Here is a 60,948-nt window from a genome sequence, read left to right on the forward strand (position 1 = left end):
CCAGTCATTTTGCATCATAACTAGTTTTTGATTGGTTGCTCACAGACTATTTCACTGTGATGCACACTCCCAATATATACACTGAACAAGAGCTGACTACATTGGTTTCAGTCCCTGTAAACTTTGTATTTAGAAAAATAAAAAATAGGCTTTAGTACAATATGGCCCAATGGTCAAAGAACATCATTACACTACGATAGTTTTTTATAGATAAACAAAACTTGCAGCCAGCTTTGCATTGGAGATTGTTGGAGAATTTGTTGATTGATACTCGCTACCTTCTCTCTCGAGGTTACATGGAACACTTTTCAGACAGATCCATGTAATAACAAAATCTGAAAAAAGTATTGTGGTAGCAAATATCAATCAAAAAACAGCTCACAAAACAATTATATTATCACAAGCAACAGCATTTGTTTGGCATAGATCACAATGGAAGTTACCAGGTAAAAAAACATTGTCAGTGACTTTATACTCCTACCAGGACAGCGGTCTGGCCGAAGCATTGTTTCAAGCATGCGTTTCATCGTACGGCACAACAAGAGTATCTGATTGCTGGTGTGAATAGAAAACTGCATTTACATTTTATGTTAATGTTATTTAAATTAAATTGGGTTCTGGCAAACCATCGTAGTGTCACAATAAACAAAGTCACTTTCTGGTAACTCAGACAACATTTGGGGGTAAAATCCGGGTCACAGGATATGGTGCCATACAGGGCAGCGCTTATTGGCTCAGCGCAACCCGAGGTGAAGGGTGGCTGGCTCGTGGTGTCGTCTTGTGTCATCAGGCTGACGTCCTTGTGATATGTCTGCAAGCTATCATGGTTGTTGGCCAGGAAATGCGCTCTCTTCCAGTGTATTTGTGTGTCATATCATCATTCCTGGTTGAGTGAGCAGTGCAATCTCACCGCGATGTGTAACGGGGTAGTTGTGGTAAAGGAATGGCTAATTAACAGCTGGACATCATAAAACGATATATATTTTTAAGAAACATAAAATCTGTCCGATTGGCTCTGTCTTTGGCTCAGTGGTGTTTGACACCTAGTGATGTTTGGACCTATGTTGGTATAGACATTTGTTTGGGTACAAATGAGAGCTGCCAAACAATAAAAATATCGAATGACAATTTTACAATGTATTTTTTTTATTTGCCCTTGAAGTTGTAGGTCAGCTTCTGAATGTCATTGAGGCAAAACAAATGCCAGTCATTGTCACCTCTTCCTCTAACAGCTTGTTCTAGCCTAAGTCTCATTGCTTCCTGCCACAACCTTGAGACCAGCAGGGTCCTACAAGCCTGTGAACAAACAGAACCTGAATCTCTCTGTTGTGCCTGCAGATAGAGAGGCAAGACCCTGCCAGCCTGATTTATTACCTCACACACAGGAACAGGGTCATTTATGGACCTGATCCTGCCTGGGAAAGTTAGTATACATGAGAGAAAGTTGTCAGGTCCACGTAGATAGGCTGGGGACAGGCTGCGCAGGACAAGGCTCAAATTGTGTCTTGTTTTCCTGGCCAATTCACTCCCAGGCTATAATGCTATTTTCCCATGCTCGCCAAGGCCCTGGCATTTGTTTAGCCATGTCACAACGGGGTGTTAATGCCTCTTTAGTTATGTCACCCAAAGCAGCTAAGGAGGTGCAGACCGTAGAGAGGAGGCACCAGTGTCTCTGTGCTGTGCCTGCTCTAGCTCTGCTTTCCACAGGCATCTTATGCAGAACAGCAGGCTGTCTCTAACCTAGAGCCGGACCATAAAACTAAAGGTTTTCTCCGCTGACAATACCACAACTCATTGCAGGCAGTTTTGCTGAGATTATTATTACGTCAGGCAGCCTACAACAGAGAAATGTCAAGTTTGAAATGAAATGTTTTGGTAATATGTGTGGTTGTCGCTGGGACAGTTTATGGCAAAAAATTCATTGTAATAGTAACATTTCAAAGGATGATATAATCGTGGTGCAGTGTTAATTTTAAGCCATATCACCCATTTCTGTCAAATCATGTAAATCCTACTTAAGATCAATTAAATCCTATGGGCTCTCAGATGCTATGTTCCCATATTTAGTACAGTGGCCATGTCTTGCTACTGATATCTTTTACCCTTTCCTTAATAATATTATTAGAGATAGTGTGCAATTTATTTGACTTGCTCTTTCCATGTCAGATATGTATATATTTTAAATAATAAATTCAAAACAACTTGTTTCAGCTCATTTCAAATAATTCTCATCTATTTGGCAGCACAACAATTTCTCACAAATGGTTCGGGTTTAAAAAGGTTTGTTGTCAAAAGGGCAAAAATGTAATACGCTGTTACCAACCCCGGTTGTTTCATTCTCAACAAAACTGTAAATATTTTACTTTGGCGTGCATGTCCAACAATATGTGAAGATATATTATCAAACACCGCCATATATTTCCAAAGCAAGGGATTATTGATCTTCTTTCCACGCAGTTGCAAAATATTAATACCATCTGATGCAACCAATATTAACAATATGTGTTTTACTTGCCATCAGAAGTCTACATACCCTTAATGAAAACATAGCTTTTGTTTAAATCTGAAATGAAGACAAATCATGTTGGACCTTTTTCACTTTTAATAAGATTTGTGACCAACTACATTTTAAGTAAAAATTAATAATTACTCAGGGGAAAAATAAAAATAAACTGTCAATGCCTTGGTTACATACATGTGCACACCTTAAAACTAATACTATGTGGAATCACATTTTGCTTAGATGATAACAGTAAGTCTGCTTGGATAGGACTCGATCAACTGTACATGTAAGTTTTGCAATTGTATCCATCTTTTCATTGCAGAAAACTCTTGTGAGGGGATCTCTTTTCACACCTCTCTTTACATCATTCCACAAATGTTCTATAGGATTGCGGTCCATGCTCTGACTGGACTTATTTTGCAAGCCATTTCTTGGTTGTTTTGACTGTTACATTTTATTAGTTGTTATGTTTAAAGGTAAAATTATTTAACCTCAGCTTTCTGGCAGAGAAGTTGAGGCCAAAATATCTTGATATTTGGAGCGGTCGCCCTCTCTATCCTGACCAGACCAGACGGGTAAAGAGAAGCATCCAAAACTAAAATTCAAAGACAACCAGCTCTCTAGTGTTCTAGCCATTCACACCGCCTGATTTCACTCACTACCCTGATCATGTCAGCTCATTTGCATTATGAAGGTAAATAGAAATGAAAACAAGACAACTTGCCCTGACAGACTTATCAAGAGGTAGTTATATGGCACTTTATTATGATTATCATTATACAGGTTACTTTATTAGAATTACATTAGTCTTTAATATGCTACATGATTATATAAAGCATATTTGCTGCCTTGCCTATTAGCTGCCATAGCTTACAGGCTTAACTTCTGGCTTATTCATTCATGTTTTCTAACTTGTTTGCTTAATACTCAATAAAGAACACCAGCCCCCTGAACCAGAAGGAGCATAAACTCATTGACTATACTGTTCATCTGCAACTAACAACGTGCTCTTCTCTTGCTTGTGATAGCAGATTTTGTATGTGTCAGTTTGAGATGTTTTTAGTTTTTTCCCAACAACACTTTATTTAGATGGAGCAGAAGGACTTCAGAGACATCATCTTTAAACCTCAGTAACCGCAGGGAGCATCTATCAGGAAAGTGTCCTATGTTACATTTTCACTCATTTACATTAGAAAAAACTTTGATGCAAATCTGGAAACAAGACTTCATCTATATTAAACAGTTGTAGTGTAAAAACACTCCAAATAATTTGGTTATTTTAGTTTTTTTTACTAGAACTTCTATATTATACATGAAAGTATGCATACTGTAAACAATTTGTAATTATATCATTCATTAGAATTTATTAATGTGGAATGTCTTTGTGGAAAATAATCCTACGTTTAAGGGCTTTCAGCTATCATTAGTTCATAGACAAGACCTACATAAAAATCTAAAATATATTGGAATCATACGCCTTTTTATTATTATTCCATTTCAAATTGAAAACCTTATTTGTCAATTGCCAGAAACAGCTGAACGAATCAGTAGGGCCCTATCCTCATTCCTGTCACACACTATGGGGTAAAAGCTCCAGGCCTCATTACCCTAGACACCTCAGAGAGTAAACTAAAGACCACAGCCAAGTCTTTAGTTTTCATCTATATATATACAGAGGAACAATAGCTACTTGTCTTTATTAATGAAGTCATTAGGGCTTGGGGTTGAGTTTTGAAAATGCAAAGCTAGATCAACACTCTGATCTGTAATGATCTGACCGCCTATATATGAACCAAACAAACACACTAACACACACACTATTCACCAGATGTATGTGCACAAACATTTCGATTGCCTCTACAAAGAAAGCAGCTGTAACTACAATGAAAACACATATTTTCTTTCTGTCTCTGATCACTCGTCTGACAGACACTAGTAAATATATAAAAAGAAGACATCGATATCATAATCCGATTGCTCTTTCTTGTCTGTTGAACCTTTCATTAGGATCTCTTCTCTGACCTTGCCATCTCCAACAAAGACATGCGCAGTCCACTCCGACCTGTTTGGTTTATTGACTGACCACAGACACACAGTGGCACCTTTCCTGGGTCATTTTTTATTGGCAAGCCAATGACTGAGGTGTTCTGTTGAAGCTCTTTAGAGTTTAACTGTGCGGGGCGTCAATGTGGGTTTTATTGTATCTTGTTAAATGAAACAAAATAAAAGAAATGTAAAAGAAAAACACTCAACAATTAAACATGCCATGATGTTCAGTGATAACACACCAACAAACCAGACATGGACTGCAATGAAACACACTAGGAATACATAGCTGTGCTTGATGGACAGTATGTTGACTGCATCTACAATCCATATCTTAAATGACAGAAGATGATGACTGCAATATCAATCGAATATGCACCGTGTTACAACTTTGTGTTACATCCTACATTACTATCTAACAAAAGTGTTACACATTTTACACAAGCCCCCATTAATACAAAGGTGCAATATACTGAAACGAAGTGGCTAACAGCTGAGAGGCTTTGTCTGGGTATCATAAACCCTCTGGCCAGAAACCAATTTGTCTATCTCGGTCTGAGAAAACTGTCGTACCAAAATGGCCACTACGACCAGAGTGAGCGGTCAAAAGAAGCAGAGCATCAGACGAGGTCATCGCAAGTCCTCACAGAAAGAGCCTATTCTACATCAGGTCAGTCCAGGACCAAGGTCCACCAGTGATCTAAGCCTGACCCCGGAGTGAGAGGGCCACACAGAGAGAGAGTGTGAAAGTGGTTGGTTACCCAGGCAACTGGCACAGCTGAGTGTCCTCTGTGATGGCTACTGGGATTCCGCTGTGTTTCCTCTATCTATCTGACAGGCAGCCCGACAATAAATAACTCTATGAAAAATGAAGGGGAGAAAGCACAATAACCCGATGAACTTGAGAACCTCTCATCATTGATTATGGAAATGCCTCTCCCATTGACCCAGAGTGTTATGACTCTTAGGTATTGATCAAATACAACAGGGAAAATATGTTGGGAGTTAAATCAGTGTTATTCGATTAGTGTCTCCCGCTCACTGCACGAAATCACCACTGCTGAAAAATATTTCATTTTTTTGTATACTCTGTTGTGCTGAAAATTAAATAAACTGCTCAGCAATGTTAATTTTGGGTGACCTTGGGGGCGGGTGGTTTGATCTTTGTCCTTTGACATTGGGGAGAGTCTGGAGCAGTGGTCACGAGGGGAGTCACAGAGAGACGAGTCAGGGGGTCAGGACCGTGCACTTAAGTACCCCTTTCTCCTCGGCCCAGCCTGATTTGGGATGGACATACATCCTATGATTTGAAATTCAGATCAATAGATTCTCCCAGATTGACTTTACAAGTAGGTCATAAGAAGCATTTTAGATATTAGCACTTGATAGAGTGAGGCTGTCTGGAGTTCATGCTCTCTTCTCTCACTTAAGCTCTCACCAAAGCAATGAACTCTGGGAAGAATATGGGTGAATCATCCAGATTTGCAATGAGTCGCCGAAATTATTTTACATTAGAACAGTCGTCTCCGCCCCTGATTCACTGACATAGTGGAGGTGTGCAGAAGCAATAGTTTCAATTCCGAAATGACCTCTACTTGTTGCTGTAGCATATTCACAGTCAAATGGATGCTGAAGGCATTTGACCACTAAGACTGCGGGGACAGAGTGAATATCAGAATAAAAGTTTGGAAATCACTCGGGAGTGCAGTCACTCATGCAGAAGTAGCAACCTTGGGACCACAGACAAATCACTAATCTGAGCCATCCTCTTAAACCAAGCAAATGTCTCTTTAATGAGATGAATCGTCACCGGCATAGTAAGGCACCATCAGATGTGGCGAGAAAATGTTTGTGGATCCGGAGGATGTTCACCTTTTCGTCATTTTTCATCCGGGCCTAATATTTAATTTGGTTTCCCCCAAACGCACCGATAGTCACAATGAAAACGCTGTCAATGGCCACATGTGTCACAGCGACACCGCGGTTGCTATTGAGTGAGCCGTCTCCTGTAATGGAGTGACGGGCCATAGCAGAGACACCCCCTGAAACACATTTGGGTAATATGGCAGGGCACTTCCCTGTTTATCATGTGATGCATTTGGCGGGATGGAAAGGGGGGCCTACGACGGCGGTGCCGTGGCTGAGGGACGGAGGGAGACACATTATGTACATAATTCACAGGCTGCATTTGTCAAAACACAGGATCTGTATAGAGGCTAATGATCCGCATGAAATTAATGACTCCATAAAAAAGAAATATCCACCATTCACACAGCCATGACAGGATCTGGTGACTTTGATAAACCGTTAAATGACAGATAATCAGGGGCTGGGGGTCTCCTCATCAAGCCATATAGGGGTGCTAAAAGTGCCTCAAGACAACATGAGGGGTTTTGAATGAGAATCTTTTGTTTTTTGTGTTTACACTTGGAAGCAATTTTACATACAAGCTTTGTATATTAACTTCTATGTACTTATCACCAATAAGTCCTGCCATTCAATACGTTTGTTGACACGTTCACTACCTTCCTTCATTGTATACATCTAGAGTCTATACACTTCATAACCAAAGTTACACCTAGAGTCTATACACTTCATAACCAAAGTACCACCTAGAGTCTATACACTTCATAACCAAAGTTACACCTAGAGTCTATACACTTCATAACCAAAGTACCACCTAGAGTCTATACACTTCATAACCAAAGTACCACCTAGAGTCTATACACTTCATAACCAAAGTTACACCTAGAGTCTATACACTTCATAACCAAAGTACCACCTAGAGTCTATACACTTCATAACCAAAGTTACACCTAGAGTCTATACACTTCATAACCAAAGTTACACCTAGAGTCTACACACTTCATAACCAAAGTTACACCTAGAGTCTACACACTTCATAACCAAAGTTACACCTAGAGTCTCTACACTTCATAACCAAAGTTACACCTAGAGTTTATACACTTCATAACCAAAGTTACACCTGCAGTCTATACACTCCATGTCCCATTGGTTATAACCAGAGTCAATACACTCCATGTTCCATCAGTTATAACCAGAGTCAATACACTCCATGTTCCATCAGTTATAACCAGAGTCTATACACTTAATAACCTCATCAGTTAAAAAGGTAGACTCCTGATCTATCTGGGGCTATGGAGTGCATATACTAGACAGGGTGTAACTGATGGGATATAAAGCGGGTGTAAGTGATGGGACATGGATTGTATAGACTCAGAAGTTAACTGATGAGGATATTGAGTGTTTAGACTCTGGGTGTAAGTGATGGGACATGGCTGGTATATGCACTCCATAGCCCCAGATAGATCAAGAGTCTACCTTTTACACTGTATTTTCCCATCAACAAGGCCAGTTCCAGGCATAAGCGACATAAAAGACAGCTCAGTCCTACCCCAGGTGTGAGAGAACCCCATTCCAACTATTAATTCCATATACAATTTATAATAATTGCATAAACAAGTGGAAATTATTCAGCTTATTAAGTGGCAATATTGCTAGCTCTCTGGGTTTAGGTTGTACTATAAATCTTCAGACTTCATGATTTAGCCTGGTTAACTGCTAGCGATGATAACGGGACAGCAGGAAACCAGGTGCACTACTGGTCAAATCATCTTAAATTTAAAAAACGTTCAGGGCATGAAATGAACACATGCTACATCTTGCATTAGCGGGTAAAAAGTTGATTTTGTTCTTCTTCATAGTCAGGCACAATTATGTAAAGTGCAAGCACTTGCTTTACAAGTTGGGATTTCTTGCAAACAAACAGATCCCATAGCGTATTTCAAAGTATCATTGTCCTTAAGACATATGCTGTACCTGATTGTAACACATGACCATGGATAGCAAAGACAGCAGCAGACTCGTGGTACACTCCGTAGCTTGCGGCCGGTGCGTTTTCAATGCAATTGTAAGCAAAGACGTCTGCAATACCCCGACTGCCCACAGATACGCCCTGATATTGCCATCATAAACAGTCCAACCCAATTAGAGCAGTAAAAAGAGATGGGTCTTTACATGCTCGTTTGTACTGTCGCATTCACAAGTTTATTTAGCATGACAGCGACCCCCCCAAAAATGTATTCTGCTTAGGGCCCCCAAAAGGTTAGAACCGGTCCTGCCCACAGTAACACCCAGTCTATACACTCCATATCTCCATCAGTACATGAAAGGACACCCGCACAACACTGCTGCTTTAATTTCATTAAGGGCATCGCCAATTCCGAATGCACTTTATCACCTTTTAATGGCCTCCTTAATTCATTACCGCACTACACTTTGTTGCGGCAATAACTCCACCTTGTTGAGTGAGGGCTATGCATCCTCCGTCAAGGATCTAGCCCCAAATGAATGTATAATCAGGCTTTGATTTCCATGGCAGGCTAAGGCCTCCTCAGACAGCCAGGGCACAATCTATTACTTCACTGCCATTTTCCTAAGTGTTTGCACCCCGCCATGACCCTGCCACTTTATCTGTTGGTTTTTATTTTCAGAGTGCATGCTGTCCATATGTTATTCTAATAGTTGCTATAATTCTTGAGCAATAGGGCTTGTGTTTTATTGGTCCTGAGTAAAAAAAAAAAAGAGGAGAAGAATGCCTTTTAATAAAACCCCTTAGCAATACACTAATGGGCTGACACTGATGTATTTGCATAGAGATGAATTACACTGGGCCGGCTTGACGTGACTTTTAAAATATGATTGAGGAGGTTATTATTGCTGCACTGTGATACGTGTTAACAGGTTATTTTAGCACGGCTAGTGCTAATAAAATTCAGAACAAAAGACTTGGGTGACGAGGGCAGGTTTTTTCACAGCCAGAGTCTACTAAAGGTGCTCATTTTGTCATTACTTAGCCCAGCCTTCCTCCTGCCATCCCTGCACCTATTCCAAAGCAGGAAAAATGACACCAAGTCTTTAACGAAGCAGCGAGCGTCTGCGCAGAGCCCTTTAAAAAAGGCCACAACAAACTTTTGCCTCCTCATCAATCACAGCAGTTTGTGTCCGTTTATAAACCAGACAACTCTGGCAACAGCAGGTGGAAACTTTAAAGCAGTATACGAACAGAACAAGGTGTAATGGGTTAATACTTGTTTTATTAAATCTGTCTCGGCACGGATTCGCTTTAAGTGTGCTTATCATGTTAACGTCCAATTCTCTATCGCACATCGAGCTACGTGTTCATTAGCCAGCATGGGAGTGTTGGCGCTAACAGAAGGATAGAGGTGAGACATCATAAGAGATCATCTCTGATTGAATACATGAAAAAACATCCCACCCAGAGTGTCTTCCCCAAAGCATACAGTCGGGGGACAGTCAGAGGACATGGAGGGAACACTACAAATGCTGAGGACCGCAGATGTTATCTGAGCCATCAAATATGCACACACTCATGAACACACCAGGTGAATTCTTATACATTCTAGAAGACACCTGCCACCTGCATAAACCCTCATCTACTGTGGGATTAAGTTAATCATCAACATATGTAAGTTGTCATTTATTTGCTCAAGCAGACAGAGCAATTAACATTGACTTTATTTCCAGGCTCTATGGGCCACTGATTACTACGCTTACTGAGCAGGGTAACACTGTAGGAATGAATTAGCTACACTCTTATGGAACCAGGTGCATTCAGAGCTTAAGGCAACACAATGTTTTTATTCAATCATAAATTGAATGAAATGGGAGAAATTATATCCTCAAAGAGGGGAAAGGGTCTACAGGGTTGTTACACTAAGATTTCCCAAAATGCATCATAGAATACTCAAGATGATAGATTTTGTATTCAAATATTTGTGGTTTGAGACCTGAATGCTGATTATCTGAAAGCCGGGGTATTTATGGGTTGCACATTTCCTCACAATATTGTTTTCAAACATTCAATTTATGACATATTCCAAACTGAGCATTCTACCCAATTCATCTTGATGGGTGCTGATGAAGAGTTTATCTAAAGTGCATTAATGAGGCTTGAAAGCATACTCTAAAGAAGACAAATAACTAGTGGCTAAACTTTTAATGTCACCAGTGGCCAATGGTACACAAGCACTCTGCCTCAGGTGAATATTTACCGCTGTAGTCTGGGTTCCAATACGACCTACTTCCCTTTCAGCAAAAACTCTCTGTATTTCACCATTTTCCTGTCTAATAAAGCATAAATGCCTGAAAATACAGTACCAATCAAAAGTTGTGACATACGTACTCATTCAAGGGTATTTCCTTATTTTTACTATTTTCCATATTGTACAATAATAGTGAAAACATACATAGTGAAAACATAGTGAAAATGTATAAATGATACATATGGAACAAAAAAAGTTTTAAACATATCAAACAGTTGAATAGCAATAAGCAGGGTTTTGTGGTTTATATAACCAATACACCATGACTAAGGGCTATATCCAGAGATTGCGATGTATTCTGCCTTGGAACATTCTTTAGGTATGGTATATTGGACATTTACACCACCTGTTCCTGCCTTATTGTTTAAAACCGCAGTCTTATTGGAGTGACCATTGGAGTGTGACCAGTAATGTATCATGTATTTATTAACCAAAAAAAACATGGTTAATTTTTTATAATTTCTCTGGTTAGCAGAAAATATATGAAGCATGACGAATTCTGCAGATATGAAGTATGCTTATTGACCAGCCCATGACAAGAATGGACTGAATGGTAGAGGCAGAGAGATCGGTTCACTCTACCGGGAACTGGAGTTTCTCAGCATACAACACACCTCGATGCCTCTGCACATGATAGTTGAGGGTAACTGAGGAAGAGCAAGAAAAATTAATTATTATATTCTGTTATTATAAAACTTTTTGACGCTAATTAAATATTTAACTAAACAGCTAAATATATTTTGTATCTTATGAATAAAAAAACCTCTTGACACCAAAAACTGGCTGGTCTGATTTCTCTGCTCATCTCTCTGGATTTACATAGCCAACTGTAGTAACTAGTAACGAAAAAACCTCATCCAGGAGGCTCACATTTCTAAATACCATTAAGGACTGAGCAGGATGATGTGGGCATAACGCATTAGTCCATGTTGGGAAATTAGCCAGGACACAGGGGTTAACACCCCTATCTGGACACAACCATTTAACCTCTCATCTGAAACATGGCTATGTCTCCTTCACTGCCCTGGGGCATCAGGATTTGATTTTGAGACCAGTGGGAACAGTGCCCCCTTCTGGCCCAAAAACAGAACTTCCAGTAGCTTCTGCGCTCCCATCCATCTAAAGTACGTACTGTCATGATCGCCCCTGGTTATATTCGTCAGTGAACCAGTAGTGGGTGTTAAGCTGCTGGCTATGCTTATATGTCAATGTAAAGTAAAGAGTTTGGTAAATGATTATGTACCATAAGGCACATTTCTCTCTCCAATCTCTTATATTCACTGTTTCCTCTCTCATAGTCTACAAAAAAACACGGTGAACACTGAGAAAAGCCACTGTTTCTCTCTGACAGTAATTTGCAGTGTGGCCGGATAGGTTTTCATAATGGGGGTTCCCAAGGCGCTCCTTATCACAAGCCTCCAAATGGGAGGGAAGAGATAAGGCGGCAGGCAAATGTGAGCCAAAATTCACGGTGTGGGATTCACAGCTCCCTGTGACACATGTCCTTGTGTGTAATCTCTTGTAGTACATGGTCAACTGAGAGCCCCATCAATAGGCTCTTTATAAAGATAGCTGGGTAGGGCTAATACATTAGATGCATCACTAAATAGCAAATGATTTATTCTAAATGCAGAAAGCAAGGAAATGAAAACTGGGTCATGACCAAACCTGTTTTGTCTAATGTAAGACATTGGTTTCAAAATATTTTATTTTCAGAACCATGTAGTTAGAGTCTGCCATACCATTGCTCCAAGCTAGATGGTTTCAGGACAAAATACTACAAATTACCACAAGTTCCCTGTTCATGTATAGGCTAACCCATACATTAACATACTATGGTATACTACAATGTATATTCATGGATAATTATACAGTGAGACCTTACCAATTTCCTTTTCAGAAGCAGGTCATTTATTTCTCTACTAATTAACCTCTCCTCCAGGATGTGATGATGGGGATCCCGAGACCCAGCGGTATCTAGGCAGATGTAGCACGACAGTTGTGGTTGGCAGAGTGGTGTAGGTGAGAGTTGCCAGAGAGCAGGCTGGCTGGCAGAGCAGTACGACAACAGATGCTGCTGTCAATCCCTGAGGAACACTACCCATGTTCACCACATCTGGAACCCACAGAACCAGTGTTCTCCACATCTGGAACCCACAGAACCAGTGTTCTCCACATCTGGAATCCCTATAACCAGTGTTCTTTGGTGCATCAACAACTCATATTTGCTAATAAGTATTTTTATTGCATGAAAACAGAACTGCCAATGACAAAATATTGCATGGAAACATATTTTTTCTGCCTATTTTATGTAGGCATTAAGCTGAGACATTGTCATGCCAACATAACGTCCGGTATGAACCACCTTTGTTTCTGATCAGCATAACTCAAGCTGTCAACAAACATGCACTCTGATTCAGTATTTACGTTCTAACTCAAAATCCATTTCAGAAAGTAGACACGACAAAGCCAGTGTAGAGTGCTTGTGGTGCTGAATGATATCATACCACATGCATTCAAAATAAATTGAAAATCGCAGCTGCTAAGAATGACAAGTACCACACACTACACTGACCCTAAACAGTATGTAACATAGGAGCTATCTGTCCAATCCCATAATGAAGGACTTGCTAGTAATCTTAACCACTTAACCACAGTCTTCAGGGATTCATGAGCTTCCACAGGTGGCATGGTGGTCTTCAAGTAATACCAAGGTTTTGTGAAGTACAAAATTGTTCAAGTTGATCTGCTGCCGTATTTATGTTGTTGTCGTATGTTTTCTGTGTGTTGTCCATTTGTAAAATATAAATAAAAATATCATCCCATTTGCCATATTTTTTAAGTTAAAACTTAAAAAATATGTCCTTGTGCATCACATAATAATTTTGACAGTCTCTCTTGTGTTGTGATAGCATTAAATGGGCAATTAGCAGATGCTACATAAAAAAATTGTCTTCTAAAGAAATTATATGTAATAGTTACGTACACATGCCCCAAAAGCTTAGTTTCCCTGTCAAACCCAATCAGAATCACAGTATAGATTCAAAACATGGTTAAAAACTACATAAATGTAAATCGTAGAAGGTCATTTGTTTTTGAGGTGGGGACAATGCTTTGTTATTCTTTTTAACTGCTTATTAGCCCTTTAGAGAATTCATCACAGTTTTTTAAAACTGCGATTAATTTCTATGCTAGATACATACATTTCTTTGTAGGAAAGGTAGGAAAATTATGGAAGACAGTAAGATTTGGGCCAAAAAGAAACAATTTTAATAGGTAGTATACCGTTTACTATTTTAATAGGTAGCAAAAACATAAATTGAATAACCAAGGTGACGATATAGCCTAATATAATGATAAAGCAGAATAAGCCTCAAAATGGCCTTTCCCTTGAACGGGCAACGATGTTTCATGTTCATATAATTTAAGAGAATTTTTGAAAAATGTTGTATCTGAGCAGTTGTCATTTGACTGTTGCCGGGCGCGATCTGTGATGTCAAACCTGAAGAACATGTGCGCATGCGTGACATTGCATGAAGGTTGCAGTCCCACTATTGCATTCCGTCCATTATAGACTTCAAACGCATCGCCTTTAGTCTGGAATATTATACAAAAATAGTAAATTGTATTCTAAAATATGTCCCAATAATATTACATAAAAATCATTATTGGGAGTTGTTGTTCTTCACCACTGCATACTATTATTAATTAACTTCGTGGTTAAGACGTTTGAGGGTCCATTTTGGATTACCAAGTCCTCTTACTTTTTTAACAGCAGGATTTTTGTAACTGCGCAGCAATTTAGCATTAAGTAGTTTAATATGAATCTTAAGTTACCATATTGGCAGGCATAGGCTGCCTATACCTTCCCAGTAAACAAATATCCTTCAATAAAGCATCAATGAGTCCTGATGACAAATATGTAATATAGGCTATAGCAGTGGCCTCCTATCACCCACTTTGAGAACTACTACTCCACAACCCAAGTTTAGCGTAACTGATTCTAATAATTCCTTTTTTGATACGATGAAACAGATTGGTTGTACCATCGGTTGGAGCGAAATTACAAACGCGTTACTCTGCAGGAACAGAATGTCTTGCACATCCACGCAATTAACAAATTCTACCCTCCATAACTTACTGTGAGGTATCTGAAAGAGAGGAATCTTTTTCACTTTATAAAAGTGTTTTCAATTCAAAATTGTAATTGTATAATGTAGGCCTGCTTTCATGCCTAACCTGTTGCAAATGCTGATTTCACTAAAATTGCAGATTCGTTTAATTAATTAGCATTTATGTCTAGACCTATAATAAAGATCACATATGGATGACAACATTTCACAGAATCAGCTAAATGAAGTCATAAATCCAGCATTTACCAATAGTGAGTCTCTCTAAAACTGACGAATGCCGCATCCACATCTGATAAATTAAATATTTACTATAGAGCTGGGTGTCGACCGGTTGACTGACTTCCAATTTTAAAAGAACATGCTGATGTAATCATGCGAATCTGTATACGCACAGACATTGCAGAGTGAATTTCTAGATTCCTCCACAGATAAATTAATTATAAACTTTTCAGGCAATTTTGCTCAGCGTGGCTGTTGAAATATTCTGCCCATCGGCTTCTTATCGTCACCCTATTGCACAAAGAACAATTTCAGCCAGACAGACAATTATAATTAATTAATACCGGTATCATGCGATGCTGTGCAAGTCAATATAAGTCAGACCCTCTGGAGTGCTTTTACTTATTTCATCAAAAACATTACAACTCCTTTTGTGATAATGTAGAGAAAACCTCTAACATAGAGTGGATACTGTTTCTCATTCACTATTAATTATTAGGATCATTGTTGTTTCGTGGTTATAGTCCCATTATATTTTTGATACAGGTTAACCTACCCTATAACATAGCATGTCTTGGAAGGAAACGGTAAATTACGCCGTCGTTATTAATAACAATAGTAGGCCTAATAATATTAATATAGAAAGTATTACATTGATTACAAAAACAATAATAATAATAATATATGAGTACATATTTTCAATGTTACATAAACAAATGTAAACTAGGCTACTACACGTAGACAGACTAAGAAAGAGAAATCATATATTGAGATAAATATTATCCATTATATCTCAAAAGCGTGTTTAAATCTTCCGTGTTCTTTTGATAATGTTCAGAAACAAAAACCTATAGGTTAAAAAAGACTAAATTAAATACTACCCATATTATTATTCCTTTATGTTCTCCATTAGATGATTGCAGCCGATAACATTTACCTGTTTTATCAAGAGTAAAGCAAACGTCATGCATTTTACCTTTTATTAAATAAAAGTGCATTACATACGAACCCGCGGTACACATTTATGCAGGATTAAATCACTGTTACAAACTTAAAACATTATATAAATTATGTAAAGTGTGTGTTTGTGTGTGGGGAGGCAGCAAACAGCAATTATATTTCAATTCTGCTACAACCTGCAGTATTATTTACACGTAAAATATGTGTCTAATTTCATTTCTGTATTTTAGAAATAGGTTTATTTTTCTTATATAGACCACATACCTAATGTGTTTGCCAGTTAAGCTTGTTCAGATATCATGGGCTATTATTTGAAACTGGGTCCGATTAACAGGTACATTTTATTAGCCTACTCCACTATGAAAAGCAATGTAAATTTCAAGTTTCAAAAACAAAACGAAAACGAAGATGAAAATATAGGCTATGCTTTTTGTAAAGATGTTAGACGTCAGAAGAACTGAGAGGAAGAGACTCAGCAGTGCTTTCTATACAAAAAGTTTTTTTACACATAAATATTCACAGCAATATAATTTCTATTTAATACAACTCACGTTTCTATTTACATGTAAGTACCATCTTCTTAATGTTGAAACTTCTATAAATTGCAGAGTCCAAGTTTTGTCCATTGTTCCACACTACAAAACTGTGTCTATTCCTTTTATCTGGGACGCGTCCTCTGTCCTCGTGCGAACTTATTAAAAGGGACACAAGCAGTTCCATAATTCACGTTGAAATGTTGCGTCAAGTCTTTCCCCAGTGTCAGTCTACGAACTTTCGTTTTCTGACGTATGAATAATTAGTGAGGAGTTGGGTTTGTGTTTTTTCAGTAATTGTGTTATTTTCTCGTCGTCTGAGTTAGGGTCCAACGGTTTGTTATAATCATCATCATCGTCTTCGTTCTCCGAGGCCCCTTTCAGTCTCTCGGTCTCCGAATCCTGCTTCTTCTTTGCCGAGGCCATCTCAGCCGCATGCCGTTTTCTCCATTTCGTTCTTCGGTTTTGAAACCACACCTAAACAGTTAATATTAAATTATTATAAGCATTTAACAAATACTAGCCAGGATGATCACTACATCATTACTCAATTGCAAATATATTGATTAACACCACAACATAATTTGCACAGTGTATAATTTATCTGGTCTGGGCCTACACACGGATGCTAATAGGATACTTTGAAAAGGAATAGCTTTCCAGACAATAAACTACGTGAAGTCCCCACACATACAGATAATAACAGTACATATTTTATTCTAATTGTACAATCTTTTCAAAAGAAAAAAACAGTTTAATATGCCTCTTACAGTGTTATTTATGCATAAACGTCTTTCAACATTTGCATAAAAAATTAGGAAAACAAAGTTTCCTTATTAGATATAGCAATTTTTTTAAACAATGACAGTGTTAATATGAAAACGTATATTTGGGAATTATATTAATTATTATTAAATGCAATAGACAGTATACTTTGAATTCAGATTAGTTTAACCACTAGCCTATTCCTCGACAGAAAGTGTAAGAAATAAGATAAGATATAAGATTAATGGGTAGTAAAACGAATGATAGAAGAATATTGTCGAAAATAGAGGAAATGAAAACATGAGAATCTTTGAAGTAGCAGAGGCTACAATATGCTTTTGTGATTATCATTATTTGCATGTTAACCATATAGGCTATATTTAAAAATGTATATTGGATATTATTTCAAGTATCTCACCTTCACTTGGCTTTCTGTCATTCCCAACGAGTAGGCCAGTCGTGCTCTCTCCGGCCCAGCCAGATATTTCGTTTGTTCAAAAGTTTTTTCCAGGGCAAATATTTGCTGTCCAGAGAACGTGGGACGTGTATGCTTTCTTTTCCCATCTTTGTCGAGCAGTACAGAATTCTGATCTGAAAATGTAAAACATAAAGCATCTAGTCCATTAAACTAAATGTAGCCTAAAATGTTTTATGCATGGTTAGAATTTGCCAATATAAGGCTATGTAATATAATTAACTGATGTTGTGATAGACCTTTGGCTTTTCACATATGATAATTATCAACTTAATGTGTCAAAAGGTTTCGTTGGTGCATTATTATCTATACAGTATCAAGTAATTTAAGTCTGACCTGCTTTAGGGATGAAACATTACACTTGGGAATAATTAACAATTCCTTCATCGTACATATTAAGCATTAAAATAAGTTACATCGAAGTTCAGATATATCTCAGAAACGTCGACTAGTTACTTACGGGGTGAACAGGCAAATCTGGCGTCTCTCCAATGTGGGCTCTGCATGACTCCCGGCCAGAATATTGGGGTCCTGCCTGGAAGGTCTGTCAACGGCTTTGGGTATCGAGCCACTGCCACTGCCGCAGCACTAGGACTGAAATACAGTCCAGGGGGTGGCGGGGGGCTCAAGCTACTGAAGCGGGGCAGTCCAGACAAGATTCCGGCAGAAGAGGACGCAGCAACCGCAGCAGCAGCTCCAGGAGCAAGGACCGAAGGACGACTGAGGATGTCGTTAATTCCATGAGGTGTCCCTGCCGCGCTGCATTGATGGGGGGATCCGAGAGATGACATTCCGGAGGATGTTTTGATACCCGGTGAGGACACCGGGATGCCACCGGGGTTGGGAGAGGTGGCAGTAGGTGAGGTAGAAGATGCAGGCCCGGTGGAAGGTAACGGGTAAGCGGGGTAGAGTGGGGTCTTCATCTCCGTCATGCTATGCAAAGCTGCTAAAGGTGGGGTGTTTAAGAGGAAGGCGCTCTGTCGGGACCCGTCCATCTGCCCCACCGCTAACATAACCGAGAATAGGTCAATGATAAGGTTTGTCACACAAAAAAATGATCCTCAGGGTTCACGCTCTTAACTGATAATTTAAGGTTTTGCTCATATAAACAGACAAACAACACAAGTTTCCTCTGAAGTAGGCCAATTAGCCCAACTCTTCAAAATGTGCAAAATGTGCGCCTGCAAAAAGGCTACAGTAGTCTGTAAAATGAAAATGGCCAGTTTTAAAACGAAACCATAGCAAGATGGAATCCCAGATTAATTTAGGCGAGATTCAATACCCATCATTAGAGATAACTCCACTTCTTCAACCTCGCAAATATTTAAGATAGGCTACAGTCGTTTTAATTGGATAAATTTCCCACGTCGTCCTCGACTGCTTGTTTACTGTTTAATGTTTTAAATCTATTGATAAAACGCTACTACTTCTTTCCGATGTACAAGACAATCTTTGAGATAATAAAATATTATCATCACTTTCCGATGTCTTTTGCCGCAAAAGTCAAAACTTTGAGAGTAGAAAACAGAAAGTAGATGGGGTGTTTCTGCTGCTATTGGGTAACACGACTGTGACGTAGGCGGTGTGTCAAGTGCGAGCGCCAACAGGATTTAGGAGTGTGTCCTCATTGGCTCTCCATCATAGCTATGATTTGCACATTAAAAGAGTTGCCATCCGATCCGCTATTAAACACAAAAGGAACAAAATCAATTCAGTCAATTCTTGATCCACTTTTTAGATAAAGGGACATCTGCATTTGCTCATCGTGTGACATGTCGGCCTGGCCTAGCTAGCCGGCGACGACTCCTAGATGCACAGTGTACTCTCACTTGACCATTCATATGTCTACGCTAATGAAACTACAGCTTAGTTTAACGTTATGGAGAGGTACCTTCAGTCATGGGCCTAACTATGATTCATGGCTCAATGTTTATTGTCCGTTCAAACACCACATTTTGTAGCAGTATTATGGCTCCTCTTTTCATTTGAATTATAAACTATCCTAGTTTCCTCTGAGAAAATATACTGTGGGTGTGAGGAAGAGGGGGTTGTAGACTCAAATCAATATTGAGCAGACTCCCTCTGCCACTATTCGAATAACAATTCGTATTAAGAATGTTTGTCTTGGCAGGCTCAAAATAATTGTAAATGTCCCTATTGGGAAATTGTTCCACAGGAACATTGCGCTTAAATAACGTGTTTTGGTATCTATCCGGTATTAATTTTCACAGCCTACTTATAATATCAGTGACAAAATTAATGCAGCAATATCCTCGAGATCAATTGGATACTGACATTGCTTAATAAACCAACAATAACTTTCTGCATAAAAAAAACCCAAAAAACGTTATATGCATCATATAGCCTATCGATTATATAGATCACTGTTTGAGTAGACCCTCCTAGGCTGGCTAGTCCAAGCTGTATGCCTGTTATTCCTCATAAAGACATGCAAGAAGACACTAGTGACACCCTGTGGTAAAATAACACTGCAGTTAATGTATTGCAGCATTTCCCAGATATTTCCCCTTTTTTCCGATTCTAGACTGTAAGTGAAGATATTCATTTTGCCTTTAACCTGCCATTGATTCCCTCAGACCGTAAGCTGCATAATTTCTGCCAAATCAGTGATTAATCAACAAAGTACCACTGTGGAAAGAAAGCTGGGTGCTAGTTTCTCCAGAATTCGGCCCAGATTTGAGTCGGCTTTATGATCGGCCCATTTCTGAGTCTTTACAGTCACTAGGGTTCTGTTACCCACAAATTAGCAGATGAGCTGACAAATGACTAATACCAAGGTCATTGTAGATATGGCGAGGAATAATACCAAGGTAATTTTCTCTATCATACAATAGAGAAAATGTTGTCCTTAAACAGGCATATGGTGGCATATTATTCCAGTGACATTATTCGGAGACTTTCCAATTTATTCATAGTGCTGAGAAACACTTGTCTGCACATTGGGACTCAAACTTAAGAGACGGGCGCCACCATGTGGACAGATGTCATCCCCACAGACATTTCTGAACATACGGATCACGTCGTCAGACATTAACAAAACTATTCTAACTTTTCAGAAAATCCTCATAGCCAACATTACACAGAGACTATCCCTCAAATTGTACCTTTTGAAACTCTGTATGCTCCTCTCCATTCTTTCAGACTTTTAGTGCCTTTATGCATTACCCCACAAATATACTGCTACCTGTGGAACTGGAGGCACAGGGCTACTCATTCATCCAGCCATGATTCTCCCTTCCCGCTCATATTCAATTCCACATTGACACAGTTCCATATTTAGTTTGAAATATCATCCCACCAGTGCAAATATTTTTCTAAGGGGTCATGTAAACTTTAAGAGTGTCACCCCTAACGGCCTGTGACCGTCTGGGGTGAATTTCCAAACTTACATACATACACACATACATCTTCCGCTTCATCCGGGGCAGTCTAAACAGAGATGCCCAGACCTCCCTCTCCCCAGACACTTCCTCCAGCTCTTCCGGGGGGACAGCGAGGCGTTCCCAGGCCAGCCGGGAGACATAGTCCCTCCAGCGTGTCCTAGGTCTTCCCCGGGGTCTCCTCCCGGTGGGACGGGACCGGAACACCTCCCCTGGAAGGCGTTCCAGAGGCATCCGAAACAGATGCCCAAGCCACCTCAGCTGACCCCTCTCGATGTGGAGGAGCAGCGGCTCTACTCTCACCTTCTCTCTAAGGGAACACCCAGCCACCCTGCGGAGAAAGCTCATTTCGGCCGCCTGTATCCGGGATCTTGTCCTTTCGGTCATGACCCAAAGCTCATGACCATAGGTGAGAGTAGGAACGTAGATTGACCCAAACTTCATAATGGAAATACTCTTACCAACTCCATGCCATAGAGCCAACACTTGAAAGCAGGCCAGATTTGTGATGCCTGCTTTAGCTTACCATTTGACCCCTAAAGTAGGAGGGAGTATGGTAGACTGACCCCTACTCGACCTTTGGAATTATCCCCAGAATGTTGTAGCCTACATCCTGTACCACAGGTACTCAAACCTAACCTGCGCAAGCACAGGAGCCTGCTGGCTCTGTTCTACCTCAGTTGCATCCACCTGGTGTCCCAGATCTACAGTGGGTATAGAAAAGAATCACCCCCCATAAAAATTTAAAAAGTTGTTGCTTTGCAGCCTGAAATAAAAACAGACAAAAACTATTTGTTTCATTCAGCTGTATTTACAATTTATAACATCCAAGTGAAAGATATACCAACTTGTAAGAATTATTTTCATCACAAATAAAAAAAACAATCACTGAGTTGGAAAGAATAAATAAAAACCACCCCCTTCCTAAAAATGGTGAACCCAACCAGGTGTAGTTAATCACCTTCTCAATAGCACGCAAAGCCAATTGACTTTCAACTGTGGTCCTTGGTAGTGCAACTGAAGAAAACAATCAACTATGGGTGGCAAGGCATTGTCAAAAGATCTCTGGGATAAAGTTGTGAACAGGCTCAAGTCTGAAGATGGATACAAAACAAATTCTAGGCAGTTGCAGGAATTCATGACCAAGAGTGGTCATTGTGTGCATGTGACAACAATATCACAAATTCTCAACATATGTGGCTTGTATGGGAGGGTTGCAAGAAAAAAAGCCACGCAAGAATGGCCACATGCAGTCACGACTGAGCTTTGCCATAACGAACATTGAAGATTCTAAGACCATGTGGAAAAAGGTGTTAAGGTCAGATGAGACTAAAACCGAATTATTTGGCCTCAACGCCAAACAATGTCTGGCAAAAACCCAATACAGCTCACCATCCAAATAACACCATTCCTACAGTAAAGCACAGAGGTGGTAATATCATGTTATGGGGTTGTTTCTCTGCAGTAGGGACTGGAGCACTTGTCAAGATAGAAGGAAAATGGATGGGGCGAAATACGGTCAAATTCTTGAGGAAAATCTGCTGTTCTCTGCCAGGAAGTTGTCAATGGGAAAATGTACCTTCCAACATGACCATGACCCAAAGCACACAGCAAAACTGACCACACAGTGGTTGAAGGAGAAAAAGGTGAATGCCCTTGTATCGCCTAGTCAGAACCCAGACTTAAACCCCATTGGAAATCTGTGGAATGACTTGACAGTAGTCCAAAAACAGTCACCATCAAATTGAACTGAACCCGAGCAGTCAAATATTGCAACGTCTTGATGTGCACAGTTAGTAGACATATCCCAACAGACTAAAGGCTGTAATTAAAGCAAAAGGTGGTTCAACAAAATACTGACACCAGGGGGTGACCCTTTTTCCAACTCAGTGATTGTTTTTTTCTGACATGTTTTATCTCTTTCACTTGGATGTTATTAGTTGCAATGAGTAAATACAGCTGAATGAAACAAACTGATTATTTTAAAGGGGGTGATTCTTCTCTATACCCACTATAATAAGAACCTGAAAGGAGGGTTTCAGTGGAGAAAAAAGTGGAACTGGCCACAGGGTCCAGATTTGGTACCACCACCCTACAGTACCCTGGGGGGACAGCACACTAATCAAGTAGTTATTTGCACTGACCAGGTCCAGAAAACGAAAAACAAAAAGCACAAGTGTTTTGGCCATCTAGGACTGGACACGCACACTTTGGAATGTTTAGTCAAACAGCGACAGATGTAATTTGTTTAAAAACGAGGTTGACACAATTTTGAGGAAAGCCTAAAGAAGATACAATAGGGGAAAGAGTACTAACTCCATAGCATAAACAAAGTAAACATCTGAAAGCAACAAGGACTTAATACAAAACAGGAAATATAGAACAATTGAGCTGGTTGCAACCAAATAAATTCAACACCCAGAGAAAACATGTTGGTTGGAATCAACCAGATAACCATAGAATCCTGGATAAACCATAGCAGTAACACATTTCAGGACAGAATAAGAGAGCAAGACATTCAGTTTGGTAAGAATGGTTCCATTTTATTTACATTTACTCCCGTGCCATGAGTTTCTGCTTCTTCAGCTTCTTCTGAGAGACCTGCAGGAAAACAAAGTCAGATCTACATCAGATCATGGTAATGGTTACCAGGAAAGTCCTAAGGTCAGAGGTGCAGTTGCTCAGCCTCATTCATACGTCTTTTCATGGGTAATCCAAAGGTGTCCTAAGAAAGTCATCATTGCAACCAATGCACAAACATAGTTCAGGTATGTTGTGCCATTCTGATCCCATCTGCTGAACCGTCCTAATCACAATACTTTTAAATGGGAAATATGGGGAAAGGGTCCACTCTAAGATGAGCAGCATTGTTGGGCAAATACCTTTTTCTTAGTGGCAACCTCCTCCTCAGGTTTGGGAACAATCTGCTCCTTCTCTGTGAGGATCATCTCGATGTGACACGGGGAGCTCATGTAGGGGTTGATGCGACCATGGGCACGGTACGTACGTCTACGCATCTTGGGAGCCTTGTTCACCTGGATGTGCTCGATCACCAGGGAGTCCACATCAAGACCCTGTCAGAACGAAACCGGTCAGCAAGGAAGACCACCACGAAGGCTCGTGTGTAGAGAACTTAAAGCCACCTCACCACTGGTCTTCCAATAACCATGACGGCACTGATTTAAGACCAAGTTCAATAAGACAACAAATTACAGGCACGTGACAAGGAAACATGAGTCAAGTTACCTTAAGCTCAGCGTTGCTCTCAGCGTTCTTCAGCATGTGGAGAAGGAATTCAGCACTCTTCTTGGGCCAGCGTCCCTGTGTCCAGTTGAACTGCTTGGCCTACAGAGAAGGTTGTGTGACTGGGTGAGCATAACACTCAAATTGGGAAATATGTAGACATTTAAAAGCTGCGGTTGCTCAGCCTCATTCATACTTCTTTTCATGGGTAATCCAAAGGTGTCCTAAGAAAGTCATCATTGCAACCATTCCAAAAAGCCTAACAAGCACAGGCTCTAAAGAGTTAAGGCGACTCAAATGTAAAAATCTTGGTGTACCAGTCTCCAAGGTCCAGTAAGAGATGCACTCTCACCATCCAAGCACACGACTTTTACACTGACTAGACTACTTTCAGTTGGGATGTAATAAGAATTAAGTAGCACTGCAAAGCCGATGCCATCAGAACAGCCATTACTGGATACCTTCAAAATTGGAAGACGTGTTGCTGAAACGGGCCGTCACGGCCCAGGTACAAACTTAAGGACCTCCTACGTAACACCCCGAGGGGAAAGTCTAAAAAGACCCTACCTGGTTTATTTTTTCAGGACTACAGAAACATAGCTTTGAAATACAGCTTACCTGGGCACACCTGCCGACACCCCCATTGTAGCGGCGGAAGGGAACACACTGATGCTTGACGGTAACATCCTTCAGGTACTTGGTGGCCTTGCGGATGTGCATGCCTTTAATGGCCTGAGCTGTCTCACGGGTGTTCTGACAGACAACAAAACACAAGTGTTCAAATAAAATAACTGCAGGAGTTGACAGACAATAGATTGCTTCAACTTTGTCTGAGAAGCATGGATGCAGAATTGCTCAGTTATTTGTTAGATATTGTCACATTTGTTTCCAAAGGTCTCCAATGTTGTCATCATAGCTAAGCATCTTGCTTTTCAGGGTGTACACTTGACTACCGATAACCACTCAAAACAGGACTCCCACACTGACACAGGAGTGAAATCAACTTCCACACAGACAACACCTTACCTTGAAGTGAACCCGGAGATTGGAGCCCCTCGACTTGCATGCTGCGAAATAAAGCAGCGGATTACATCACAAGGCAGATGCATGGTAACAACCAAAATGTGTCTAAATGTATGGTTGCTCAGCCTCATTCATACTTCTTTTCATGGGTAATCCAAAGGTGTCCTAAGAAAGTCATCATTACAACCATTGGCATTGCTAACTAGAAACTCCACGTTTAGAAATAACGTGCGTGATATAGCTAGCTAGTTAACGCTTCACATTGCATTACGCCGGGATAGCAGGACATCCAGCCACTGAACTAAGTCAGAGCCAAAATCCCACGGGTACTTACACTTAGTCGGGTTCTCGGGGTCGAGCGAATAGCGGACCATTTTCAGAGATCTACAAAAAAAAACATGTTCGTTAGTTTATATCACTGCCCGGGTAGGCAATTATGCCGGTGTATTAGTGCACAATATTGCTGAGAAATCGGAAGACATCTTTAGTTGTATGCGCTTGCTACATGTTAGCATGAAGCTAACCAACGTTAACCTAGCGACATATAATGACACGTTAATGTATTACTTATGAACAAATCGGAAATCACATTAACCAATAAAGCACTATTAGTCTTAATTAGCAAGATCTGCTTAAAGTATAAACATTTTGCCATGTTTCTTTTAGCAACGTTGCAGTACAAACGGACATGCTAGACGGGGTCCTATCAAATCACAAATGAGTTTTTGTGAAAATATTCACCAATACACGCATAGACATTGATGTTTGTAAATAATATTCGAAAAACATGTAAGATAGGCATTTAAAACCCAGGATGCCAGAGATATTGACAAGATTAGATGGGTTTTCTGCCGCAATTGTACGTCTGTTGACTTACTTTCTCAGGCCGCGGAAGGGAAGAGGTAGAGAGATGCATTCTGGGAGTAGAAATCGTGAATGTTATCTCGCGGGATACTCAGAGATGTTTGAACGGGATCAGCTGTTCTTTGGTGTGTTTCTGGTGTGTTCTTTGGTGTTTTTAGTGTATACCGCCACCCACTGTGTTACAGTGATATTGCGTTCTCGTTTTTAGGACAGACAAATTTACTCTACATACAAGACTCCTTAACTGTAATATTTAATGTTACATACATTCAGCAGATTCATTAGATTTTTGAAAGAGTGAAGTCTGATTAAAGTGTGATTGTCTATTGCCATTTCGTTTAGTCTCTGGTGGTGGTGAACTGGTGACATCCAATGTTGGGGTTTTGGGAGTGACCTGTGATGTGTCAACCAGAGCGCATGTTACTGTATTAGCAGGTTTGAGCTGATGTGTATGGGGGATTTGCCTGAGTGGTTATAACTTGCTATCAGTGTGTCTGATGTTTTGTATGGAACTTGTTGCCCCCTTGTAAAGTTCATATTGATGAGTGTTAAAAGGGCCAATGCCATGGTGACAAAGCAGATCGCAGTGTGGTAAATTATATATTATTTATTGAGGAACAGAAACCTTGGGTCCTGCCATTCATGTGGATGTTACTTTGACATGTACCATCTACCTAAGCATTGTTGCAGGCCATGTACACCCTTTCATGGCAACGGTATTCCCTGATCGCATTGGCCTCTTTCAGCAGGATAATCGAACATCTGTGGGATATGCTAGACAAACAAGTCCAATCCATGGCAGCTCCACCTCAGAACTTACAGGATCTGCTGCTAACGTCTTGGTGCCAGATACCACAGCACACATTCAGAGGTCTAGTGGAGTCCATGCCTCAACGGGTCAGGGCTGTCGGCAAAAGGGGGACCTACACAATATAAGGCAGGTGGTCATCATGTTGTAAGGTGGTCAGCAGTGTTCAGGGCACAATAGTGTACAGGACAGTCACTGACATGAAGGTGGATAACAGAGATACCAGCAAATAATGTACAGGTGCCCAGCTGTGTATTTATCTGATCAACCAAGTAGTTGCTGCCAAATAGTAACATTCTGATTGTTAAGGTGGTCCAGGTTAGTATGTCTGACATCCACTGTCATTGTATTACCAACTCCTCACTGTGAGGTCACACATTGTAGGTCGCAACAGCCAGGCTAGGTTCCTGCTGAATGTTATATTTTATTCTTCATCCTGAACTGTCAATCACCGACGTACAGGTGCATCTGATTTTTTTAAATATTGTGGACAAGATCATTTTTTCCATAATTCAAATCAAAAAGTGACACCTTCATATATTCTAGATTTATTACACATTAAGTGAAACATTTCAAGCCTTTTTAAGTTTTAATCTTGACGATTACAGCTTACAGCTCATGGAAATCCAGTATATCAAAATTTAGAAGTTTCCACAGTCGGTGATGATTTGGGGGGCCATGTCACCTGCTGGTGTTGGTCCACTGTGTTTTGCCAAGTCCAGAGTCAATGCAGCCATCTACTAGGAGATTTTAAGGAGATGCAAGTTTTATGGATGCTGATTTCCATTTCCAGCAGGACTTGGCTAAAACAAACTGGTTTGCTGCCCATGGTATTACTGTGCTTGATTGGCCAGCCAACTGGCCTGACTTGAACCCCATAGAGAATATATAGGGTATTGTCAAGAGGAAAGATACACCAGACCCAACAACACAGACGAGCTGAAGTCTGCTATCAAAGCAACCTGGGCTTCCATAACACCTCAGCAGTGCCACAGGCTGATTGCCTCCAAGCCGCATTGATGCAGTCATTTGTGCCCGACTACGTATTGAGTGCATAAATTAACATAAATTAGGAAACCTTTGCAGGTGGTTTGAGTTAATAGTTGTTGTTAATTGTGGAATAGCACACCTTAGCTGCAAAACATCATATACGCAGTATCTCATCCATTCTTCACTTGTAGCCTGCTTAGAGTATTATTCATTAGGTCCACTGGTTTGACCAGCCACTCACAACCCTTGTAATGCAACTGTAATGTAAATACATTTTAACACAGTATCAATATGAAACTCTTTCTCATGAACATCAATAATCAGAATAAGGGTTTAGTAGACAAATGAGACAACAGTGAGGAAATATTTAACCAGTATATGGTTTATTTGTATTTGGTGCTTTTTATGTTGTGTTGTGAGATGGTTTGACCAGCTACATTTAAAAGAGTATGTCCTCTCACACTGATTCACTCTAAGGTGAGCAATGTGCCACATTGTAATGTACATCATGTTGATAGGGTGGTGACAACTTGTCGACATACAAAAATAAAGATATTATATACAAAAGTTCTAATCAACTTTTTCTTTGAAGTCCAAAGATATTGCAGTATCTCCCCATACCAGTGAAAAAACATCTCAAAATGAATTCCTCCATTCCAACATGAACAAAAACAGCTGTTATAAAGACACTCAAATCCTACACACATCTTTTTCAGTTTCATATAGAGAACAACTTTTATTAACACACAATGATCATTTTTGGAGAGAGAAAACATTTTCTTACTCAAAGGTTAAATGGCATATGACAAACATCCTTCCATTATTTGGTCAGGACAATGAAACGTCTTTACAAATACATCTGAGCTGGAATTTCCTTGGCATAAAGGCAGTCTTCTGCTGTTACATAATGTAATAACATGTAATTACAGCATTTCATCTGATAGATGATACATGTGGCCCTTTGCAAGCTAAAGCTAAGGATGGGGTCTGTACATGGACAACAGCTTATTGTGTTGCTCTGCAGAATATGTAGTTCATGTGTTTGGCTATACAAGACTGTATTTGGTATACTGAGTCATAGCATGATAGAGCAGGAGGACCAGACCTCCATAACCGTTGGTCATTGCATGATAGAGCAGGAGGACCAGACCTCCATAACCGTTGGTCATAGCATGATAGAGCAGGAGGACCAGACCTCCATAACCGTTGGTCATAGCATGATAGAGCAGGAGGACCAGACCTCCATAACCGTTGGTCATAGCATGATAGAGCAGGAGGACCAGACCTCCATAACCGTTGGTCATAGCATGATAGAGCAGGAGGACCAGCCCTCCATAACCGTTGGTCATAGCATGATAGAGCAGGAGGACCAGCCCTCCATAACTGTTACTCATAGCATGATACAGCAGGAGGACTGGTCATTTCTCTTCCTTACATTTCTCTAGTCACAGCGTGGATAAGCAGCATTATGGGAAATTAGAATTGAGTGGCAGTTCATTTTATGAAGCCACTAATAAGCAAATTAGAGAAACCAGTTTAAGTTTTTGCCCCCTCATCTCTCTTAACTGTGGAATTCATAGCATGGATTGATTGCTGGAAATGTCAATTTCCTGCATCTCGTCTTGGGTTGATTGTCGGCAGAGGTTTGCCAGATGTCCAGACTGGAGGCAACATGGAGTAGGAGAGTTGGAAAAGACACTACGTTTTGACGGAGTACAGCAAGGGTCTAAAAAACAACCCAGTAATTTGTCACTCTGGTGAGGCAGTGTCAGAACATCTGGACAACCTACATATTATCCTGTCATGGGAAAGAAGAGGAAAAAAAGCAAATGAGCTCAGATATTTATTGCACATCATATTACTTTTATAAGCAGTACATCTTCACTAGGTGACACCGTGATGCAAAGATAAGGTTTATTCAATTACAGCATGCGTGTGGATCCATTTACAAAGAACATCAAAGCTTTCCCAAACTCTGTTTTTTTGTTACTTCTGACACGTTTTTCCTTATGAGGCATGAAAAGACAACAAAAATGATACTTTAAATGCGTTTGGTCTGTTGTCAGCATTCTCTCCATTGTGATCAGACATGCTTATTATCATTTTGACATTTGACAAAACGGAAAGGTGTCACAAGGTACAATATTAGTTCCAACAATATCGTTTCTGAATTTCAAAGTAATCATCTAGTTTATTATATCTAGTATTCAATCTGTTCATTACTTCCAGGAGTTTAAGCAGGTAACCCAGCTGATTAGTTTAATCACATCCAGCTACCAACCCTCTGGAACTCCAGCTACCAACCCTCTGGAACTCCAGCTACCAACCCTCTGGAACTCCAGCTACCAACCCTCTGGAACTCCAGCTACCAACCCTCTGGAACTCCAGCTACCAACCCTCTGGAACTCCAGCTACCAACCTAAAACTCCTTCTAGAAGGCTGAACATTGCAGGACACTGACACTCACCCAGCTCTGCTGCGTCCACCCGTCGGTGCCGACCTCTGTGACCTCACATGGCCGTGTGTCCAGTCTGGCTGCCGCCCGGGCGGGCTGGGGGAAGGGGTGTTTAAGGGGAGACTTGGGGTGTCCGGTTCAGACTTCTCTGGAGAGCTGCAGGCGTTTGGCTAGAGAGACGGGCGTTAGGGTACAGTCAGACCGCATTGGTAGCTTCCAGGACGCAGGGGTCATTTGAGACAGGGGCTGACCACCGCAGGCGTGGGGGGGTAAACCAGCGCCACGTTGACCCGCTCTGAACCGTTCTTTGGGCAGATTATCTCGGTCAGGCCTTCGGGGCGCGGCTGGCTTAGCAGCTCACCTAAGAGAGAGAAAGAGAGGGAGAGTTTGTGAATTCAGTTTTTCAATCGATGCAGAGATCTTTCATTCAATGAAATCAGCATGTTGTTTTTCCCCAACAGGACCCCAATTCAATGTTTAGCCAAGATTGAATAAGATATAAGCTGCAACTAAAAATCTATCTTTTCTGCCCACTAGATGGCGATATGACATTACTAAAGACAGCAAGAGCCTGCTCCGGTGTTAAATGAGAGCAGTAACCGCATGTATATTTCCCTTGAGACCTGTGAGGAGTGAAGGGATCCATCACCAGACTGTGTTTATTAGCTGCCCATCTACTCACATAGTCAGGGCGTGTCAACACAATCGTATACAGCAGGTTGTAGGAGAATGTGTGTGTTTTGGTGCGAAAGAAAGCTGAGCGTGTGCATGTGGCAAACATTACATTCATGCGCTCAAGGCCATTTCCTGACTAACAGTGTGGAACAGGCCGACAGCCCCAGTTGTATGTCACATGATCTGGCCTTGCGATTATGGGAATAAGTAAATATCCCTGTGTCCGTGTCACTGACTGGCCATCTGCCGACCCTACAGCCACCGTTGTCTGGCGGCCTTCATACTGTATCAATCGCCCCTTTGCATCTAACGAGGGCGAGAGTCAAGAGAGGCTCAGTCACCTTCATTAATAGTATTTCCTGGATAAAGAGACATCCCTAAACATGGAAGTCCATCCTATGAAAACAGACCTAACTGCTCGTACAGCCCACGTCCTGTTCTTAGAATCCCCCCCCCCCCCCCCCCCCCCCCCGCGTTTTCCCGGACAATGGCAGGACACAGCAGGCGCAGCCAGAACAGAATCCGGAAAAGAGCGAAAGGCAAAAATAAAATGTACCAATTCCTCCGTTGCATCTTCAGTGGAAGGGAACGGGCTTCCAGATCGGTCCTGAGGGTCACAGCCCGTGGCCCTCCTGGGGGCCTGTTCTCTAACGACAGGGCGTGTTGGTCTGTGTTTGTCCTGACAATGGTGGAGATCGCTCCGTTCCAGGCAGGCAGAAACAACAGGCCGCTTGCATCATCCATTACTCAGTACGATTACGGTCATCCCACACATCCTGCCGCCTCCAACTCGGTCTGCGCTCCACTACTCCCATCAACCCACTCTCTAAACGCACAGCCCAGCCACACACTCGGGGTTCGGAACGAGATAAGAGTGGCCGAATTCCACATCGTTATGTCAATTCATTCCCAGGGTCATAGAGCGCGAGGCGGTATGTGCGCCCAGAAGAGCCCAGGGTGAAGACATTATTACGTTCACGTTCTGGACGCGCTGGTATGAACCAGGCTTGATGCTCACAAGCGTTTTTGAAGGTTGAGCAGTGAGGATGGTTTGGAGTCACATTATCCTTTTCCTTGGCTGAATAATGATCCACCCCTCTTGTTGGTCTCGGTCAGGCATCTGCCTACATAGCTCACTAATATTATACTGACCCATCACCAGGACAGTCTGATCTGGGCTTATCTGTTAGACACGGATTGACCTGAATTCATCTGTACCTTCTATTCCGCGGATCTGCTCGATCAACAGAGTGGGGCTCTAGGGCTGTCACTGCTTCTTGGACGGTGTGAGACTGTCACCATGTTGTAATGATAGAACTATCATGGCAACCCTATCCAAGAGGCATAAGGGATAGTTCGCTACCTAGGATATTGCTAGTTAATTACCATAAGTTGATATTTGCTCTGGTCTGGGAACATCAGATTTATTTTAAGCACTGTGTCCATGTCCTGAGTTTACCCATTCACTTCCCTATGCTCAAGAACAATATACATGATGCTCCTCAGGCTAGAGAGCAGTAGCTTCTTTTGTATTCAATAGCTTGTCCTCAACAGCACCTACACCACCAGGCCCATAGATTTTTTTAAAATCCTCATTAGGACAAAGAGGGCCAACTAGCATCCAGGATTAAAGATCATCGAAAACAAAAGCATACTGGACCTAAGGTTAAAGACACTGTATTTCTTGTCCTAGTGAAATAGGTGGGTTGGTCAGCTGTATAAAATTACAGTTAGCTACAGTACACAGGACAGCCTGACATGTGATATGTTTGTGGTTCATTCTTGTGAATGCTGCTGGCACTGAATTTTTCTTTGGAAACGGGGGGGGGGGGGGGGGGGGGGGGATTCTGTTACGGGAAGCGGCACAGATGCTGAATCTCACAGGCAGTTCTCCCTCCGTCAGACGGTCAATACTAAGAACAGTGAAAGCCTCCTCTCCAGTCTCACCCCCTTCCCTGCTGACGGTGTGAAGGCTAGTGACACAGCCAGCAGACGGGTAGGGGAGTCTGTTGGCCCTGGAATGGGCTTGATCTCAACGCCAGACTCCTCCACTGTCAAATCATCAGCAGGCAGGTAGGAAAAGGACCCGGTATATTCCGGCTCTGCTGGACTTGTCCTCCTGCCAGACCCTCACTTTCTCTTTTGTTCTCCAGAGAGCTCTGGCCATAAAAGGAAAACTGCAGTTCCTCCAGACTCACTAGAAAAATAGATATTTTCCTCTCCAATAAAGTCCCAGCAGGAAGCTAAACCCGTTTGGAAAAAGACAAGAGTCTGGGAACATCCACGTTTAGTCCTTTCACAGTGGATGTTCCTTCCTTTCCTTCCTTCCACTCATTTTAGTTTCCTGGTTTGAGGCACCATGGTAGAAAAGGACAAGAGGTGAAGGGGGTTGGGGGAGGAGGCCATTAACCATGATCAATGACGATATGCCCTTGGAGAGGGAGTGGACAAGAAGGGGCATGTGAACACAAGCATAGTGTCTGAAGGTATCTGCCTGAATCCATCTGTCATTGTACAAACTCTGGGTCACCTTGCCACCACCTCAACAAAACATTTCTTCTTTAGCTTTCTTCACGATTGTACCCTTTAAAAACACAAACGTACTTAAACTATCCAATGAAAAGGAGGAATTCCATCCCTCTCTCAACATTTCATTCTACAGCAGCACATCTGTCCCCACCGACTGGTGTGAAGTCAAAAGAATCACTACAGGATTTGAGATAGACCCAGGCATCCAGAGAAGCTCCTCATAAGATCGATAAGAAACCAACAGTATCCAGTGGGAAGTGCTTCGTCAGCCGTTCCAACTGAGAAATAAGGACTACGCTACTTGTAGGCGCCGACTTCTCCTGGCAGACAATCTGCCTGGTGCCATGACAAAGCTGGCAGTGTGCCCAGATCAGGCCCGGCAAACGGGGCCGCCATCTAGCAGCTTTCTGCCGAGTCACTCAACGCTCTATATGAACGAGGGGAGAACGGATACCTCCTCGCTATTCCACTGGTCGTTCTACAGCTACCCGCAACAGCTTGGGGTGGAATACAATCCACATTAAACAAGGGACACACCATGAACAAACACAGTGAGGATGTCACAATGTGCTGTAATCAGATGCCCCTTTAGGGTTAAACAGGGGAAAGGAGGCGGGTCGGAAAAACAAATGACGATCATATTTGGTCTAAATACTCAAATCTGCTTAACTCACAGAAAAGGGATTTCTGGAAGCAATGGCAGGGTTTAATCCCCTTGCCTGTTATGCTGGTCCTCGTGATAACATCTCCACCTAGCCCCGCCCCCTTAATGCAGCATTACTGAAATGGTAAACAAAGACATTGTGCTGTTGGAGCACAGCCACACAGAGAATAACAAAAACAACATTACACAACCACACCAACCTCCTGTCCGTCCACGCCGCCTGCCAACCCCCTCTCCCAATTGCGTGAGTGTTGTGCCCACACAGCTGGGATTCAGGGATTCAGGGATTGAAAGGCAGGGGGACAAAGAAGAGCAGTGGCTGTATTTAAGCTGTACCCCTGCTGCCTCAATATTGCTGGTGGAGAGACAATGGCCATGACAACCGGAGGGTGCGTGAGAGAAACCCGGCCACCCAAACATGCTAAGCACGAACTAACACACCAAAAACTATTATACAGCCTTTCACAGTTCCCCAAATGTCAATATAATTTCAAGCTGAGTCTTGGATTGGGTCCTCCAAAAGATGGAGAGGGTAAGGTCATGAGAGAAGTGGTCAGAGGATGCGGACGGAGTCTGCCGAAGCCCTTGTAGGTAAATCTTCCAAACAGCTGTGGTGTTCTTGCTGCCTAACACTTATTCTTCCATTGTGTGTGACACAACCGAGGGATGCAGCTTTGGGTGCTGGTGCAAGCTCACCACACGAAGAACAGAAGTCAGTTGTCTTCACCACAAGCCCTTTGCCTCAGCAATGACATGTCCCTCTACCTCCCATTCCTCTCACACAACACACCTCCTCAAACAACACTCTCAATATCAGGCAGCCCCAGCCAAGTAAAACAAAAAGCTGGTATTATGTCCAGATGCATTTTGGAAAACAAAACATTAGCAAAATACTGTAATGATAGCTAGCCAAGCAAACAACGGACAATCTGCATATTTGTGGCACAAAAACTAGATACGCAATAAAACTAAACAAAAGTACCTGCATATAAAACATTACATAATTACAGGAGATTACTTCATAGGTTGGTTATCATCAAGCTACCATGGTAACTATAGGACTAATCTAGAAGACCTACAGAATCCTGATCATCTCTGCTCTAATTAGTCACACAAGACTTTGCGTGCACAAGACAAAACCTTTTGTAAGAGAAAAAAACAAACCAATTCTATAAATGAAAACTGATTGTTTAGAGAAATTAGGTTTGTTTGGAACATTAAGCATGACATGAGGTGATAACATCACGGGTGTCAACATATTCGCAGGTTTAAAGAATCTTGCATGCAAATACAGTGCTTTCAGTGTTCCAGTTACTTTCATGGTGATTTATCAGGACTGACAAGTCCACCCTGTTTCCCAACAGCCTTAGCGGTATACATGACAGGCTTGCACTTCCTCAGCGGAGTCCGTGGTCGTGCCTCTTGCACACATACGTCTCTCATCAGCAACCTACCACTCTTCTCCTACTCAGAGTAGAGTGATGGAAAGTCACACCTGTACGGTGTAAAGGGAATACGCTTGGGAGGCCTGTACATAGTCAAATCAATCCAGGTTATTCTGGAGTAAAGTGCTTCCTGGGCCCTGCTTGAATACAGAGCAGTCCAAATGTATTTGGACAGCAACATTTTCTCTTCTGGCTCTGTACTCCAACACTTTTGACTTGACAAAGAGATCAAAGTTCAGACTGTCATCTTTAATCCTAAAAAGTTTCGTATTTAGTACTTGGTTGCAAATCCTTTGCATTTGATGACTGCTGGTTGAGGGAACACAAAGAGGGCGCAAGGCTGTCACCTAGACCAGCAGTCATCGAGACAAATGGGGGCTACTTTGAACAATCTACAATAAGAAATGCATTTTGATCGGTTAGGTGGCTACACGATTGTGTTTTATTTAATAATTTCTTCATTATTATTCTACAATGTGGAGTAGGTGTGTCCAAACATCTGAAGAATACCAACACTCAGAATTCCATCACCCCATTTTATGTGAGCACAAGTATTTGGAGAATTCAACTTAAAGCAAATGTGGACAAAATGTATTTGCATTCATCATATTCATCTTTTAATAGTAATTTCATATGCCTCGAGTGTACAGAAAAAATAGCAATTTTGACTTTACTGTGCGAATACTCACAGAGGGTACTGTATGTCTTCGAAAAGAATCCAGGAATCTGATTAGCTTTGGGTGTGATACTCGCTTTCTATGGCAATACTGACACTGAATCTTTCGAGTTCTAGCTACTGTGTCAGAGTGGGCCGCCACCTCCATGAACTCATTATTCATCTGGTGACATAACTGGCAATAAAACAATGCACAAAGGCACAAACTAGGAGAAAAAATTTGTTCTAAAACTAATAAAACCCAATGGTGGGGGAATATTGACAGAATCATAGATAAGTTTCTACTATCAGTGAAACAAAGCGCTGCAGTCCTATGTACCCCCAGGTGTGGGGTAAAACAAACACTGTACACTAAATGTAGAAACAGTTTGAGCATTCTTTTGCCAGTGACATGAGCTGGCATGCAAGGGGAAAGGATGGGTGGATTGGGTCATCACTAACTAAACAGTTACTCCTTTTGGACTCTGATCAGCAGATGCTACAAACAGTAGTTTGTGACTCTTAGATGCATTCTCCAGTGAAAGAAAGCAGGCCAAAGGTTGAAATCTGAACAAGCCGTAGGCAAGCAGAATCTCCAGGAGATACAGCCAGAAGCTGGGAAAGGCATCAACTGAACTGCCAGGTCTGATAAGGCTGAGCGTTACTCAAAGAGAGTGGCTGATAGTGGTGTGTTCAGTCTACCTCAGAAAGGTCACTTAAAGAGAGACATGAAGATAGTGACAGGCGTCTCAAACACATAAATTAGACTAATCCTGTTGGAACAGTGAGTGGTACCCGCCACCTGACACCGACCGGCACGCGGCCTAAGGACTGCGTGACCTACTTCTCTGCCAGGGGATATGGCCCGAAAATAACTCATTCTGGCCATTCCAAAGCATCGCCATGGGGACGCTGTTGGGCAGGCCCTCCAAACCGCAAGGGAGCCTGCGAAGAATCTGGCTGTGTCAAAAGCAGCCTTTTGGGGTCCGTTGAGTCAGAGAGGGGAGGTCCGGGGAGCCAGCCACGCTGAACTAGCTGCACCTGCGTGTTCAAGATGGCTGTGGTTAATCCTGGCAGCCAGCCAGATGGGCAGAAAGAGTGGAGTTTAATGGCAGGGCACTATCCGGCACATAACCACATCTGCACTAAAAGGAAGTAAGAGGAAGCCTTAAGAGTGCAGAAAACCTTTTGAATTCAATCCCTTTTTCACATCACCCCTTTGCTATGAACAAACCTTCCATGCGTATTTGATCGTTATAGAAGTCACATTTAGACTTCTTTTACAACAATTAAATACATGTTAGTTAAAATAAAAAAATTTAGCAGCTGTCAAAAAACAAACAATTGAATTCCAGTGGATTAACCCTCTGATGAAAGACAGGGCAGGCAAAAAGGACTGCATCCCTCTGGTCTCCAACGACATAGCCAGGGCTGATCGAGCCTTACAATCTCCTCTGGATGTTCTGTGTTTAAACTCAGAGACAGCTGCAGATCTGCATGGACAGCGTGTTGTCAGCCGCGGCGCCAGACGTTTATCTGGTACATAATAAGATGACCACCCCGGCATGGCGCAGCAGGAAGCCCGGCGCTCCCCTCTCATCGCCCTTCGAAACTTAAGCTGTCCAATCACATTATCGGCACACTCACACTGATGGGCCTTGGCTGACGCGGAGTCCCAGTTCACCATCCCATCCATTTTGGATTGAGACAATCCTGGGGCTCAGCTAAAGAAATGCCAATATACTGTAATGCACTTTTGGTTAGCCGTTTAAAGGGTGGGTGCTGTGCGTCGACTCGTAGCATGGTCATACAACGTCGCAAACAACACTGACACGCCGTGGGTTGAATTTTTCCATTCTGAAAGGACTGTCGACTATGCTCAGGGAAATCGGAGTGTGCAGGAAGAGGGAGGGACAGAGAGAGAAAGAGAGGGATTCCCTCCAGTGAAGGTGAAGATACTGTCCACTCGAGCAAAAGAGCTCCCAGTGTGTAAATGTTTTGCGTAAAATCTGTTGGGTGTAGATGAAGACAATATCAAAACATTGCAAATGAACACAGTCCAGTGCCCTCTCATCACCAGTTGTAGAATTGGATACATTCATTACAAATAACGAAACAACTAGGAGAAAATAACATCACCCGTGAAGAACAGACATTTGGTAGCAAACACAGATTAAACCAAGTCCAGGACTGAAATTTAATTCCTACTGAGACTTTCCATTGCTCTCGGTAATTAGTTCAGGACAATGTTTAATCTGTTACTGTAAAACTATGCTTTGGATTTAGAAAAAAAGAAACAGGAACGATGCATTGCATTCCATCATTGTTGGTCACTGGTTGTAAAAGTGCTGCTGTCAAGCCAAAACAGGTCACCGTAAATCCTGTGCCCTCATGTTTGTACTGACTGTCCCATGTTAAAAGAAACTCCCGTTTTCAAATTTCATGGCTGACAAGGACAGTGATTCTACTCAGACTATGGCCATACCCACAACACATTACACATCCAGATAAATATAAAATCCCAGAATGCATCTTTACGTCAAACTGACAACTAAGCAGGAGCCTATAAACCAGAAGGCTCCTTAAACAGCTGTCCATTCCTCAGGGGGTCACCACACCAGGGAGTCAGTGTCACGAGGGACCATGGGTATGATTATGTAACGGAATGCTAACAGCCCCATGTCTTATTTAGCAGCTAGCCGAAGTAGTAGCTAGGTTACTGTGCTAATTAAAATAGACCAAACCAAAATAATCCACATACTATATAATACATAACGTATACACTCACTGGTTGGGTTTAAAGTGGATTCGTTTAATGTTCCTTGTGCAGTACTGACTGATAGACAGCAGGCAAGACAGTCTGCCAAGGACCTCTTATCCTTCACTAAAGCTGCACAACATCAACTTCCCTTTACACCACATCCTCAAACTGAAGGATCTATCTCAGCTGCTCTGCCTGCCCAAGTCAAGATGGAGGAAGAACTGATCTGTAACCATTTAGTCTTTACTGTGACACTGCTCTACTTGGCAGAGCAAGAACAACCCCAGGCTTACAGTTGAATATTGAAAAGGAGTAATAATTTAGGTCAAGTGCCTTGCTTGCTAGAGGGCCATTGTACCCATGCTTCGTTTAGGACAAAAACTGACAGTGACCAATGGCCCATTTATATTACTGCAATCAGCTCCAGACATTTAACCACGTCAAAGGAGTGTGCTCTGACCGGAAACGAGTTATAAAAATCAGTTGGACTAATTTCATTTATAGACACTGAGACATTTACCTTTGAAGACAGACAATGGTTTGCCAAGTGAAAAAAATAAAGAGCTTTCTTTCCTTCAAGGAAATCTCTGGGCTTTAGCCTTGGCAGCTTGGGTCATTTCATACTAGTTTGATACACACAGGGAACAGAAGAAAATACGCAGTTGACGTCATTCACAGCAGAAAACAGACTGGTGACTTAACTAGGCTTGTGTAACTCTTACAATATTAATACAGCAATGCCACAATCTGAACAGTATTCGGGATAAAAATAACGTTGCAAAGAATGCTGATGATTCATAAGGCCGTCTGTTGACAAGCAGCTAGAAACTGTGGCCCTGAGTCAGTGGTAACAACGCGAGCGTTCAGTAGCTGTGGTTGCTAGACAAGTATTTAGTAGCGGTGTTGCTGAGGCTGCAGGGCCAGTGTTTAACGTAGACGCGGTTGCAAACTCCAGCCCGCCTCTTGGCTGTTAATTATAACCGTCCACTCCAGAACATTTTCAACCCAGCAGACGAGTATTCCATGAGTGGGAGGAAGACCCAGTAACCACAGCAACATAGCAAGTTCAAAGTAGTTATTTTGGATTCTTGGAGCAAATTAAACCTGGCTGACAAAGTAAAGAAACAACACTACAGTATAAACATGTCACTTTAAAAACAAGTACCTATGGCAAGATTTTGGAAGAATACATAGGACAATCCATGAGCCTCAGCTATAAAAATAAATATTCAACAGTAATTATTTTAATTACGGTATTTTTAATCAACCTGATCCATGCCCTAATTATTTGCCTTTTAAAATGTCCAGGTCATGTGGTGACCTTTCTAGGTGCCCAGTGACATAATTCCTTTGCATTCACAAAGGATGGAAGTTGAGATTCCCACCTCAACCCTCCCCTCACCTCCACCCATTGCTCCAACCAAAGCTCCACCCAGAGCCGCTGCCTGTCATGTCAGAGATAATACAGAGGAAAGGGATTACGGCACACAACTTTGTCCAGGGCCTCTGACCGGTGACATAACAGGATTGATGTCCTCTCAGAGATTATTAGGATGCATTGAGGACAGATTACATACAGCAAAATAATATATTTATATTAAAAAAAATATCTAGATAATATACAAAACCAAAACCCACAGAATATAGAAATTCTGAAACGTCATTGTTCTCACTGAAATGTCATCGAAATCTAAGCAGTATCATGGTGTTCCTGTGTAGGTGAGACTACACAGTTAGGTGAACACAGGCGTTATATCTAGCACTCAAGCAAGTATTTAGCTCCTAGCTAGAGCATGAGAGTTTGATTTCAAAAGGTATAAAAGAAGAACCTCATCTTTGTAGGTAGACCAAATGCAGCCCTACTTTACTCTCAGTCCAGTCATCTTGGGGACTGATTGACTTGGAGTTCCAGAAGAATATTCCTCAAATGTGCCATTTTAATTTAGCTTGACTTAGTGCTGCCTTTGGCACGACTGATCATACCATACTTTGAGATCGTCTTCAGCTAGAATTTGGCATTCAGGGTACTGCCCTAAAGCTGTATACATCATATTTGAAAGACATTTTCTGCAAAGATCGAGAATTTCTCCTCCTCCTCATGTGGGGTACCTCAAGGCTCTGTCCTATGCCCCATCTTATTCTCATTATATATGTTTCCCTCGGGCTCCATCTTTCAGAAATATAACATCCTCTTACCATTGCCATACTGATGACACCGTTGCACCTTTCCCTGAAATTTGGTGACCACAAATCCCTAAATAACACTGTCTTAGAGACTTTGCATTCACAAAGCTAAAAACTTTCTCCAAAAAACAGAAGTTGTTTTATATGCCCCCACAAACTCCAGGTATTGTTAATAACTTAGGGCCTCTATCCATCAATGTACATAGCTATGCAAAAAATCTCAAATTTTATAAACAAGTAAACGCTGTTGTCAGAGCTAGCATTTTCCAGCTCCTGGCCATTGCCAAATTGAAACACATTCTTACTTTCAATGATTTTCTAGCGTTCATTTCCTCTTGCCTGGAGAATTGCAACTCTGTACATGGACATCTGTCAGTCTTCCTTGTCTCACCTTCAGCTTGTCCCAAATGCAGCTGCTAGGCTTTTAACCAGTACAAAGAAGAGAGAGCATAACCCCTGTATTTGCCTCTCTCCATTAGCTACCGGACAACCACCACCAGATGGAATTCACACAAGTTGGAACAACCTGTAATTTCAGTTGTTTACTTAAATCTTCGGTGTGAGTTTGAATCCAGCTCTCAGTCGGTCTGTGGTTTTGGTTTCCACTGACTGTTCACATCATTTTGTTACAAATTACAAATTTGATCTTTAATATATTTCATTCATCAAGACCCGATGTGTGATTTACGCATTCCTTTAATCTTTTGAAGCCTTGTATGTTTAGTTAGCTACTGGTGCGCTCATAAGTTTGCATACCCTGGCAGAAATTGTGAAATTTTGGCATTGATTTTGAAAATATATGACTGATCATGCAAAATAAATGTCTTTTATTTAAGCATAGGGATCATATGAAGACATTTATTATCACAGTTGTTTGGCTCATTCTAAATCATAATGACAACAGAAACCACCCAAATGGCCCTGATCAAAAGTTTACATACCCTTGAATGTTTGGCCTTTTTACAAACTGGTGAAAATGGATATTAAAAGGTGAAATTCCCAGACTTGTAGCTTTTTTAAATTGCAATTAGTGTTGGTGTATAAATAGTCAATGGGTTTGTTAGCTCTCACATGGATGCACTGAGCAGGCTACATACGGAGCCATGGGGAGCAGAAAAGAACGGCCAAAAGACCTGCGTAACAAGGTAATGGAACTTCATAAAGATGGAAAAGGATATAAAAAGATATCCAAAGCCTTGCAAATGCCAGTCAGTACTGTTCAATCACTTATTAAGAAATGGAAAATTCAGGGATCTCTTGATACCAAGCCAAGGTCAGGTAGACCAAGAAAGATTTCAGCCAAAACTGACAGAAGAATTGTTCGGAATACAAAGAAAAACCCAAAGGTAACCTCAGGCGAAATACAGGCTCCTCTGGAAAAAGACGTTGTGGTTGTTTCAAGGAGCACAATACGACGATACTTAAACAAAAATGAGCTGGATGGTCGAGTTGCCAGAAAGAAGCCTTTTGCTGCGTCAATGCCACAAAAAGCCCGGTTACAATATCCCCGACAACACCTTGACACGCCTCACAGCTTCTGGCACACTGTAATTTGGAGTGACAACACCAAATTAGAGCTTTATGGTCACAACCAGGGAGAGGGGTCAACAAGGCCTATAGTGAACAGAATACCATCCCCACTGTGAAGCATGGTGGTGGCTCACTGGTGTTTTGGGGGTGTGTGAGCTCTAAAGGCATGGGGAATACTGTGAAAATTGATGTCAAGATGAATGCAGCATGTCAACAGAAAACACTGGCACACAATTTGTGTGCCAGTATGACCTTAATATCATTGAGACCTTAATATCATCTCTAATGGGCGGTTCATGCAAGACGACGAAAGACTTTGCATCACCTGGAGGCATTTTGCCAAGATGAATGGGCAGCTATACCTACCTGCAAGAATTCGGGGCCACATAGACAGCTATTACAAAAGACTGCATGCTTTCATTGATGCAATAGACTGTATTAAAAACTAAGGGAATACAGACTTTAGAAGAGGTCAGTTAATTTTTTTCTTTGTTGCCATGTTTTGTTTTATGATTGTGCCATTCTGTTATGACCTACAGTTGAACGTGAATCTCATAAAAAATAAAAGACACGGGTTTCGCCTGATCTGATGTTTTCTTTACATATGGCATATATATTAGCAATTCTCCAAGGGTATGCAAACTTTAGAGCACAACTGTATATGTTTCATGTATGTTTTGTTTGTTGTTTTTTTTGCTTTCTTTTTTTCCTTTATGCAGTCCTAGACACTTCATTGTACAGCACTTTGGTTGACATGTGTTGTTTGAAAATACAATTCATAAATGCGACTTGACTATGAAGTTAAAAAGAAAACAGCTTCATCTTCTTTCATGTCATTCACATCAAACAGCCACCCACACGCACCAGATAACAGAAAAATGTAGGTTAATTGCACTAAACAGTCAGTAATGATTCAAAAGGCCAGGGCAGCAGTATGAGTGACGTGTCACCATAATACTCTTTATATTCAGGATTGTGCCTGAGCAGGGACACTCTAGACATCTGAACTTCTTTCTAAAAGTATCATGCCAAGGTTTCTTGCAATAGTCACTAACAGTATTTCTCTGCTTCAACAGTTGTGACACATTTGTTAAATACTTCCACTAATCAGAAAGTTTGGCCTTTTGATAGTACACCAACTAAGTAATAACCAATTTACTTTACTTTGGTATTTGGAGTATTTTCTGTGCCTCTCAGCTCTCCAGTCTCTTAATGTTTCCAGAAAATAGCTCAGATTCCGGCATCGTTCTTCCTAGTACTTGGCTGTTACTGTTTGGCAATGATCATCTTCAAATCTCAGCCCTCTCTTGACCCTGAATCAGTCCTCGCCAGAGCTGCATCATTTCCCAGCACTTCCATCAGCGGAATGTTTTTATGGGCAAAACACTGTCGGAACAGACCAGAGAAGTCCAAACTAAAACAGACCGACAGATCGGCATTCAACTTTAGCCTCATTTAGCCTCAGTGTAGTACCAATACTGACAGCTGCATATTTCCCAAGACGTTCTGGCATATCTGATTTTCTGGTGAATTTAGGACACGCCAATTAAATTAGACAGTTTCCTCTGGCTGCTGGGGCCCACCAACTCCTCTTATATTGGTTTTTAAAAGATATTTCCAAAGGAATGTACAAAACCTGTAAAGAGATGGATGTGAAGAGGAAACACCTCATGCTGGTCATAGGACTGATATACACTGGTATCCCCCTCCCCTATGTTGTCCCTTTCCTTGTCCATCAAGTCATGCTTCCGACCTGGACTAAGTTTAAATAGACTCTAGACTCACATGCATTTAATAATTATTACAATTGTAATCTTAATGTCTTCACCTGGCACAGCCAGAAGAGGACTGGTCACCCCTCTGAGCCTGGGTCCTCTCTAGGTTTCTTCCTAAATTTTGGCATTCTTAGGAAGTTTTTCCTAGCCACTGAAATTCAACACTACTGTGGTTTGCTCCGTAGGGTTTAAGGCCAGGTGTTTTGTAAAAGCACTTTGTGACATCTGCTGATGTAAAAAGGGCTTTATAAACAAATGTGATTAATTGATAGATCGATAGATAGATAGACCCCTCCATACACAGTCCCCTCAGCTTTCTGGAAGAAAGGAAAGACTTGAACAATAACAACTAGCAAGCAGGGATCCCAACATGTTCAAACAAATGTCCAAGTGAATTTAATCTTATTCACGCCAGAATATCTGGTCACATTTTTTAAAACACAAAGGTGTCGCAATTAAAACAGGAAAAACTAGGTATAGTGGGTGGAGGAAGCTGCAAAGGTACACCATTAAGTGCTTGAGGTAAAGATTAACCAAGCAGCTTTTGAGTTTGCGTACTTGTGACTACACATGTGTATTTTATGTGCTAATCCAACCAACCCAGCTTTTCCTTCTTGGCGAGTCACCTGTAGGACCCTTATCACCAGCGGCCTAATCCCAGAGGATCCGCTAACTGGATTAGAGAAGCTTGCCCGGCGGTAATCAGTCAAACTTGGGTTTGTTCATCCAGATGGAAAGAGAAAGTTGTCCAGGGTTTGCCTTTGACACTAAGAATCAAAGCTGCCTTTGGAGACCAAAGAAATGTAGCACCTAAACTGGAGGCTACATTTCAATCTGGTCTACAAAATATCAAAAGGGTAGTTTATTGACAATTGTTATTTAAAATGACTCGCCAAAATCTATCACATATTTTCCTCTATTTTCTAAATTGGTTTGAGAAGGAGCCTAGTGGTTCGAGCATTTTGACTAGTAACTAAAAACCCACGAGCTGGCAAGGTGGAAAGCCAGCTCCTTCCATGACTAAGCTAACACTTCCCCCTGCTGCCCCTCGTGGCAGCTCCCCTGCATCTCCCCAATTCTCTGCGGGTTGGTTGAAAGGCAAAAAGCAAAATCTCAGTTGGACCAACTAAGAAAAGAACACATGACATGCCAATGAAACTAACACATTTAGCATTTCATGTAATTGAACAAAGCATTGCCAAGACATTTCTATGCTAAGATGTTTCCAGTGTATATATAGGCCAGTGGGCCAAATATATTTGTTGTATAGCAATTCACAGTGTAAGCAGCAGGCTAGGCAGGGAGATGGCGAAGGTACGGTACCACTACAGCAGAAGGGCTGACTGGGCCACCAGCCAGAACTCAGGCTCTGGTTTCTTACAGGTCTCCCACTCAAGGTCGACTGATGGCAGCTTGGATGTTTGCACACGGAGCACTTTGATCTGCTTGGTTTTTCAGGAATGCGTACTGTAGCCCCAAGCGAAGCCCAACACATGTCCGCGGCTTAACCCCACGTGGACAGTACTTAACGCCAGAAATGACTGCTATACAACACGGCAAAGACATGGGCGAAAACACAATCTAGTGGAGCCAAACAACTACTTTGTCTGAAGCGGAAGCACGTGTTTGTATTGATCTGTCTGTGAGCTACTTGGTATTCAGTAGAAAACACAGCAAAAGGTATTAAGCTGAAAATATGCAATAGAACCAAAATATCAACTGTGCCAATAGCCTACTAACATGAATAGCACCTGTGATCAGCTCTGAATCTGGTCTGACACAGAAGTAAAAAAAAAAAAAAGTAAAACACGTTGGGTACGCGTAGAACCGTTGTTCCCAGCCGGAGGTTAGTAAGATTTCCCTCAAAAGTAAAACTATTTCAACAATCTATTCCAACACCATGGGTTTATTTAAATACCGGCCCTTTGTGTGGTCAGGAATGAGTGGTCAGATTATGTTCAAGGACAAAGAGGAATGTAATTGATCAGTTCCTATCAGTTTAAACCATGTTATCGGTCTGATCATACTGTTCTGCTCATGCACATCAACGAAGAAATAATAATTAACAGCACATTACTGAATAGTTGCTCACCAATTAACTTTCCCTCACTAGTCACTCGCATTTAACACACATACTACTTCCCTGCTTACAAAACAAACATACGATGTTGAAGATATTGCATCACGTAGGAGGGTAAATGCTGTCCGCCTGGCTTAGACTTTTACAGCTTTCTCCAGCCATACTGAAGTTAGGCAGATGAGCTCATCAGAAAGACTGAAATGCATGCCTTTGTTTGATGCTGAGATCTCAGGAGGAAACAAATGAGAGGAAAGGATTGTGGCAATGGAGGTCTTCCCTCTAGATTCCACAGAAGATAAAGTGTATTGAAAGTCCTTCATGTTTAGTCTAGCAAGAGGAGCCCCAACACTGAGTCAACAAGCGGCAGCAGCCAAAAAAGACACAGCCATATTAGGACAGATGAAAAGCTGTGCAGCTAAATGCAGGATAAACACTGCTTGTGGAATAGGTGGTACATTCTTATTTCTTTATGGGGACGAGCTGAATCGCTGATGTTTCTACAGGAGTACTTTATAGCATTAGAAACCATTTAATTTCTTCAATAAGCACAAGAGACCGGGTCACGCTCAAATGTGAAAAGGCAGGAGGAGCAGAGAAAGCCACTCACATGCAAAAGTAACAGAGTCTGCTTAACCAGGCCTTTTGACCAGACTGACAGATCAGACATGCAGATTAGAAGAAGGGAGTTCCAGGTGCTTCAAGAAGCAGAGGTGCCAAACAGACAAACACATCCTGTTGGAATGGAGCACGCAAGCCAAGGACAGGATAAATCCCTGATTAGACACAAAGGCCTATGTTACCACCCATCCACGTAAAGTTTCAGAAACTCAAAGAAAACCACCTTGAGCAGTGAGGGAACTAAATGCATGGTACATGGATAAATGGAAATATTCAGTCTATAAAGACCAATACATATATTAGTCTATATTTTTACAATGTACAGTATAATCTACTTCTGGCAGATATTTGATGTGCTCTCATTTTGTCCACCCTTTCAGTTGTTCCAGGTCAGCTAATGGCTAGCATTCATTCAGAAGCTCACTGCTGGTGAGGGTCAGGAGCAGGCTACGTTGCACAGGGATAGAGTTCCATTCCTTGAATTCCAATCCCTAAACCTGCAACACATTACAACCCCCACTCGAAAAACAAAACCTTCACCTCCTTTCCTTCTCCCACCCCATTCACAGGGTCAGTCTCGCAAGCATTCGGATGACAGTTGACATGTATCCTGATGATACTCAGATCTGAATTGGGCACAGAGAGTGGGAGAAAAAGTATGGAATACTGCAGTAGTACTGTACAATAAACATTCTTTATCTCAGATCAGATACAATAACACTGCAGACTCAGAAAAACAAATGTGGCTGACAAAGAGGAGGAAATGCTTTGACCCATGCAAACAATGAGGAGTTTACAGCAGGGTTGCTTTCTCTCTGGTCCAGTAGCTGAGGAAAGTTTTCCTTTCAGCCCAAGCTAAGCTATCAGCTTCCAGCCTTGCTTCATTAACCAAGCAGAAACCAATCAAATGTATTTATAAAGCCCTCTTCATATTAGCAGTTGTAACGAAGTGCTTTTACAAACAATTTTTTTTCTCTCTACAGGATAATGACCTTGCTAAATAATCTTTCATGCACAAATGTAACCCTATTTCCCAAAAAGTTGAGGTTGCATAAAATGTACACCTTATATGGAATAGAAAATAGTACAAGGAAAATATATCAAATGTTGAAACTGAAACATATGATTTTTTCTTGAAAAATATGCTCACTTTAATGCACTGCATTAAAAACAGACACAATACTGCAGTGGAAATCACAGCATGGGCTCAGGAAAACCCACTTCAGATCACACTTCCGAAAACCCAAGATTCAGAACCACCAACGCCTTCTCTAGGCCCGAGCTCATTTAAGATTGACTGAGGTGAAATGCAAAACTGTCCTATGGTCTAACAAATCAAAATTGAAATTATTTTTGGGGATCGTGGACACTGTGTCCTCCAGGCAAAAAAGGAAAGGGACCATCCAGCTTGTTATCAGCACACAGTTCAAACGCTAGCATCCTGATGGTATGGGGGTGCATTAGTGCACATGGCATGGGTGACTTGCACATCTGTGAAGGCACCATTAATGCTGAACAATATATGTTTTGGAGCAACATATGCTGCCATCCAGATTATATCTTTTACAGTGAAGGCATTGCTTATTTCAGCAAGACAATTCCAAACCAAATTCTGCACGTATTACAACAGCATGGCTCGATAGTAATTCTGAGAATGCAGAGTGTTGTTAAAGGAAGAGGTGATGCAACACAGCGGTAAACATTCAAATCTAATTCAAAATGCCCATGCAATTTTCCAAAAACAATAATATTTCTCAGTTTCAAGATTTGATATGTTGTCTTTGTACCATTTTTAATTAAATATTGGGATAAATGATTTGGACACCATTGCATTCTGTTTATATTTACATTTTATGCAGCATCCAAATTTTTTTGGAAACAGGGTTGCAAATGTATGTATCAGAAACAGTACAGTTAACATCTAATTTCGGGGGATGGGCCCATTTTGTAATCCTACACTCAAAATGATTTACCATGGATTGGCTTATGAGCATTATCCTCGTGCGGAGTTTACTTTGAGTAGACCTACCTGACTAACAAACATTTGCAGAAAGTAAATATCAAGAACCTTTGACACCGTTTCCAGAAAAGGAAAGGTTTCATAGTTGCTCAGTGTGTATAAAAATAATAATATGGCTCATATTAAAACTGTCATATTTTTTTAAACCATTTCATATTCACAATATATTTATATATATCACACACATGGTAGTGTGTGTGTGTGTGTGTGTGTGTGATATATATATATCTCAGACACACACGAGGGCTTTACCAAACCAATTCTAAAAACCGAATTACATAAATTAATTTGGAAGTAATTTTTAATTAACAGAAAAATATAACACCTGCTTTATTTTGATCTATCAGATAGTAGATGTGACTAGCTAAGCTCCAGTGTATTAGCAGGGGCTGGTCTGCATCCCAGTTCTCGAGCCAGTCAGACAGACGATTGCTCCGGAAGCCCAGGCACGCCAGAGAAAGAGCTCTGAAACAGCACTGCCTCCTGTCTAATGATTCAAACCAGCAACTCTGCAGACATGAACTAATCCATAAAGACCGACAAAGCCCTCCCTGGGCCAGAGGGAAAGAATGATGGAGGGACAGAGGAAGGGGGATGAGGGAAGCGGAGTGTGAAAACGAGTATGTGAAATGACATACAGAGAAGAAACGAGGGTAGAACGACCAGGGAATGGGGTAGACAGAGACAGCCATCGAGCTGGCCAAGACCCAGCTGTCATTCTCGTGCTTGCTCAATTTGGGGCCACACCTAATTTACCAGATCTGAATAATCCTGTCTGGCAAACAGCTAGAGCACTGCAGACTGCTTAAGCCGAAGATATGAACCCAACATTTGCAGGACTATTATAAATACACTGTTTAATAGGGAAAGATTTTAAAAAGCAAGACATTCCCTCAGAATCTGCCATTCATAGGAGGAAACAGCACCGTTCACACAAGAGGAGCACTCTGAATAGGTGATATGATGACGACATACTAGACAATGTTGTTCTCACTGTAACCATAAACATGGAAAAGATGTCAGATTTCTACATATGCCCTTGGAACGATGGCCACAGGGCACTGTGTATCATAACGCAGAGGTGACAATGGTCTCGTTCATGCTGGGTGATCCATCGATCTGTCGTCACATTCCAAGAAAATAAAGGCACTACGCATTGCCATGGCAACACAGTCTACACCACCGTGTTAAAACTTGCCTATGATCTCAGCAGGAGGCCCAGAAGAGACAGCTAGAAGGCTCAGAGGTGGGGCTTGAGGCCACATCGCTCACCCCACCCCGACAGTCTTCAGCTGAGATAATGTCACCACCAGCCCCACCGTAGCCTTTGTTTCGCCTCCATCCCTTCCTGACTGAGAGTTTCTATCAAATGAGTCACCCTCTCACAGACACAGGAATAAAAAACCTAGTGATTCAATGGGCGCACAGCACAAGGGTGATACATGAATCTACAGTCAGTACCATATGTCAGGACTTTTTTTGGACACATACATAAGACAGAACATGTTTGTTATTAGTGGTTCAATCTACCATTTCATCCATCAACATTAATCCCAGGGGAGGCGTATGTCATGAAAAATACACGTATCAGATGTTCCCACTATAAGATAGCTCCATAATGCCATTATGATTCCAAACCATTAGTAACTGATATGCATCGGTATCATCTTACATTCCCAGTCGCACGCACCACATGCATATCAACCCTCAACATTGGCATTATAATAACAAATAGTGTCAGGCTGTTAAAAATTTGTGACTGGTGGTGGCCTTACATCTCTGAAAATGTTGGAAACATCAAATCTCCATAACAACGCAGTACCCAATCAGAATGAATATAGTAATGTGAGAACTGCAGTAAATGTTACATTAGCACCGAATGGATTGTGATACTATTTGTGAGGTCCCTGGCAACTCCCTCCCCAGTATAGACTAGAAAGCCCATTCATGTATGTCACATTTTTGATTAAAGTATGCATACTGAAATTAGCCTAGTTCTGGGAGGCCTGGCAAGGGTCTCTAGACAACCTCCAAGATAAAGAGAGCATCAGAGTATTTAAATTAGAGAGAGGGGGTAAGTATATTTACCAGAGAAGGTGTGTGGGTTGGGCGACCCTCGCTTGAGGCACTTGGAACAGACAACATGAACGGTGTAGTAGAGCCCAGGCCACTCCTGCAAAAGGACATTCAGCTCCTCAACTAGTGGGGTTATTGCTTGCCAAGCGGTCCAGATATTTGGTAGGGAGGCATGGCTGGCTATGGAGAGGGTGTCGACCTGCAACCTCCCCCGAGCTGGTCGGTAGCTGACCAGAACAGGCACTTTACCACGGTAGGCAAAGATCTGATGCTTTCCGTCCGACCTCTGCACAACATGGCTGTTGATCTTCACACTGTAGCGCGCAAACAGTCCGGGAGGGAAGATGAAAGGGAAGCTATAGTCAATCTGCAGCTGCTCCACAGAGAAGAACTGGCTGGCAGCCGCTACGCCCCCATTCACCCAGGCCTCGGCGTGGGGCTCCTCATTGCTGACATAGCTGGGGAACTTGTACCAGACGGTGGCCCCGTTCAGGGGCTTGCTTCGGGGCTTGTTGATGCAATAGCACACCCCCATCTTCTCCAGTAACTCCATGATGAGGTGGAGGTCCTGCTGGGTCTGGATGAGAGGTCTCAGGAGCAGCCGGATGACGTTGGAGGGCAGGAGGCCATGACTGAGGAAGCCCTCCACGTGATGCTGAAGGTGGGTGGCACCAAGTCTCTCCCCCTTCTCCCCCTCTTGAACTGCACCACTCCTCTTCTTGATCCCCTTCTCCCCGTTCGACAGGAGCCTCTCCAGCAGCGTGGACTCATCCCTCTGGAGAAAGACGTTTAGGATGGCAATGAAGCGCGGTAGGTTGTGGAAGACGTACTCCTTTAGCGTCAGACTGTCCTCGAAGTAGAGTAGCTTCCCACTCTCATGAAGGTAAGACAGGGCACTCTGCAGGCGGTCCTCTGTGAGTCCAGCCTGGAGGCCCAAGCGGGCGGAGTCCCACCACGAGAGCCACAGGTCCTGGGGCTTAAAGTGCAGCTCCTCCAGCATCTGCCAGGACTTGGGCAGCACACGATGGAGGTTGGGGAAGATGTCCCTGTGGTCAGCCACTGACATGAGCTTCTCCCGCAGTCTCTGGATGTTCCTCTGGCTCTCTGTGCAGCTGACACACAGGACAGGGGAAAGGATCTGCAGTCTGTGGTTGAGCATGTACTGCAACTGGGCTTTCTTCCGTCTCAGATTCTTATCCGTGACACCGTAAAAGAGGATCTGAGGGCTGGAGGTGCGGACGTTGTAGCCCTGCTCCAGGGCGTGGTCTACTTGCTGTGTGAGGCTCCGCAGGCAATGAGTGTCCCATTTCTCCTGCAGGGCAATTTGTCTGTGTATGTCCAGACTTTTTTCCTCCACCTCCATGTCTCCACACAGGTCCGAGTGTGTGCCCACCATGCACACCACCGCGTGGGGCACTTTGGCACCGAGAAGGTGGAGGAAGTAGCCCACATGGGCGTAGAAGTTCTTGGGTGAGTATGTTTTCAGATTCACTACCAGGACATACAGAGCACCAGGCGAGAGAAAAAAAGGTTTGATGAGGTCATAGTTTGGCTTGCCTGACAGGTCATACACTAAAAACGTAAGACTGCGATCAGCATCCGCCACCCAGTTAGTCACATCAATCCCTTGGTTTCCCTGAGCAGAGCTGGCATCCTCCTCACTCACCACGCTCTGCCGGAGACGTGTTTTCCCAGCGTTTTTCATCCCCATCAGGACCAGTTTCAACCTGGGCTTCACAGCGAGCTGGGAATGTGCAAGTTCCTTTTGATAGGCAGCGATGTAGGGGATACCCTTCATACAGACCTCATATGGAGGCTGGATAAGGGGGTTATCCTTCACCTTCCAAATGTTTACCTTGGCAAGTTTTCCAAAGTTATCTGGAAGTATGGCTATTTGGTTACCCTGTAAAACAAGCTCCTCCAGTCTCTCCAGCTCCACAATGGAGTCAGGCAGATAAGTAATTGTATTATTGTCCAACCAGAGGTTTGCCAACCTACGCAGCTGGCCTATCTCTTCTGGGACAAAAAACAGTTTATTTCTGCTCAGGTAAAGCTCTTCTAGTCCGGTAATGTTCAGGATAACTTTGGGAAACTCCTCGAACTCATTAGACGATAGATTGACCATTTTTAGTCTCTGCAGGTTTCCAAAGGAACAAGGCAGAAGTGTGATGTTATTACTGTCCAGCATCAGACTCTCCAGGTTCTGCAGGTGACAGAACGCATCAGGTAGCCGGGAGATATGAAGACTGCTGAGCCAGAGGATCTTGATGGACTGCAGCTTCATGATGTCATCTGGTAGACACACAAACGTATTCCCAGAACAGTCGAGCTCCTCCAGGTCTCTAAGGGCCAGAATCTCCGGAGGGAAAATGTTGAGCTTGTTGTGATCGGCATCCAGAGTGCGGAGCCTCTTAAGCTGTGAGAAGGACCTAGGGAAATCCAGTATGTCGTTAAAGCTTACGTCCAGCTCCTCCAAGCACTGCAGGGCCCCAATCTGTGAGGGCAGGTACTGGATCTTGTTGTGACTGATGCAAAGCTTTTTCAGCCCCTTCAACAGGCCTATGTCCTCAGAGAAGTGGCTTAAGCAATTGTGACTCATGTCCAGCTCCACAAGCTGACCCAGTTCAAACACCACAAAAGGAACTGTGACAAATTTGTTTCTGCGGAGGACAAGGACACGCAGGTTTGTGAGGGTGGACCCTAATCCTTCTGGTAGTTCATGCAGTGAGTTATTGCCTAGATTGAGCACCTCTATCTCGCTAATATTCTCAGGTAAAATGATCTTCTCCCTGTTCTTAGAGCAGAGGGTTAGCTGACGCAGGTTGCTTCGAAGCTTCCTAGAGCGGAGAGCAGCATCCCTCCACAGCTTAGCCGTTTTGAGGTTGTTCTCCTTGTCTTCCATGGTTTCACAGCCCGACCCCTCCTCCTTGTTTTCATTGAGAGGAATCATTAATAATTATCCGTGTAGCATGGCGGTCTAGGTGCCATCGTTTTATCGATTAATGTTCTTATTATCAACAATCCAAACAACAGGGAAAACGACAGCAATTCCATGTCGAGACAGAAAACAATGTTCATCAATGGTATCAAGTCGACTGAACCTGGCCAGCAGCGCTTCACGCATCTTTTATCTACGCCTGCAGACCGCACAATGAAAAGGGAAACCTACCGCAATTTCAAGTCAAACATAGAATCCGAGCGGTTGGGCTGGTCCCGCCAGCACATTCTCTGGTATCACAATCGAGTTCCATTATCAAGTTCCATTATCAAACAAAGAATAGATTAAACCCAAATAAAGGCAAATCTCTGCCTCTTGTGCCTCGCTCCGCTCTGCCTGTGTTCTCTCGTGAGCAGCTATCTTTGCTGCTCAAGGGAGAACGAAACAGCAGCAACGCCTAGAACACACTGCGTCAGATTTTTGAACCCACCTTCAAAAAGCTGTCTTCATGTGCTTGTGGGAAATAGGAAACTAGGAAGAGTGAAGAGGCAAATCTAACACGGTTGTGTTATTGATTTTTAAATCAGAAAACTTTTTCAACCATAAAGATTGTAGCCCCATGTATACCTACGTCATTAATGCTAAAGGCTCAGTACAATCAAATATTTAACGCGTGGCAGTATATACGCAGTTACTATTTTTCCAAATTCACTAGGATAACTGTCTTGAGTAGTCTGCCGCATTCAACAACATACGGCTACCCTACAACCACGCTTTCACTTTTCAGAATTATAAGTGTGTGCACAGGATAAATATTACTAAACACACTTGCGCAAACATTACGACTGAATTGCAGCTTCAGCTGTTAGCTAATAAACATTAAAATATGGTCAGGCCAGGAGGTTTCATATTGGTGGTAATTGTCAAAATCTGACGAATAGCACATCATATGTTGGTATTAAACATTTATCTTCCTATTATTTATTTCGACCTAGTGGGTGATTATGACTTAAATGCCAATTCGAGTGAAATGTGCCTGGGAAATTGACTGGGCACCATGAAATAAAAAACAGTAATTGAACATTGTCTTTTTTATTCAGACAGACATAGATTCTTTCCAATTGTCATTAACTTGTGTTTTCCGCAAGAACTGATTTTTGCCGCACTTAGCCTATTTGGTCATAGGTGTCAAATGCAATAATTCAAAACAATAAACGAATATTACAATATGTTTATGTAATATTATTTATATTAAACACCACAGTTATTGTTATTGCATTTAAATAAAAAAAATAACTTTTTTTGTCAAGGGCACAGTAGTAGAATTTAAAACGTGCGGGCTACGATGTAAACATCTAATTACGGGAAAAAACAAACACTTTCTCTTAATTTTCCGGCGAGTTGAAACTGTTCTTTTATACCAGTTGTACTTCGTGAGTTGTAAGTTGTCTCCATCTAAAGGCTGTGATGTGAATTTACAGGGTTTGGCAACGCCATTAGCCTACATCCGTGGTTCCCAACCAGAGGTACTCTGAGCAGAGCAAAATTCTGTAATTGGTACAGTAACTGAAGAAAGTTGAGAACTTCTTGCCTACATAAGGACTTTAAATTATAGTGCTGAAATCCTATACCTATTCCTGATGGTTGAAATTCGATTGGTTTAGCACATTATTTTGAAACTGATCATACGAAGCAAAGAATTGACGAAAGCAACGTTTCAAAAAAGTTGGTACAGGGGCATGTTTATCACTGTGTTTCAACACCTCACCTTTTAATAATATTCGGTGTTTGGGAACTGAGAACAATTGCTGCAATTTTGAAAGTGTAATATATTAAAATTTTTGCTTGATATAGGATTTCAGCTGCTCAACAATTCGGTGTCTCCTCTGTCATTATTTTGATAATGAACAAAATGTTTTCAATGGGTGACAGGTTTGGACTGCAGACAGGCCAGTTTAGCACCCAGACTACTTAACTACGGATACATGCTGTTGTAATACATGAAGAATGTGGTTTGGCATTGTCTTGCTGAAATAAGCAAGGCCTTCCTTGAAAAATACATCATCTGGATGGCAACATATATTGCTCCAAAACCTGTATATTTTGTTCAGCATTAATGGTGCCTTCACAGATGGGCATGTCACCCATATCATGTGCACAAATGCACCCCCATACCATCACAGATGCTGGCTTTTGAACTGTGCACTGATAAGAAGCCGGATGGTTCCACTTCACCTCAGTCTATCTTAAATGGGCTCAGGCCCAGAGAAGGCAGCAGCGTTTCTGGATGTTTTTGTATGTATCGTTTCTTCTTCGCATGGTAGATATTGTACTTGTGTTTGTAGATGGAGTGAGTAATGTGTTCACAGACAACAGTTTTCAGAAGCGTTCTGAGCTCATTCAGTGATGTCCACTACTGAATCCTCTCTGGGATGCTTTTTTAAAATACCCAATCATGTTATTGATTTGTTGCCAATTAACCTAATTGTGAGATGTTCCTCCAGGTAATTCTTTTTAATGCATTTACATTTTTCCAGCCTTTTGTTGTCCCTGTCTCAACTTTCTTTAAACTTGTTGCTGGCGTCAAATTCAAAGTAGGCATATACAGCTCAAAAAGTTGAAAAGGAAGGTTTTGAGTGAGGAACAGAAGGGTTAAAATTAAGAGACCACTGCAAATTGAAGGCTTCTGTTCTTCTCTCATAACCTTCCTTTTAAAAATTTTTAGAAAGGTAAAAGGTGCAGTGGTTTCTTTATTTTTTCAGAGCAGTATTTCTCATGAAACTAAAAATGTCACAGTTTCTGCATTTGATATGTTGTCTTTGTACCATTTTCTATTGAATACAGGGTTTAAACGATATGCACATCATTGCATCCTATTTGTCTTTACATTTTACACAGCATCCAAACATTTTTGGAAACTATGTTCTTAGTAAAACCCTGAGTCCATGAAGTTAAAACCAGCTACAAAAATGCAGGACAAGAAAAAAAACTGGATACATATCATGTCATGGACTGTCAAAACCCTTTAAACTACACTGACCACAGATAGAAAGCAGACTAAAAATAAGCAACACTCAAGTAATTACAGCTATTCAGAATTGGCAACAACAGCACAACTAGATTAAATTATCAGAAAAATCAATGATATGAAACATCTCAAAAATCAGTAGAACAATTGGGATTTAATATGTAGTTTTTTGGGCTTCCCGAAACATGAGTAACAAATTTCAGTCTGCCACATATTATTTTTATTTGGACCACTACTCCCACAGCTTTTAAGCTAGAGATGCCTTTATTTTCATACTTAAAATATTTAACTTTATTGCGGTTATACACTGAGTAAAGGGATTCCTGACTATTGGACATATAGTCAGGAATCCCTTTACTCAATTGGACATATTATTATTTATAACATTAAAAGATAGGTTTTAAGCAAAAGGTCTTACAGCTCTTACATTGTTTTCTGACAAGCATGTGCAAACGTTGATTATGTAAACCAGTAAGCATATGCATTGCTTACACTAAACTTAAAAAGACTTGTCTTGAACAAGTTTTAGAATGGACCCAAGGCAAAAAGACACTCAAAGGCCCTGTGTACTCTAAAACGTAACAACCGAAGTCAGGCCTCAAACACCACAGGTGCATTTGAGCATCAGCTGGGTTGTTTTTGTTATCAGACACTATAAAAAAGACAAACAAAACTCCAGCAAAATGTAAATCTTTTTTATACAGAAAATCCCTAGGAGACACCATATGTCTGTATGAATGAACAGTAGACATCTGCAAAGACTGTCAAAAAGCAGTGAATAGATTTGCATTGGGATTGGTGGAACAAGAATTTGGGACTAAAACAAAATAAAAAAAGATATTTAGATTGAGCGGCAAAAGTGCAATTAATTTTGAAGTCATTCATGAGGGTTAAACAGATATGGGATGCTTGAAGGCCTCCAATTAGAGGTCTTTCAGAGCCCACTGATGGGGAGCCTTGGTCAGGGAGCTAGTTTCGGCTGTGGGGTGTATGTGGGGGTGGGGCTCCTTCGACAGGGGCAGATGTGGGGACAGTCCACAGCTGCCCTTCATGCATGCGCTCGTTGACACGCAGTTGGCAGCCGTCCTGCAACATACGCAGCGCAACGCGGGCAATGTTGCGCGAGTCGTCCAGGCCAGAATGAGGGCGGCCCTCGTATGTAAGTCCCAGCTTCTCCAGCATGCTGCTCAGCTTGGTCTGGTTGCGAGGGACCTTATGGAGAAAAAAATTACACTATTCAGGCCATTTTCAATGGCCTTCACTGAAAAGATCTAAAAGACTTGTCTAACACACGTCTAGATATTTCTTTTAATTCCATATCATAACCTTATAGAAGTTTCCGTATAGTTTTTTAATGTTGATCCACTTCTTGGCAAACTGTGGATATCTGAGCCGACTTAAACGACACTGGGTGTTCATAAATTTGCTCATGTCCCAAGACCTGTGAAAATAAAGCACAAAATTATACTTGCAAATATACTAATAACCACCTTTAATGGGGCAGAGGTATCATTAATGAACAGGAGCAGTGTGAGTACACTTGGCCCAAAGTGACATACCCGTCTGTAAGAATGGCGTATTTATATTTTGTGCCAAGCTCTTTCTCCTGAAGCCAAAGCACCACCCGCCTAAGGACATCTGGGAAGGTGTCTGCTTCATCCACCATTTTCTGCACCCCCCCCCCCCAAAAAAAAAAAGTTGTAGGAATCAAGAGAGCTCTACACAGTGTGAAGTATACTGTATCCTAGTACTGATGACCTTCAAGATCAGTCAACCTGTCTGGTGTCTCACCTGTGTTATTCCTGTCAACTTTATGCAGAATTCAGAAAGTTGTGGGTTGACTTCTGGTCTGACATATTCCTGAAAACTGTCCTCCTACAAAACATTTGTGTTTTATTTGTCAACTAATGTCCATTTAATTTATCCAAAGGTTAACGCCCATAAGAGGTACATAGAAGTCTTACAATGCATTCTAAACATGTCCCCTCCTTACCCACTCACAATCTCTAAAGTGTGCGTATTGAACAGGACCATTGGGAACTCAATAATTTCATGTGTGAACTCAGGGGGGTTGTCCTGTTCACAAGTTGCTTCGAAGTCCACCACACAGATGTAGTCATAGTAGGTATCCATTGCTCCACCCTCTTTCACAGACTGCACCAAAGACAGCTTCTGCTTCTTATAGTAGTTCTTCAACCGCTTCTTCATCACATCCTTCACACCTCTACAGGGACACAAATGGAGTGTTTTCATTATTCAGTCATACAAATAGTTTGTATGACTGAAATCATCTACCCAAAAGAAGGAAACAGAACAAAATCCAGATCCCGATGACCGTACAATACTACCTCCTGCTAAAAGTGTAACGGTACTCCATACCTTGTATCAAGCTCTAACTCTGCCAGTTTGGACCGAAGCTCATCCTTGTTCATTCGATTGATATGTCCATTTGCGAGAGCAATCTCTTTATAAACAGGATCACTGAACTCGCCACGAGTAGGCGATTCTTGAGGGTCGGGATCACCAACGTTACTGCAAACTATTCGGCATGGCTTGATACCGAATAAATGTAAGATTACGTTAGTCACATAAATACTCAATTAGCTAGCATTTGCAAACTACACGTTTTCATTAGTTGAACTAACGACTGTATCTAACTTAGGTGCCGTGTTAGCTACAGTAGCTAGTTAACTTTCCGGGTAAGGTTACATTTGCTCACCGCGTCGTCGTCACCGGGTTTGGAATACAATTTAACATTTTCACGTTGCTCCTGAATATTCTCCTTATATTCCTCCATTGTAGAGCGAAAATGAGTCTTGTGTTGTGGTACACAATCCTGCTGGGCTCTAACTCGATTTCCGCGCGTTCTTGCCGCGTGTCGCTTTTCCAATGTGCTTGAAAAATGTATGACCGAAATAAGAGTAACGCTGGAAAAAATGGCATGCAATTACAAATAATCTTACTTTCATTTGGCTTTACAGCTTTATTCCGACATGACACAAGTTCAAAAGATTGGACAAAATGTTAATGTGGAATTTCGTAAGCAAAAAAAATATATAAACAATCAAACGCAATTTCCCGTTGCAGTTCCTCTTAATTTTGACGGCTAATACATTAGTCACAGCGACACCTGCTGAAATGGATAACCATTACACCAGCACACAGAGGCAGCCCTTTTGCAGACAATCAAATTAAAACACAGAATAAATGTAAACTAATAAATATATTTTTTTGGCTCGTTTGTAAACTGTACTGAACGTGGACTTTTATGGCACAATGCACATTGATAAAAAAAGCTCTGTGTAAGTGGTGGTTAGTTAAGAGATCTTTGTTTAATATTGAAGGCATCAAAACTATGAAACAACACAAATGAAATTCTATAGAAACCGAAAAGTGTTAAACAGAT

The 60,948-nt window shown here is 41.7% G+C and overlaps 4 protein-coding genes and 3 non-coding genes across 8 annotated transcripts; all 7 read right to left on the reverse strand.

The window, feature by feature from the left end:
- Positions 1-16,013: 16,013 nt before the first annotated feature.
- On the reverse strand, positions 16,014-19,265 carry nkx6.1 (NK6 homeobox 1). Of its 2 annotated transcripts, none has more exons than XM_010877260.3 (3): positions 18,241-19,265; positions 17,724-17,896; positions 16,014-17,017 (listed from the first exon to the last, which is right to left on the reverse strand). In XM_010877260.3, exons 1-3 carry the CDS (start codon positions 18,791-18,793, stop codon positions 16,772-16,774), a joined length of 972 nt encoding a protein of 323 aa, XP_010875562.1. In that variant the 5' UTR covers positions 18,794-19,265; the 3' UTR covers positions 16,014-16,771. The 2 variants fall into 2 exon arrangements, with proteins under 2 accessions (XP_010875562.1, XP_019908789.1); XM_020053230.2 differs by having other exon boundaries at positions 17,724-17,920.
- A 4,441-nt stretch (positions 19,266-23,706) lies between these two features.
- Positions 23,707-26,344, reverse strand: rpl17 (ribosomal protein L17). The gene is made up of 7 exons (NM_001304103.1): positions 26,325-26,344; positions 25,782-25,831; positions 25,451-25,491; positions 25,043-25,177; positions 24,428-24,526; positions 24,064-24,255; positions 23,707-23,782 (listed from the first exon to the last, which is right to left on the reverse strand). Exons 2-7 carry the CDS (start codon positions 25,819-25,821, stop codon positions 23,735-23,737), a joined length of 555 nt encoding a protein of 184 aa, NP_001291032.1. The 5' UTR covers positions 25,822-25,831; positions 26,325-26,344; the 3' UTR covers positions 23,707-23,734.
- On the reverse strand, positions 23,858-23,927 carry LOC114840900. Its single transcript, XR_003782892.1, has one exon. It is a non-coding gene; the product is annotated as a small nucleolar RNA SNORD58 (small nucleolar RNA).
- Positions 24,600-24,669, reverse strand: LOC114840898. The gene has a single exon (XR_003782890.1). It is a non-coding gene; the product is annotated as a small nucleolar RNA SNORD58 (small nucleolar RNA).
- On the reverse strand, positions 25,564-25,633 carry LOC114840899. The gene has a single exon (XR_003782891.1). It is a non-coding gene; the product is annotated as a small nucleolar RNA SNORD58 (small nucleolar RNA).
- Positions 26,345-28,473: 2,129 nt separating the features above from the next.
- On the reverse strand, positions 28,474-54,997 carry mfhas1 (malignant fibrous histiocytoma amplified sequence 1). The gene is made up of 3 exons (XM_010877258.5): positions 51,589-54,997; positions 30,577-30,925; positions 28,474-29,907 (listed from the first exon to the last, which is right to left on the reverse strand). The coding sequence occupies exons 1-2, from the start codon at positions 54,524-54,526 to the stop codon at positions 30,795-30,797; spliced, it is 3,069 nt and encodes a 1,022-aa protein (XP_010875560.2). The 5' UTR covers positions 54,527-54,997; the 3' UTR covers positions 28,474-29,907; positions 30,577-30,794.
- Positions 54,998-58,221: 3,224 nt separating this feature from the next.
- On the reverse strand, positions 58,222-60,628 carry eri1 (exoribonuclease 1). The gene is made up of 7 exons (XM_010877257.4): positions 60,262-60,628; positions 59,922-60,094; positions 59,544-59,766; positions 59,334-59,417; positions 59,102-59,211; positions 58,869-58,983; positions 58,222-58,754 (listed from the first exon to the last, which is right to left on the reverse strand). Exons 1-7 carry the CDS (start codon positions 60,337-60,339, stop codon positions 58,512-58,514), a joined length of 1,026 nt encoding a protein of 341 aa, XP_010875559.3. The 5' UTR covers positions 60,340-60,628; the 3' UTR covers positions 58,222-58,511.
- Between the last annotated feature and the right edge of the window lie 320 nt (positions 60,629-60,948).

Source organism: Esox lucius, chromosome 14 (genome assembly GCF_011004845.1).
Source record: "Esox lucius isolate fEsoLuc1 chromosome 14, fEsoLuc1.pri, whole genome shotgun sequence".
In the NCBI taxonomy this organism is placed as follows: Eukaryota; Metazoa; Chordata; class Actinopteri; order Esociformes; family Esocidae; genus Esox; species Esox lucius.

Bases quoted from the DNA above. Each gene is read 5' to 3' on its own strand.
- nkx6.1 (XM_020053230.2), bottom strand. From the start codon at position 18,793: ATGTTAGCGGTGGGGCAGATGGACGGGTCCCGACAGAGCGCCTTCCTC. The intron at 17,921-18,240 runs GTAAGTAACTAG...TTAATGGACTAG, and splicing joins CAGATTTGCCTGTTCACCCC to ATGCTTTATGTTTTACATTT. The intron at 17,018-17,723 runs GTGAGATACTTG...TTAACTGTTTAG, and splicing joins TGACAGAAAGCCAAGTGAAG to GTGTGGTTTCAAAACCGAAG.
- rpl17 (NM_001304103.1), bottom strand. From the start codon at position 25,821: ATGGTCCGCTATTCGCTCGACCCCGAGAACCCGACTAAGT. The intron at 24,527-25,042 runs GTAAGCTGTATT...CCTTCTCTGTAG, and splicing joins GTGTCGGCAGGTGTGCCCAG to GCCAAGCAGTTCAACTGGAC. The intron at 23,783-24,063 runs GTATTTGCCCAA...GTTTTCCTGCAG, and splicing joins AGGTTGCCACTAAGAAAAAG to GTCTCTCAGAAGAAGCTGAA.
- mfhas1 (XM_010877258.5), bottom strand. From the start codon at position 54,526: ATGATTCCTCTCAATGAAAACAAGGAGGAGGGGTCGGGCTGTGAAACC. The intron at 30,926-51,588 runs GTAAATATACTT...TCTCTCTCTTAG, and splicing joins CAACCCACACACCTTCTCTG to GTGAGCTGCTAAGCCAGCCG.
- eri1 (XM_010877257.4), bottom strand. From the start codon at position 60,339: ATGGAGGAATATAAGGAGAATATTCAGGAGCAACGTGAAAATGTTAAA. The intron at 59,418-59,543 runs GTGAGTGGGTAA...AATGTTTTGTAG, and splicing joins ATACGCACACTTTAGAGATT to GAGGACAGTTTTCAGGAATA. The intron at 58,984-59,101 runs GTATGTCACTTT...TTATTTTCACAG, and splicing joins TACGCCATTCTTACAGACGG to GTCTTGGGACATGAGCAAAT.